Genomic DNA, 72089 nt, shown 5'->3' on the forward strand with positions numbered 1-72089 from the left:
CAGAAACCTAACAGAGAAATAAGAGAATTAATGGAGGTAATGAATCAAATGGACTTAACAGACATCTATAGAATATTCCACCCAAATAGGAAAGAATATACCTTCTTCTCTGCAGCTCATGGAACCTTCTCAAAAATCGACCACATACTCGGTAACAAAGCAAACATCCACAGTTACAAAAAAATATTAATAACCACCTGTATCTTATCAGATCACCATGGATTAAAGCTAGAATTCAGCAACAATGCTACCCCCAGAAAGCCTACAAACTCATGGAAACTGAATAGTCAACTACTGAACCATACCTGGATTAAGGAAGAAATAAAGAAAGAAATTAAACTCTTCCTTGAAGACAATGAAAATAAAGAAACAACATACTCAAACCTATGGGACACTATGAAAGCAGTTCTGAGAGGAAAGTTCATAGCACTAACTGCCCACTTAAAGAAAACAGAGAAAGCACACATTGGAGACTTAACAGCCCACCTGAAAGCTCTAGAAAAAAAAGAAGCAGACTCACCTAGAAGGGGTAGAAGACTGGAAATAATCAAACTGAGGGCTGAAATCAACAAAATAGAAACACAGAAAACAATTGAAAGAATCAATGAATCAAAAAGCTGGTTCCTGGAGAAAATCAACAAAATTGATAAACCCCTATCCAAACTAATCAAACGGCAGAGAGAGAATTTGCAAATTAATAAGATCAGAAATGAAAAGGGAGACATAACCACAGACACAGAGGAAATTCAGAGAATCATTAGATCTTACTACAAAAGCCTGTATACCACAAAACTGGAAAATGTAAAAGAAATGGACGCTTTTTTAGATAAATACCATTTACCAAAGTTAAACCAGGACCAGGTGAACAACCTAAATAGACCTGTTAGTCGTGAAGAATTAGAAGCTGTTATCAAAAACCTCCCTTCCAAAAAAAGTCCAGGACCAGATGGTTTCAATGCGGAATTCTACCAGAACTTCCAAGAAGACCTAATACCTATTCTCCTTAATGTATTTCACAATATAGAAACAGAAGAGTCATTGCCAAATTCCTTTTATGAAGCTACAGTAACTCTGATACCAAAACCACACAAAGACCCAACCAAGAAAGAGAATTACAGGCCAATCTCACTCATGAACATCGACGCAAAAATCCTCAACAAAATCCTGGCAAACCGAATCCAAGAACACATTAGAAAAATTATCCATTATGATCAAGTAGGCTTCATCCCAGAGATGCAGGGCTGGTTTAACATACGCAAATCTATCAATGTAATCCATCATATAAATAAACTGAAAGAAAAAAACCATATGATCGTTTCATTAGATGCTGAAAAAGCATTTGACAAAATTCAACATCCCTTTATGATAAAAGTCTTAGAGAGATTAGGGATACAAGGGTCATACCTAAATATAATTAAAGCTATATACAGCAAGCCGACAGCTAATATCAAATTAAATGGAGAGAAACTTAAAGCCATTCCACTAAAATCAGGAACACGCCAAGGCTGTCCACTCTCTCCATACCTCTTCAATATAGTTCTCGAAGTTTTAGCAATAGCAATAAGACAACATAAGGGGATAAAGGGGATTCAAATTGGAAAGGAAGAAGTTAAACTTGCATTATTTGCAGATGATATGATAGTGTACATGAGCGACCCCAAAAACTCATCCAAAGAACTCCTACAGCTGATAAACGCCTTTAGTAATGTGGCAGGATACAAGATCAACTCCAAAAAATCAGTCGCCCTCTTATACACAAAGGATCTGGAAGCAGAGAGAGAAATAAGAGAATCATCACCTTTCATGATAGCCACAAACAGCATAAAATATCTTGGGGTAACTCTAACCAAGGAAGTGAAAGATCTATTTGACAAAAACTTTAAGGCATTGAAGAAAGAAATTGAAGAGGATACCAGAAAATGGAAGGATCTCCCTTGCTCTTGGATTGGGAGAATCAACATAGTAAAAATGGCAATTCTACCAAGGGCAATTTATAGATTCAATGCAATCCCCATTAAAATCCCATCAAAATTCTTCACAGATCTTGAAAGGACAATAATCAACTTTATATGGAGAAACAAAAAACCCAGGATAGCCAAAACAATCTTATACAATAAAGGAACTTCTGGAGGCATTACCATCCCTGACTTCAAACTCTATTACAGAGCTACAGTAATGAAAACAGCGTGGTACTGGCATAAAAACAGAGAAGTCGACCAATGGAATCGTATAGAAGACCCGGATTTTAACCCACAAACCTATGAACAACTGATTTTTGATAAAGGAGCTAAAAGTATACAATGGAAGAAAGAAAGCATCTTCAACAAATGGTGCTGGCACAATTGGATGTCAACCTGTAGAAGAATGAAAATAGACCCATATCTATCACCATGCACAAAACTCAAGTCCAAATGGATCAAAGACCTCAATATCAATCTGAACACACTGAACCTGATAGAAGAGAAAATGGGAAGTACCCTACAACATATGGGCACTGGAGATCGCTTCCTATGTATAACCCCAGCAGCACAGACATTAAGGGCAACATTGAATAAATGGGACCTCCTGAAACTGAGAAGCTTCTGTAAAGCAAAGGACACTGTCATTAAGACAAAAAGGCAGCCTACTGACTGGGAGAAGATCTTCACCAACCCCGCAACAGACAAAGGTCTGATCTCCAAAATATATAAAGAACTCAAGAAACTAGACTTTAAAAGGATAATTAACCCAATTAAAAAATGGGGCACTGAACTGAACAGAGAATTCTCAACAGAAGAAGTTAAAATGGCCAAAAGATACTTAAGGTCATGCTCAACCTCCTTAGCGATCAGAGAAATGCAAATCAAAACAACTTTGAGATATCATCTTACACCTGTCAGAATGGCTAAAATCAAAAACACCAAGGATAGCCTTTGCTGGAGAGGTTGTGGAGAAAGGGGTACCCTCATCCATTGCTGGTGGGACTGCAAACTTGTGCAACCACTTTGGAAATCAGTGTGGCGGTTTCTCAGAAAAATTGGGATCAACATACCCCTGGACCCAGCAATACCACTCTTGGGAATATACCCAAGAGATGCCCTATCATATGACAAAAGCATTTGTCCAACTATGTTCATAGCAGCATTATTTGTAATAGCCAGAACCTGGAAGCAACCTAGATGCCCTTCAATGGAAGAATGGATGAAGAAAGTGTGGAATATATACACATTAGAGTACTACTCTGCGGTAAAAAACAATGACTTCTCGAATTTTGCATGCAAATGGATGGAAATAGAAAATACGATCCTTAGTGAGGTAACCCAGACCCAAAAAGAAGAACATGGGATGTACTCACTCATAATTGGTTTCTAGCCATGGATAGGGCCCACTGAGTCTATAATTTGTGATCCTAAAGAAGCTAAACAAGAGGGTAAACCCAAGGAAAAACATATAGATATCCTCCCAGCTATGGGAAATAGACATGACTGATGGGCAAAAAATTGGAATCTTGGGGGTGGGGTGGGATGGGGATGAGGGGTGATGGGGAGAGAAAAGTGTGAAGGAGAGGATGAGGGGAACTGGGGGAATTGGGGTGATTGGGGATAAAGGAAGGTTGGATAGGGGAGCAGGGAAACTCATACCTTAGGTAAGGGAGCCACCTAAGGGGTGGCAAGAGACTTGAACTTGGAATGGCTACCAGATGCCCAGGGCAATGTCCCCAGTTAGTTCATTGGGGCACCTGAGGATAGGGAACCTGAAATGAACCTATCCTATAATCATACTGATGAATATCTTGCATATCGCCATAGAACCTTCATCTAGCGATGGATGGAGATAGAGCCAGAGACCCACACTGGATCACCGGACTGAGCTCCCAAGGTTATAATGAGGAGCAGAAGGAGAGAGAACATGAACAAGGAAGTCAGGACCATGAGGGGTGCACCCAACCACTGAGACAGTGGGGCCGATCTATTGGGAGCTCACCAAGGTCAGCTGGACTGCTACTGAAAAAACATGGGATAAAACCGGACTCTCGGAATGTGGCGGACAATGAGAGCTGATGAGAGGCCAAGGAGAATGGCACAGGAACTTTCAACTGGCGATAGATCGAGAGAGAGACAGAGACCCAAATTGGAGCAATGGTCTGAGCTCTTAAGGTCCAAATGAGGAGCAGAAGGAGGGAGAACATGACCAAGGCAATCAGGACCACGAGGGATGCACCCACCCACTGTGACAGTGGAACTGATCTATTGGGAGCTCTTCAAGGCCAGCTGGACTGGGACTGAATAAGCATGGGTTGAAACTGGACTCTCTGAACATGGCGGACAATGAAGGCTGATGAGAAGCCAAGGACAATGGCACTAGGTTTCGATCCTAATACATGAACTGGCTTTGTGGGAGCTTAGCCTGTTTGGATGCTCACCTTCCTGGACCTAGATAGAAGTGGGAGGACCTTGGTCTTCCTGTAGGGCAGGGAATTTGGACTGCTCTTCAGTATCGAGAGGGAGGGGGAATGGACTGGGGGGAGGAGAAGAGGAGTGGGGATGGGGGAGGGGAGTGGGGGGAGGGGGCAATGTGTGGGAGGAGGGGAGGGAAATGGGAAACGGGGAGCAGTTGGAAATTTTAATTAAAAAAGAATAAAAACAAACAAACAAACAAAAAAAATCTATACTACACTGAGATATCTCTGGTTTTGATGCATTTGAAGTAGTGATGGTGGAGGAGTAGGAGCCTAGGCTTAGTGGTGCTCGTTAACTTTCATGGTGTGAATCTAGTGTTGATCTGCTTCAGATTCAAATGGAAACATTTTGAAAGTGAAAAGTGAGATTTGGTAACTGCGTTAGATAAACGACCCAGATAAAGATTGTCCTAGGAAGCTGGCACTATTGCTGCGCCAGTGTGGTACATGTCTACATCCTCTTCTTCCATGCATGGGGGATGGATGGTGTTTCCTCTAACATGTATAACTTGAGTGGGTGGGGTCTTTCAAGAGAGCAAGGAAAGGAGAAATACTCTCCTAGTTATGATACAGAAGAAATACCATGAAGTTAGACTTGGAATATTTTGTCTGTTAGTCAACTGCTACTATCTTTGCATTTTCATGGTGAAGGGGCATAAAATTAAATGAAACACCATAGCCCCAGAAATCCACATCTAACTCACCAATTCCTAACATTATATGTATCACTGATGTTTTTCTCTGAGGACGTTCACATTTGATTTTATGAAAAATTTAGTGGATCAGGTAATTCCTGTTGTGCTCTGAAGCATTGGTGGGTTTGACAAATCTCTATGATTATTAATGTTAGGTCCAGATATAAGCCCACTCTCTAGGCTCATGGCCAGCCAGTAAGGCATCACCTGCACTTGAAAGGAAACTTATCCTAAAGTATTTAAGGCATGTTTCCTTCTGTGATGTGTTACATTTTAGTTTTGACACCAGCAAGGTGTTGATTATGGTTCAGTAAACAGTTCATGACTAAAACTTCCCAGCCCTTTATTCCCTGTATGTAGAATGGTCATTCTCAAACACAGTCCTGCAGTATGTTTCCTTGGCTGCCAGAATTATCTCAGTCTTGTTTCAATTCTCTCTGGGAAGAATATGATGCTATGTAAGTTATGGCAGTCTATCCAAAATAGAATGAATTTCAAACTGAGATTAAAATGCATTTCAAGGAAAATACTGAAACTGTGTAATAATTAACTGCCTAGGATTATTGTTTAGTGAATTTTTTGATTGATGCTGTAACAAAAGTAGAATTAATGAGAGAAAGAGAGTTGGAGTTTAATAGGTCATTGTTATTCTGCACATATAAGGCAAGTGGTTAGTAGATAGTATAGTTTAAGTGTGTTATAGTTAGAGATTCTGTTGCTGTGATAAAGCACCATGACCAAAGCAGCTTGGGGAGGAAAGATTCTATTATTACACTCCCAAAAATGAAAAATGAAGGGAAGCCAGTAGATAATATTCTAACTAAGTGGGAGTGGCACATGCCTTTCTGAGAAGAGTGGTTGACCTGGAGTACTGGTCAGGGGACCAGCCACCCACAGGACTTCAGCTTCTTCTGAGTGGTTCTGAACTTCTTCAGAAGAGTAAGGGCTGAAAGAGTGAAGAGAATATACACACCTTGCAAAGTTCAAAAGAATGTGCTAAATGAAGCTTAGGGTCTACTTAGAAAATAATAGATATTTAGCTTCCTTAAAAAACGATTTATTGAGCTAAAACTCCACATACAAGATAATTTGTTATCAGGTAACATGATTTAACTGTTTTCAGGATACTCACAAAGCTATGTAGCCATTATCATCATCGAGTTTTTGATCCAATCGTTTGATCATGTGGCTTCTTTGCTTAGTTGTGCACAATGCCTGTCTGGCAAAACATTTTGGTGACCTTAAGAAAAGACCCTGTACCTGTTAGCTATTGTCTCTTGACCCATGCAAAGCTACCATTCCTGAGCAACTGATGAATTGTTCTCTGCCTCTGTAATTTGCCTACTTAGGGCATTTAATATAACTGATATCATGCAATTCATGATCTCTTATGCTTGGCATCTTTCACTTAGCACAGTTTCCCAGATTTTTCTTGTTGCATCATAAAACCAGCACTCCTCCCCATTTTCCTAAATAGTTATGCCTCTTAATCATGTCGTATACTCATTGGTTTATGGAAATTTGATATTTTTTTTTGTATTTTGGTTATAATTAATGCTGCTGTGAGCCCGTGTAAGCAAGTTTCTGTATAGATGTGCTTTCACTGTGCTTGGACCTGTGTCTAGGTTTGGAGATGCTGGGTCCTACAGGGACTCTGTGCTTAGCCACTGGAGAAGTTGCTAGACAATTCTGCAATGTGATGACATCCTTTTTCATTTTTCAGTTTTCACTCTTTACTATAGTGTCTGAGAACTCCTGATTTTATACATATTTATTAACAGGTACTTTTATCTGTCTTTTTTGTATGCACACTAGTGCATGTGAAATGGTATTAACATGTTCCTGATGGATGATTATAAATTTCTTTATTTTAGTTCCAAGATGTTTGCCTATATAGGCCATTTGGATTTTTAAATTGAAAGTTAAAGAGTTTTATATAAAACATTTCTTTCCTGGTGTAATTCTCAGCTCATTTCACATAACTAATATCTTCTAATATGTCTTTCTGTTAGATTTATCATGTGGCAATTGAGTTATAGTACACAGCCTTTCTAATAGTATCTGCCTTATGGCTAATGTACCTTTGCTTCACAAAAGGCTGTAACTTGCCCAGGATCATATGTGGCTCCTATCTTTAGACCCTTGTCAGTGGTACGTGCCTGTAATCCCAGCAAAAGCCTCATTAGGAATTCAAATCTGGCCTGCGTTACACAGTGACTTCAGAATGAGATCCTGTCTTAAACAACTGTGACAACAAAACCATGTCTGAAGAATCTGTATCTGAAATTATGTGGAGTAATTATTTCAAGAGGTATAAAGAGCCAAACAATCTTTTTGCCAATTAAAAAGCTTCTCATATATTTATAAAATACATGGTTATGGAGCCAAGTTGGTGAGATGTTTATATCACACTGGCTACATTTAAGAGTATTGTTAGTATTTATAATATTCTGGAAATTACATTCCATGAAGCCATTTAGACTGTGGTGAAGAAGACGTTTTATGCCAACTTAGAAGTTTACAAAGGGACACAATGCCTCCTCCCAAATTTTTTCAGAGGCTGATAAAAAAGGAAGAAGGATATTGCTGTAGACTTCTTCCCAACCCCTCCAGTTTCATTTGATGTACCTTACTTTCCTTTTTGGTGTTATTTTCAATACTAATTTGGGAGCTGATTGTATCAAAAATCTTGGTGGGGTCTTGAGAGCCGTGGAAGATGCAGCTATTGGGTCTCTGACCACGCACTTCCTACCCTTCTGCTCTTTCGTTCATTCCATGCTCTCTTCCTCACAGATATTCCTGGAGCCTTGGATGGGGAGCTTGAGAGACACTGCCTATTTAGGGCTACAGAATCACAACTTATCACCACCACTTTTACTGAGCCACCTTCTCAGTCCCAGTCATGTTCTTTTGATTATTACAAGTTTAGATGTACCTCAAAGGCTAGCAGGTAGGCTGTTTTCCAGTCTGAAATTGAGTTCCCTTTGTTCTGCAATCAAAGCATGTGGTATTTTTCAGCAATATGGTCTTATTAATAGCTAGGAAACATAATCAACCTAGAAGCCAATCAATTGATGAAGAGGTAGGGAAGATGTGGTACATATATGCAATGAAATTCTATGCAGCTGCTAAAAAAAAAAGCCTAAAATACAAGTAAATGGATAAAATTAGAGGAAAATATCCCAAGTGAGGTATCCAAGGCCCAGAAAGACAAATACTGCACATTGGTTCTTTTGTGTGAATCCCAGATTTGAATCTTTCCTTTTTTGTGTGCTTAACCTGGAGTATGAGTGGAAGCCAGTAACCTAGAATGAGACCAATATAGGGTGATGGAGCATTACACTAAAGCAACAATACAACATACATTAAATGAATGCGGAGAAGAGGAATAGTCAGGGTAGAAACGTGGAAGCAGAGAAAGTGGGTTAAAGGAAAAGAGAGGGTGGGGAATGGTAACGAAACTGAAGCATGTATGAAAAAGCCGAACAGAAACTTGTCTTTCAACCCAAGTAAAAATCCTAACAATAGAAGACAGTAGGAAACATGTGATAGGAAAGAAAAGGGGACTAATGATGGGGGCTAAAAGTTTAAGTGGGAATGGGGACAGATAGATGAGGGGAGGAGGGGCTTAGCCAAAACTAAGGATCTGCGAAAAACCCTAATGGAAATCTGCTACTTTTTAGGCCAATTACAAAATATAGTAAATGAATGAGCCAATGACTGAATGAAATTTGAGTGGAGGTATTCTACCTGGATAACAAAAATGATGCTTCCAGAAGACATGGATTATTAAACAAAGATCCCGGTGCTAGACGTGGGTACCTCCCTACATGTTATTAGAGATCCTAGAGGTCTCAATAACAACATGAGATTTTCATCTCTTAATTCTTTTTTTGGCTAATATATTTTTAAAACACCTTCAATTCTACTTATTACTTACTGTTAAAGAAAATCCTAGTTCTGCCTCAACTGTAGGTTTTTTAAACATTGTGAGTGTTGCAGTTGGTAAGCATACTGCAATGCTTGCTTTGGCAGCCAAGAGGCAAAGCTTCAGCTGCAGAAAGGGTTTTCATCTGTTCAAGCCAAATATGGTCAGCTTTTAACTCTTGCAATGTCCCTCCATATACAGGCTTCTGTTTACAGCTTGACTTGGATTTATCACTTCCATACGTCTCTCCACAGGGGACAAAGTGGAATTTTCTTTGCTCCTTATACTTCCTTGTGTCTTAGCACTTAGCTTCCTCATCTGGAATCCAACAGGGACTTTGTGTCCTGGAAGGAAATGGATAACAAGTGTAAGGAGGGGCTGCTGTCTGGGGGAACCAAGAACAGTGAGAACATTACTAGACACTGCTTTAGAACCTGGAGAAAGGCAGAGGATGGAACACACAGCTGCCTGAAACGATAGAACAAAAGCAGTGTTGGCCTCTGGGTGAATCAAGCCGAAATCCACCCGTCTTCCACCCTCTGATCATCTGCGGATGTCTCCAGTTAGCTGAATCCAGGCAGTGCCCAAAGAACACGGCCATCCTAAATAAATCTCTAAGGTTAGTTTCTGAGGCACAGGGTGAGGAGGACAGAAGACAGCTGGGGAGCAAGTGGAGAATGGCCAGATCAGTGAGGGCAACAATACACTAGAATGGTAAGAGTCGGTGAGTATAGCAGAAAGCTGTTTTATGGCTGTGTCCCAGAGTTCTAAAGGAACTGAGACCTGTAATGGAGTCAATATTTGGCTTCTCCAAGTCAATGATGTTAGACAGTGGGGTTCTAGGAAGGCAACTGGGTTGGGATGAAATACTGAGAGTAAAGATCCTCAATGAGGACTTTAAAAGACATGTAAGAGACATTGCCTGTGACAATGCAGTTAGGAGGTGACAAAGGCTAACAAATGGAATTGGTGTTCTTTGAGTTCGTGTTGGCAATTTTAATGGCAAGGTACCTCATATGGGAAAATTGGTAATGTCACAACCCTTCAGCCATAAAGAGTTCTGAGCTCATACTCAGAACTCATGAGCTCATGTTCAATGATGGCTCTAGTACTTGAATAAACTGGAAAGATAGGATAGTTCCAGAGCTGGTTGGAGGTGTGCCTTACAGAGTCTTCCAGGAAACAGATACTGTCATGGTAGTAGATACCAGAACTACAAAGGTTTTGGTGGCAGAACACTCACAAAGAGAGAAGGAGAGGGGGTTTGCAGTAGAGAGAGTCATGGGGCCACCATGTAATGGAGAGAAAGAGAGAAAGACAGAGGCCTACAGACAGACAGACAGAAGACAGACAGACAGACAGAGTTTTGGCAGCATAGATGAAAGAAAGTTGGCCTGAGGCTATGCCCAGAACTGACTAACACAGCCCATGGAGAGGTAGCTCAACGGGGAACAGGTTGAAGGATGTACAGAAGGGTGGCCAGAACTGCCCTTTCTTGGGCTCTGTTTCAGGTGTGAGCGATGCCCAGCCAGCTTTTGTAAGGATGCACTTAGAAGCAGTTTAATTAATTGTACTGCTAATGGGATGATGTTATAATGAGGGGCAGGCCGCGTCCCGCCGCCAGGCTAGCTTAACCCCCAAAATAACCACATGGAAATTGTATTAATTTAAACACTGCCTGGCCCATTATCTCCAGCCCCTTATTGGGTAAGGAGGGCAGCAGGCTGCATCCCCTCCAGCCCAGCTCCCAGCCACCTGGCTAGCTTATACCCCGAAATAACAACACACAAATTGTATTCATTTAAAAACTGCCTAGCCAATTAATTCTATCCTCTTATTGGCTAACTCTCACACCTTGATTCAACCCATTTCTAATAATCTATATGTCACCACGAGACCGTGGCTTACTGGGAAAGATTCAGCATGTCTGACCTGGCAGCTTCATGGCAGGTGGCTCTCTCTGACCCTGCTTTCTTCCTTCCAGAATTCAGTTCTGTCTACCCCGCCTATCTATGTTCTGACCTATCAGGCCAAGCAGTTTCTTTATTAATTAACCAATGAAAGCAACACATAGATAGAAGACCCTCCTACACCAGGATGGGACAAACAGGACCAATGAGCTGGTCCACAGAAGCCAGAGAACAGAACTATAAGGAGGAAGGGGGTCTGGGATGGGAGTTAGAGAGAGGGAGACGTAATGAACGGGCAGTGACTGGAGGAGTCTCAGCATGTTCTGCCCGGAAAACTTATCAAACAATGGAATGTGGGGAAAATTTATGTCTTTGGGTATTTTTTTTTAATGTGACAAGATATGCATCACACTTAAAAATGATTCAGTGTGATGTACTCAAGTCTAAAGAATGCAGTGTGATGGAATCTGGAGAGAGGGGATCAAACAGCAAACATAGATCCATGCTAGCAATAGAGAGAGTGCTAAGTCAAATCAGTAGGCGAATATCCTGAAGACTTAAAGGGACTATTTTTCATTATGTTTCCAGAACACTGGTTCATAATTTATATATTTTGTTGATATGAAAGTCTCTCCCTCTCTCTCTCTCTGTCTGTCTCTCTCTCTTATACACACACACACACACACATACACACACAAAGATTCTTGAAAATTAACTGCAAATGTAAATTTGATCACATACTTTTGTTTTAGTGTCTCTCTTTCTGGGTGGTGGGGGTGGTCTCCCTGGTGTGTGTATGTATGTGTGTGTGTGTGTGTGTGTATGTGTGTCAGTTAGAAGATCATGAGGGATGTCTTCCTTGATCTTACTTTTGAGGCAGGGTTTCTCACTATTCTGGCTGGGCTGTCCAGAGCTATCTGCCCTTGGCACTCTAGCACTGTAGTAATGAAAGCGCACCAAGCCCCACTTCCCTTGGGTGCTGGGGGTCGAAATTCAGCTCCTTGTGCTTTCATGACAAGCATTATATACTGAGCCATGTCTCTCATCCTAATCGCCTACATTGCTCTCTACACATTTATAGGCTTTAGGATGTCACGGATGGCTGCACAGGGCAGGTCATGTAATCAGGCCCGGGAACAGAACACATCCTGGTTACGTTCTTGCCCTCCTGGTTTTCCATAAACTTAGAGTTCCTTGTTTGCAAACATTTTGATTCTTATCAGTTCTTTTTAGCATGAACAAACTGAGTTCTCACATTGAGAAGGAAATATATCATGAATTTTTACTTTATTAAAAAGTGTTTCTTTTTTTTTTTTGAGACAAACTATGTTTATTTCTTAGACAGCCCAGACTGGTCTGAAACTCGCTGTGTAACCCAGACTGGAACTCCTCATGAGCTGCTAAGTTACAGTTGCACACCCTACATCAGGCTGGGTTTTTTTTTAACCCCAATCAGTATTTTTGATAAACTCATTTACTTGGGGTAGGACTGCAGTTTTGTGGGGAATGTGATTTCTGTTTCTAAACAATGAAGAGTGGAAGAGATTTTCTTCTGAAGATATCTGTTGTCATTGCGGCAGTACGTGAATTAAAGTGGGAAGCATACTGAGGTCAGCACATCTGCTGAGTGAGGATAGCCTGCAAATTTGTGAATTATTCCCTGTTTACTGGAGGAAACATTTTTTTGAATCGGAAATATCACATGATCTGTAAAACATTATTTCCGTAATAGTTTTTTCACTGTTCCTCCTATGTTGGGGAGGGTTTCGTGTTTTGCCTCCAGTTTCTGGCATTGTAGAATGTGTTGTCTTTTCTCTGGAGCTTCTTTCCTCTGGCATAATGCTGACATGTTTTACACTTTCTGCCTTCTGGATTATGCATGCTGTAACCTGTTGTAAACATTTATATAAAAATGACACTTTATTAAGCCCTGACATTGTTCACTTAAGTGCTGCAAATGGTAATTTTCCTAGGATATTTTAAATTCCTTGGGATTTAAAAAATGTTAAAAGGATATAAAAGAAAAAATTCTTTTCAAAGTTGGGAAACTTCAAGCCATTTGTAAATGGTTATTTTAGATGACTATGGCCAAAAATGTTAGTCAGATACCTGGCATGTGACATAGTCCCTATTTATTGCCTTCCATAGCATCAAAACTAAGCATCCACAAATGTCTTCAGGTCCCCCAAATACTTGGGTCCTATGACATGAAAACTTATATGAATACTTCAATAACATATTTTGACCAGTTTGTACTCTTTGAACTTATTCAAGTTGTAGTATTACTTTAGAAAATATTAACATGTGATCAGCTCATGAAAATGATTTTTCGGTCTGGCATATATCTCAAGATGGTGACCGCATATAAAAAAAAGTTAACTTTTGTGTGGTGGAGACTAGCAAGCTTTTCTTTTCACAAATTCTCTGGCATGCTTTTTCATGGAGATAATCTTGTATTTTAACCTTGGATTTCTAACACATCTATTACATGTTATGAAACTATCCTGAAACGAGTCAAATGGCAAAGTGTTGCTTACAATGCCTTTTTTTTTTTCTGCAAAGGATTGGTTTTAATAGTTTGAGGACTATGAAATGGAGTCAGATAACTTTGGGGAGGTATTAAGTGTAGGGTTTTCAGTTCAAGATTACAGTGATGAGGTTTTCCATGAAGGAAGTTGAGAGAGCAAAGTGGTGAAGAGAAATCAACCAGTTGAGCAATGGAGTGGCTGGAAACAAATGAGCAGAGCAAGAAGACAGGGGATTGCGGAGGACAGGGGTAAAGTTGAGAGGACTAGCTGGGGTCAAGTGGAGAGCTTGGGAAACATGTGACATTGGAACGAGTTTCTCCCTTCCCTGAAATGATCACTAACATCTACATTGGATTCTAAAGTTTTTGGGCTCATCCAGTCCCAAAAAGAGTATAGGAAGAAAACCTTCTGTGTTCCACCAATCAACAGAAACTTCCAATATTCCAAATTGTAATGAAAGCGTGGGGGTTCTTTATTTATAATTATTTATAAGATCTCCACCAATGTGAAGTGGATGCTGTGCTCTCTGCTTCCCTGGTTTGTTGATTGTCAACTACTTAGGAAGACCTTGAAATGCTTGAGGATAAATTTATGTAAATAGAGATTCTGTCAGATGCTTTCAAATTGCCAATTTGAAAACAGCTTTTCCATCAAGGGGCAGAATAGTTTTAGTTAACTAGGGACTGTCTTACAGTTTTAGAGGTTTAGTCCTTGCCATCACAGCAGAAAGCATGGCTGCTTGCAAGCACACATGGTGCTGGAGAAGTACCTGGGAGTTCTACATCTGGATCTGCAGGCAGCAGGGAGAGAGAGAGAGAGAGAGAGAGAGAGAGAGAGAGAGAGAGAGAGAGAGACTCAGGCCTGTGGTGGCTTTCTGAAATCCCAAAGCCCACCCCAGTGACACATTTCCTACAACAAGGCCACACCTCTGAATGCTTTCAAATAGTGCCACTCCCTGTTGACCAAGTATTCCAATCTATGAGCCTGTAGAAATCATTCACGTTCAAACCACCAGTGTCCTTCCTAACCAAATACTTTCTCTGTTTTTCAGTTTCTATGTGTTTGTACATGTGTGTGGGTATACATGTGTGTTGGTATGCATAGATATTTATATGTGTTTGTGGAGGCCTGTGGTTGGTGCTTGGAAACATCCTCACAAACTCATATATTTACATTCATTGAGGCAAGGTCTTTCAACCAAATCAGAGCTCACTGTTACCAGTCTTGTTAGCCAGCTTGCTCAGGGTATCTTCTGACTCAGCCTCCTGGAGGCTGGAATTACAATTCTGGCCATCCTCACCAGCATTTTGCCAGCTCCTGGAAATGCTAATTCTGGTCCCCATACATTTTAATAATTGAGCCAATCTCCCCAGCCCCTGACCACATTGTCTATTAAACCAAAGTGTTAAATATTTTCTCCTGTGAGTTTATAGGTTTGGTGTTTGTCTTTAAGCCTAAACCCATTTCAAGAGATTTATTACATGAGATAAATAATGAAGATGCATAGCTTTCCACGAACTTCAGCAATTGTTTTGGCATCACTTGTTGAAAATATTTTTTTTTCTCACTACAGCTTTATCAAAATATAACTACTTGTGTATGTGTGAATCCCTTTCTAGACATTCCTTTCTATACTCAATCTATAAAATTATTCATATTTCAATGTCTCAGTTTAGATTTGGGCTCTTGACTTTTTTATATAAACTCTTCAACTTTGTCTTCTTTCAAAATTGCTTTTTTTGTTTGCCATCATTCAGTCATATCTATGCATAGATATATTTATTTTTAAATATATATTATTTTAATTATGCATAACTATGTGTCTCCTAGGAGGGTATGTGCACATGGGTGTGGTGCCCTTGGGACCCATAGAAGGCATTGGATACCCTGAAGCAGAGTTATAGGCAATTGAAAGGCAGTTGACATGGGTACTAAGCACTGAGCTTACCTCTGCAAGAACACTACCTGTTCTCATTCTCTGAGCAATCTCTTAGCCCTTATATTTTGTTATTATATTTATTCTTGTTTTATTTTTGATGTTCTTGTGCATATTATTTAAAATTTAAATTTCCCAGGGTATAGAATCTCATTCACTTTGGTTAATTGACCTTAAGTTGGAACATTTTGATAAATTTACTCTCTACTTCTACTTTTACTTGCTACGTTGTTGAAACCTTAGGATATTCTATGCAAAGAATCTCACATGTGCAAATAACAGCAGGTCTACTTCTTTCTACAATTTATGTGCTTTTTTACTTGTTTTTCTTCCTTTGTATTACACCCAGTACTAGTTTTTTAGCAGTGCTAAGAGTGGATGGCTTTGTCTTCTTTTCTTTAATGTCAGGAAAAGTGCTGAATACTTCATAATTAACTAGACTGTGTAGTGGTTTGAATGAGAATGGCCCCCATAGGTTCATAGATTTGAATGCTTGGTTCCCAGTTGGTGGAACTGTTTGGGAAGGATTAATATGTGTGATCCTTGTTGAAAGAAGTGTATCACTGGAGGTGGGCTTTAGGGTTTCAAAGCCCATGCCAGACCCAGTGTTGCTCCCTCTCTCGGACTCCAAACGAGCCACCTCTTTTTAAGTTGTTATCTTTTGTCTTTTATTTTTGTAAAGAAACAAAGACAGATAAGCAAACAAAGATGTAACTCTGTTGTGTCTTTCTTACTCTTCCTCCCTAGTGTGTCTATCCATTATAGATCACTTCAAACACTTTTAAAACCTAAATCAAGAAGAATGTTGTTATCAAATCTGTCGGAAGCACCCCTGTTCTGCAGCAGCACCTCCATTCTGCAGCAGAACCCCTGGATCTGCAGTGGCATGGCACCCCCTGTTCTGCAGAGGCACCTCTGTTCTGCAGCAGCACCCATGGTTCCCCAGTGACATCCCAGGTTCCCCCGTGACACCCCTGGGTCTCCAGCAGCACCCCTGGTTCTGCGGGGGCACTCTCATTCTGCAGCGGCACCCCTGATTCTCCAGTGGCACTCCTGGTTCTTCAGCGGCACTCCTGGTTCTCCAGCAGGCACCCCTGGTTCTGCGGCAGCACTCTCATTCTGCAGAGGTATCCATGGTTCTCCAGTGGCACCCCTGGTTCTGCGGCGGCATTCTCATTCTCTAGTGGCACCCTTGTTCTGCAACCTCTGCTGCTGCCCTCTGACCTCTGCTCAGTTTCTCTCTTGTATGACTCAGTGAAATACTATGTATTCCAACGTGTACTTCCTCTTTCCCTTGAATTCTTTAGAATTTGTCCTCTAATAAAGGAATGCCTGAGAGCAAGATATGCCAGACACATGGACAAACATATTTGTATCTTCCTTCAATGTCAGAATTCATTAAATGATGATAAATCTAAACAATACATCAATCGTGTTGTCTTTAGATTACCAACTACTACTGATAGGAGACAAGACCACTGTCAACCACAGATTGTTTTGTTTCCACTAATTATTAGTAGTATTAATTTTCAGATGCTATATTACCCTTTATAAAATAGCACGAACTGATGTAATTAGTAGCTGTGAAAGGATTATGGGCTTCAGAATTGGGAAGGCCTGTCCTGCAGACAAAAGTTCAATCAGAGAACTGGATAGAGCCACTGTCAGTGGACCCCGTGCTGATCTGATGCCAAAGGCAGGCAGTGGAAGTGGATTGTGTCAAGAAGAGGGATGTACTGAGCTGATAGCCTTTGAAAGGAAGTGGAGGTTTGTCATTGCCACAACAGACTGTCCAGTAGCAGGCATATGTGCCTTACTCTACTCTAGTGTTACATGGCCATCCTTTTGCATGGTCCAAATAAGGAGGTCACATTGCTAAATGTGCTGGTGCATTTGATGAGTTCAAAAGTTTAGTTTGTTTGGAATGGTTTTGATCCACCCATCCATCCATTAATGCTTAATTTAATTTGATGTTTGAAGGTAACAATATGCTTAAAACATTATTTACTAGCGTGTGATCGATAGTTTGCCTCAGACAGGTGGTGGCTGTTTACTTTCATCAACAAGCTGTTGTGTTGTTCAGCCAACATTTGTGCCCACAGCGGAGAAAACTGCTGTTTGGAAAGTGGAAATGTTCAGAGCAAGGCACAGCCTGAGTGCTATCGTTCTGTGCAATATGGAATAAATCAGAGCAGGGCCAAAGTCCAATTTCCACATGCCCCAGATGGATCTGCATTGAAAGCAAACTCAACAGAAGTTAGAAATAATCATAGCTTCCATGGGGGGAACACTGCTCACCATCCTCTGACTATGTAGCACAATGGTTATTCCACAATCGTACACAGAACAAAGCGCCTTCCGTTTCTCACTGTGGTATGCTCCGGTCATTACAGATTCACTTTGAAGGAGTCCATGAGAAGCGATCACATTCCATTGGCTCTGGAGCTGTTTTGATTCCCATGAGGCAAGGGCCACCACCTTAGTTGAAGACATGTCTTGTTCACCTCTGTGCAAAAGTTAGGCTGTACTTGGTGAGACCTCAAAGATGGAATTTCAACAATTGCTTGTGCTCAAATGTCTCCTCATTACTACGTCCTTACCCTGGCTCCGAAGGCAGAAGTAATCCATCTTCCACTGTGCTCTGAAAGCTCCCTTAACCTTCTACTTCTTTGCTTAGCCATTGCTATATTCCCCTTGTGTCTGTTTCCACAAAATGTTGACGTTTCAAAGACAAGAACATTTTTATGTTTACTCATAATGTCTCACACAGCGGCTGGCTCAAAGACAGAATTTAATAAATGGCAATCAACTTTATGCCAATACTAAAGTCTGCTGGTGAACTAGAGAGTCTACAAGTCAGGACATAACAGAATGCCAGCATGGGAACTCTTAAGGGCACCTAGGGCCTCTCTGCTCCCCAAGAGCAGAATCTCATGATCAGGTTATATAATTATTAGAAATGTAAACGTGTAAATATAACCCATAGCTCCCCGATGTGTATTATTTAGACTTTGACATTTACTTATAGGTAAGCAATTTTTATTAAGATTTTACTGGATGATGCTTGTGTCTTACTAACACAACCAATCTATCTTGTGCTTTATCTGTCACCTTAGACACCAAATACCCAGTTTGGGAATGTTATTTCTTTTATAACAATTGCTATTATTGACTTAATTATAATGAGAGAAAATATGCTGCTTGTCCTTATTTTTATTAATACACGACACTGATTGTATGAAGCACATTGTGTTTTTTCATATGCATGGAGAAAATGTTTCCTGATTAATTTAAAATATAGTTTGCATGTGGTCAGCATATTTGAAATCCTCATCTGCTTTCTTCTTTAATCCAGGATACGAGAGAGGCAGAATGAAAAACGGAGTCTTAGCAGATGTGAGGTCATCACATGTGTTTATGGGCACAGATCACTAATGACTAATAGCGAGTTGTTTATTACTTCCATGCTACGTGGAAAGTTTGGTGAGCAAACTAGAACACGCAACAGTGGAAGCTTATTTTGAAATAAGCAATTTATATGATGGGGATTTGGAAGATGTCACTATGCTTGATTTGTCATAAACTCTTTCTGCCTGCATTAAAACTCATTAGTTGTTAAGGGTGGGGAAACGGAAGTTTTAGAGACGGGTTTTCAGGTATATGTTTCTGGGGGAAAGGGCTGAACATTTGGCAGCCTTTTAACTGGTGTCAAGATGAAATTGCAAGGTTTTTTTTTTTTTTTTTTTTTGGTTTTTCGAGACAGGGTTTCTCTGTGGTTTTGGAGCCTGTCCTGGAACTAGCTCTTGTAGACCAGGCTGGTCTCGAACTCACAGAGATCCGCCTGCCTCTGCCTCCCAAGTGCTGGGATTAAAGGCGTGCGCCACCACCGCCCGGCTGAAATTGCAAGGTTTAAAGCAGTGAAGTTAAATGTCTTGGAAAATGTTGACTTTGTGTCTTCCTTTTCTTTTCAGATACAGTTGGGAAGGGAATAATTTTGGACAAGTTGCACATCGTTTCTGTGGAAAATGTCAAAGCCTGTCTACTCAAGCCACCTTAAACAACTCAGTAAATATTTATTTAGCATCTTTATGGGACATACAATGTAGTAGGCAATTATGTTACATAACAGAAGAGACACAAGTATGCAATGAGACTCAGAGCAAAGACTTTAAATAAACCACACAACAGGTTCAAAGATGAAATGTGAAATGGAAAATACACACAGCTGAGTAAGGACTTGGCAAAGGCAAGTTACAGCTATTGTCAATGGCTTTGGGAGTCTGAGGCTATACTGAGGAGAAGTATGTTGTTCAAACTCTATCTGTTCTACTTAGCTATCCATCATGGTTACCAGAACACCTCACCAAATGGCCAAAGAGACAATAGATTGTTGTTGTTGATGATGATGATGATTTCCATCCAACATTGCTGGGAGAACCCAGTAGAAATTTTGACTCATAGGACAGTGGCTATGAAGCAGAGAGAGGCAGTGTCTACTTAGTGGGCTTTTTCTTTTCTGCTGCTCATCCCAATCAAAGCCTCAGACTGTGGCATGGTGCCCTACATTCAGGAATGGTCTTTACCCCCTGGATTACCTTCCCTGGAAACTCCTCAAGATATAGGTAGGGGAAGTAGAGCTAACTTGGTAGGCATGCATCAATCCAATCCCCTTGGGAATCAAAATTAGCTATCACTATGTCATTGACATTTTTATTTGATAACATTTACATTCTGCTCCCTATTAATAATGAACATCTCAGTGTGCTATAAAAATTTACTCTGTCAGACATAGAACGAGATCTTGACAGACACATAGCATCGTTATTACCTTTAAGGTATCATTTCCTTTTGGCACAGACACAAAGAATGAAGCTTTGTGTTGTCATGTTTGCATTTCCAACATAAATTTAAATTTCCCATACTCTATGAGTCATAGTCTATATAAATTTTGAATCTATGAAAATCATTTTTTCTTAAGTTAGTAGATGCTATATGAGGTTGCCATGTTCTAGAAAATCAAGCTATCTCTCTGCTATTGTCGTTCCTAAGCATTACAAAAATGCTAACCACAGAATCACAGATCAGGCAGAGCATATGTGAGCTGTGGAGATCTGTACCTGGGACATAAAGGACAGGATTTGAAAGCCCAGATGGTAGCTCCTTGCTACCATCTGCACCAAAGAAGGGAAGACTGAACGAGAATGTCCAAAGAGTCTGTCTCTGGTCTTGCCTGCCAGTCATATGAAACACAATCTATTCTTCCACTCCAGCCCTTCTCAGAGGGTAACAGTTGACAGCCTGCCAGACTGTATTGGCCAAAATAGAAAGAGCATCAGTGTGTGAACACAGACCTAACAGAGGTGTGGGGATGCTCTTCTCAGGCAGGATTGGAGGGCAGCGTTTTGAGTACATTTGCCTTGCTTCTTCACCTTGCATGTCAAGCTCAATGTTACAGGCTCAACACAGTAGTGATATCTGACACGATTACCAAGCACACATTCAGAATTCCTGCAAATAAATGCATGCACATGTCTTTTAAAGATGGACTGAAGTGAAAACTTAGTAGTGTATCTGACGTGGTGGTGTACTGTGGAGGCAGAAGTAAGCAGATCTCTGTGAGTTCAAGCACAGCCTAGTCTACAGAGCAAGTCCAGACTGGCCAGGACTACGTGGCGAGATCTTGTCTCAAAACAGTCAACAACTCAGTAGTAGAACGCTTGCCTGTCATGTGCAAAGCTCTTGGTTTGATAACTCAGTACCTGAAAAACTAACTAATTCCACGAAAATGGAAGAGTTGACAGTTAAAAGGATAAACTTTTTTTATTCATCCTATCCTATGTTTAATTCTGTTTCTTAGAGGAAGGAAGTTTTCTCTTTTAAGTCTTTCCCATTTCCGACTTTATTGCTGGTTAATGTTGCAAATCTGTATACTATGCATGCTGTTGTTATTTCTTTACTTTCTACTTACATGTTAATTATTGCCTTTTTAGTAAAACTAATGCGGGTTTAACTAGATTGCCTGTGAGTATTGTCATCTACTGCCCTCTAGGTTTTTTGACAGCACTGGGGCAACATTATGGTGGGACTTTCACCAATGTTCTGTGTTGCCTACTGATTTTGGAGACGGTCTCTAGACTCAGTGTAGACACACTTTCTTCTTGAACCGCCAGCTCACAAATAATGACACGGAGACTTGTTATTAATTATAAAAGCTTGGGCTATAGCTTATGCTTGTCCCACTGGCTATTATAACTTAAATGAACCCATTTCTATTCATTTACATGTTGCCAAAGGACTCATGGTGTTTACCTCATCTCTTGCATATCTTGTTTCTTCTGTGTCCTGCTGATGGCTTCACCTTTCTTCTTCCCAGAGGTCCCTTTCCCCAGAAGTCTGGCCTAACTTTTTCCTGCTTAGCTAATGGCCACTCCGTTCTTTATTAAACCAATCACAGTGGCACATCTTGACACAGTGTAAAGGAATATTCCACAGCAATTCAGTGTTTCAGTAAAGTGTGTTAGCTCTCTTGTCGTTCTGTCCTAATTTCATTTCTGTTGTGGTGATAAAATATCCTAACAAAAGGCAACTTAAGGAAGAAAATGATGGCTCAGCCTAGAACTTCAGATTCTATCCATTATCCCGGTGAGTCAGGGTAGAGACGTAAAGCTTCATAACCACAGTCAGGAGCGCAGACAGAATAAATGTAGGAGTCTTTGCTTGCTGATGCTCAGCTTGCTTTCTACCCTTTTAAGGTGTTCAGGACTTTCTACCTAGGGAATGGCACTGCTCACAATGGGCTGGGTCTCCTTACATCAATTATTAATCTGGGCAACTCCACACACACAGGCTGGTAGGTCAATTTTATCGAAATCATTGCTCATTAATGTTAATCCCCCTAGGTAATGTTAGGTAGTGTCAAGCCACAGTTAAAATTAACCAGCACACTTGCTTGAACTTTCTTATTTTCTTGTTCTAAATGATACCATTTCACTTGCAGTCATTCATACCAGGTTTAAAGACTTTGCACCATGTTCTAGTCCCACCATGAACATCACCTGCTGTATTCGGTGACTTTAGCATTGAAATGAGCATGCTCTAGCTTCTGACATTTTTATAAAATAATTTTATAAAATTATAACAACTGTTATAAAGTACGTGCCTTGCCCTTTTCAATTTTATTTATTTATTTATTTATTGCATTCCAAAAATTTCTTGGAACTAGTATTTGCTGATAGTTGTTTTGGTGATTTTATGTAGTCTTTCTTTGTTTACTTATAGAAAAATTTAGATAAAATAAGAGGGAAAAAAAAGTCTTCAGTTGACGATTTTGCACCAGAAACTTGTATTTTAGATTTCTTTATGATGCATAAGAAAAACAATGTATCAACAGTATTTTAACCAGACTTTGTATTTCCAGGAATGCATTGTTGAATTATATTTTATATATAGTATTCTCTTTCTATTTCTGTAACTTAGCATTTTATTATCGTTTTAACTTTTGGGGGGAGAGTGTTACAGTCCAACACTTTCTGAGAAACTGAAAAGGAAAAACAGATTGAAATTTAAAGATGTTCGTAAAAAATAGCCATTGACTTCAAGTCAAAGTTTTTGCTCTGTTGCTCTTAAAAATCTTGCAAACAGAGACATTTTCCTTTGAAGTATTGGCACAATGTCTTGATTCCTTATTTAGACTCTTCTAGTTAGAATTTCTAGCCCTCCTGGCAGGCAGTGACTGGTTTTGATCTCTTCATCTGTACTCCAGGGATGAGATGCTAACATGCCTTCATTTTGCCTCGGCCTTCTGTAAAGATGGTTACAGCTTAAACAACTCTTTGGAACAAGTCACTGCACAACATAAAACATATATTCCTGTTTATTCAGTGTGGCAGGCGTGTTTTTGCTGCATTTTGCCAACAATTGTGATTCTAATAAAATACGCCAATCAAGTGGAAAGAAGTGATCAGATTGGCTAACACAATTTAAGGGTTTAAAAGCTGAGCATCGCCAAATTCTTAGTCTGAATTTGTTGTTGCCTACATAAACCCAATATTTGTGGGGTTTATTAAGTTCATCAACTTTTTGTCTGCCTGTTTCCTGACTAACCTTGTGTTATCGTATAGTCATTGGGTCCAGACTCTGTTTAATTTGGGTTAAAGTTGACTTGATAGGTCTATCTATCTATCTATCTATCTATCTATCTATCTATCTATCTATCTATCTATCTATCTATCTATCTATCTATAGATAGACAGGGAGAGAGAGAGAGAGAGAGAGAGAGAGAGAGAGAGAGAGAGAGAGAATCTTTTGCTGGTAGAGGCTCATCTTGAAGCATAGACAGTGAATATTAGCTCTCTCTAGAAGACACTTGATCTCCACTCTTAAACTCTGTGAAATAGCAACAAGAACACCTGATTCAGAACCAAGAGCTTAATGTGGATCAGTTCATGGAGAAATTCAAATGCCCCTATATATTAGGTAAAGAGTAAACGTTATTTTTCCTAATTTGACTTGGTAATGATTCAAAGTATTTTCGTGGTTGAACATACAGAAGCATTTGCACACAGATTCTTTAAGTTTCCCCTCTGCTATTTGTTTATCTGCGTTGCTTCGTTTGACTGAAGCGGTGCCTCTCTCACACTGCAGCATAGGCTGGCCTCAAATTTGTGATAATCCTCCTGCCTTAGCCTTTGCCTCCTGAGCAGTGAATTCAGAAGTGTGAACCACCATATCTACCTCTTCTACATTTTTGAGGACCTGGACTGCATTCTGGTTTCGATATGAGAAACTTAGCATGCTGTACTTTCAAGGCATCTCATATTTTAATAACTGTTTACAGATAGAGATATTAAATCCAACTCTTGCTGACTCTGAGTTGCACTGTCAAGTTTATATATGGCTTATTTATATCTCTGGCCCTGGTTTTCTTAAGCTGCCTTCAGTGGCTTAACACAGAGGTTTATTTCCTGGAGCTCAGGATGGCCAGTTAAGCCTATTTGACACAGAAAGTGTACCCCTAAGTTTTGAAGGGGAAGTGTGTGTGCTTTTAATTAGGCAAATGAGAGAGGATGAGTTAGGCGTAGGAAATACGGAAAGCTCAATTCCACCCTGGCTCTGCCTATAACTTTCTTAACGACTTAGAGGCAGAGATTTTATTTCTTCACTCATCTGTGTGTTTATCCACACCATGCTCCAGGAAGCTGGGAAGACAAATAAAACCCTGTCCCTTTGGAAACAGGCAACAAGGGTTGGAAGACCTATGAAGTAGAGGACAGTCTGTGGCGACACATAAAATGCAACGGAAAAAGAAAAGATAAAAAAATAAAAATAAAATAAAATAAATGCAATGGACACAACATGTGGCAACATCCCCCAAAGGGGGTCAACGTGCCCACAGGAGGCTCGTGATGGCAGGGACATCTTCGCCACCTATGGGATACCTAGCCAGGGAGCACCCAAGCATAGTGGAGTTGAGAGTTCATGTAACTTTCTTCTGAGGAGATGAGGTTCTTAAAAAAATCCTAACAATTCACTTTGGAATTGGAATGTGCCTGCTGTTCCTGTTTTGTTGACTTCATGGTAAACTCACTACTCTAGCCATGTGGAAGGAGAGAATGTGCTCGATACAGAAATGGGAAGAAGAGGTTTCTGTGAGGGAGTTCCTTGGTTCAGCTCGGGGACCAGGGTGTGACTGTGATAAAGAGAAGTCCCGAGACAGGATTCAGGGCTGCTATCCTAGAGGGCCTCCATTTCTACACCTCACATATGCTCATCCTCAGAATGCCACATGTGGATTATCGTGGCACCTAGGGGTGTTTTCTCTATTTTAATTGTGGTAAAACACAACTGAAAGTTATCATTTTATCTGGTTGTAACTATGAAGCTCAGTAATGCTAGATTGACTTTGTTGTAGGACCAGTCTCCTGAATCTTTCTTATCTTATTAAGATGAAACATCAGACTCTTAAGTAACTTGTCATTGCCCTCCCATTATAGCCCCTGGAATCCACCCATCTGCTTGTGGTCTCTAGGAGTGTGAGGCTTCCAGGCACATCGTGGTAGTTGTCCTTTGGAGCTGGTTTATTTTGCGTACCCGTGTTAAGCATGTAGGAATCAGGGGAGGGCATTAGTTAGCTTCCTCTATTACTCCACCCCACTTTGAGAGCTAGGGATGTCCACTAAACCTGAAGTTCTCTATTTCAGCTAGGCTGGCCAGCCATTGAGTTCCTGGTGTCTGTCTATCTCCATCCCCCAAAACTGGGGTTTCAGGAATGTGTATCATGCTCAACTTGTATGTAAGTTCCGGGGATTCAAACTCAAGACCTCTTGCTCATACGTCTGTGCTCTTACCCACTGAAGTATCTCCCCAGCCCTGGGGAGTTCATATCTCTTAGAGATCCTTCTTTACATTCTTTTGAACATACATCTTTGTTTGTTCTTTTTCTTGTTTGAGAGCACACTGTTACAGTTTGAATCAGAAATGATATTCAGAGGCTCATATCTTGAATTCTAGCTTCCAGTTTGGGGTGCTATTTTGACGGTTGTGGAACTTCAGGAGATCGGGATTGGCCTGGGAAAGCATGTCACTGGAGTTGGGTCTTTGAAAATCACACCTGGCCCTGGTTTCAGGTTGTGGTATCTGCTTCCTGCTCAGCTACATGTTTCTACCTTCATAAATTATCTTGCCTTCCCCACCATACTGAACTGAAATCCCCAGAAACTGTGAGCCAGAACAAACCTTCCCTGCTTTCAGCTGTTTCTCTAGGCTATTTTTGTCAGAGTGACACAAAAGTAATACACAGGCAGAAGGAGAATTAGCTGTAATACACGAAACCATGTGAAAGTTCTAGAGGAACCACCGTATTGTTTCCCATAACAGCCACACTTTTCTTTTTACAGTCCCATCAATAGAACATGTAAGTTTGGGTTTCTCTACATCTTTACTAATATTTGTTAATTTGCTATTTTAAAAAATAATAGCTTCCATAATGTATATATGATCCTGAATCTCAGGTATTTTGGGCAGATAAGTAAATCAATAAAATATTCTTAGAAGATTATGGGGACTGCAGCATAGAGGAGAATCCAAATGACAACCTGAGCCTGCACTGACATTGGCCAGAACCAAGCAGTGTCTTTGGGGAAAGTTTCCCATGAATTTACCTGACATTATGCAGAAGTTAAGTCTTTTTCTTTTCCGAGTGATGCTCCAAAGACACAGCATCTTTTCATTTAGATGTGTTGTCTTCAACATGATTTCTGTTGTGATGAAGTGGAACACATTATTTTCACATGTGACTATGCTTACTGAGCCAGACATCATCTGGATGCAAGAACACCTTCCTGTAACATTTCTAGTTGTCCCTAATATGGAATCCATATGTTATTATTACTATATAAAGCTTTATGTTTATGACAAAATTATTTACTTGTTCTTTATTTACATGCTTTAGTCACTTAAAGTCTGAATGGGACTGACTATGGGAAGTTTTGTCAGATGGAGTTAGGGGCAATTAGTCTACTCTCCTGTGACTTGCCCCTCAAACCTGGCACTCTGGTGGCCTTATGCTTTTGTTTCTATACCAAGCACATGCTTCCCAGCTGTGGTCCTGGATATTGTCTAGTGCCAGCTCCATGACAAGAGAAAACAGATTCATGAATGCAGAAGATGGATGATTGTTTGATGTTCTGTGCCCCTAGGTGTGATCACATTGTTTCTACTAATGTCTAATTGGAAAGGAAGTGCTTACTTCACTGTACCAAGGGCCATTCACACAAAATTGAGGGTGTATTTTTAGCAAGAAGCCATTCCATTTACATCAGATAGCCAATACATAGGGCAGGCTAAGGACCAGTTGTGGGTGGTGATCTAAACACCTAGGGCAGATGATATTAGGACAGAAATACAATGGTTATGTATTAAATGGGTCTAGGGCTTAAAAATATTGAGAAAGAAAAAAATCAGTTATGGGTTATTTTTTTGTTTTTATTTATTTATTTCTTAAAGATTTCTGCCTCTTCCCTGCCACTGCCTCCCATTTCCCTCCCCCTCCCCTGATCAAGTCTCCCTCCCTCGTCAGCCCAAAGAGCAATCAGGGTTCCCTGTCCTGTGGGAAGTCCAAGGACCACCCACCTCCATCCAGGTCTAGTAAGGTGAGCATCCAAACTGCCTAGGCTCCTACAAAGCCAGTACGTGCAGTAGGATCAAAAACCCATTGCCATTGTTCTTGAGTTCTCAGTAGTCCTCCTTGTCCGCTATGTTCAGAGAGTCTGATTTTATCCCATGCTTTTTCAGACCCAGGCCAGGTGGCCTTGGTGAGTTCCCGATAGAACATCCTCATTGTCTCAGTGTGTGGGTGCACCCCTCGTGGTCCTGAGTTCCTTGCTCGTGCTCTCTCTCCTTCTGCTCCTGATTTGGACCATGAGATTTCAGTCCAGTGCTCCAATGTGGGTCTCTATCTCTGTCTCCTTTCATCACCTGATAAAGGTTAATATTCAGGAGGATGCTTATATGTTTTTCCTTATCCTTAGTGTATAGGAAGGCAACTGATTTTTTGGAGTTGATCTTGTATCCTGCCACATTCCCAAAGGTGTTTATCAGCTGTAGGAGTTCTTTGGTAGAGTTTTTGGGGTCACTTATGTATACTATCATATCATCTGCAAATAACGAAAGCTTAACTTCTTCCTTTCCAATACGAATCCCCTTGATCCCCTTATGTTGTCTTATTGCTATTGCTAGAACTTCAAGAACTATATTGAAGAGGTATGGAGAGAGTGGACATCCTTGTCGTTTTCCTGATTTTAGTGGGATGGCTTTGAGTTTTTCTCCATTTAATTTAATGTTAGCTGTCGGCTTGCTGTAAATAGCTTTTATTATATTTAGGTATGACCCTTGTATCCCTAATCTCTCCAAGACCTTTATCATAAAGGGGTGTTGAATTTTGTCGAATGCTTTTTCAGCATCTAATGAAATGATCATATGGTTTTTTTTTTCTTTCAGTTTATTTATATGGTGGATTACATTGATAGATTTGCGTATGTTGAACCAGCCCTGCATCTCTGGGATGAAGCCTACTTGATCATAATGGATAATTTTTCTAATGTATTCTTGGATTCGGTTTGCCAGTATTTTATTGAGAATTTTTGGGTCGATATTCATGAGTGAAATAGGCTTGTAATTCTCTTTCTTGGTTGGGTCTTTGTGTGGTTTTGGTATCAGGGTAACTTTAGCTTCATAAAAGGAGTTTGGCAATGACTCTTCTGTTTCTATATTGTGGAATACATTAAGGAGTATAGGTATTAGCTCTTCTTGGAAGTTCTGGTAGAATTCTGCATTGAAACCATCTGGTCCTGGGCTTTTTTTTTGGAAGGGAGATTTTTGATAACAGTTTCTAATTCTTTGCAACTAACAGGTCTATTTAGATCATTCACCTGGTCTTGGTTTAGCTATATTATATGGTACTTATCTAAAAAATATCCATTTCTTTTGCATTTTCCAGTTTTGTGGCATACAGGCTCTTGTAGTAAGATCTAATGATTCTCTGAATTTCCTCTGTGTCTGTGATTATGTCCCCCTTTTCATTTCTGATCTTATTTATTTGCGTGTTCTCTCTGTCGTTTAATTAGTTTGGATAGGGGTTTGTCGATCTTGTTGATTTTCTCCAAGAACCAACTTTTTGTTTCATTGATTCTTTGGACTGTTTTCTGTGTTTCTATTTTGTTGATTTCAGCCCTCAGTTTGATTATTTCCAGTCTTCTACTCCTCCTGGGCGCGTCTGCTTCTTTTTTTTCTAGGGCTCTCAGGTGTGCTGTTAAGTCCCCAATGTATGTTTTCTCTGTTTTCTTTAAGTGGGCACTTAGTGCTATGAACTTTCCTCTTAGCACTGCTTTCATCGTGTCCCATAGGTTTGAATATGTTGTCTCTTTGTTTTCATTAAAATCACTGAAGACTTTAATTTCTTTCTTAATTTCTTTTTGACCCAGTTGTGGTTCAGTAGTTGACTGTTCAGTTTCCATGAGTTTGTCGGCATTCTGGGGGCAGCATTGTTGTTGCCTTCTAACCTTAATCTGTGGTGATCTGATAAGACACAGATGGACACTGATATTTTTTTGTATCTGTGGAGGTTTCCTTTGTTTCCAAGTATGTGGTCAATTTTCGAGAAGGTTCCATGAGCTGCAGAGAAGAAGGTGTATTCTTTCCTATTTGGGTGGAGTGTTCTATAGATGTCGGTTAAGTCCATTTGCTTCATTACCTCCAACAATTCTCTTAATTCTCTATTAGGTTTCTGTCTGATTGACCTGTCCATTGGTGAGAGAGGTGTGTTGAAGTCTCCTACTACTAGTGTGTGTGGTTTGATGTCTGCCTTGAGTTTTAGTAATATATCTTTTACATAAGTGGGTGCTTTTATATTAGGGGCATAGATATTCAGGATTGAGACTTCATCCTGCTGAATTGTTCCTGTTATGAGTATAAAGTGTCCATCTCGATCTCTTCTGATTGATTTTAGTTTGAAGTTAGTTTTGTTAGAAATTAGTATGGCCACAGCTGCTTCTTTCTTAGGACCATTTGCTTGAAAAACCTTTTCCCAACCCTTTACTCTAAGTAGAAGCCTGTCTTTGTGGTTGAGATGTGTTTCTTGCAAACAGCAGAATGTTGGATCCTGTTTTCATATCCAATCTCTTAGCCTGTGCCTTTTTATAGGTGAATTGAGACCATTAATATTAAGTGATATTAACGACCAGTGGTTGTTTACTCCGGTTATTCCTATTGCTTTTGGTAGTAGAGTTTGTGTGTCTCCCTTCTTTGAGTTGTGCTGTTGAAGGGTCGCTAGATTCCTGAGTTATTGTAGACAGTGTTGGCAATGTTGGATTCCGTGGGTTGTGATTTTCCTTCTATTACTTTCTGTAGGGCTGGATTTGTGGCTACGTATTGTTTAAATTTGTTCTTATCCTGGAATGTCTTGTTTTCTCCATTGATAGTGAACGATAGCTTGGCTGGGTATAGTGGTTTGGGTTTGCATCCATGGTCTCTTAGTTTCTGCAGTACCTCTATCCAGGACCTTCTGGCTTTCATGGTTTCCATAGAGAAGTCAGGTGTAAGTCTGATCGGTTTACCTTTATAGGTTACTTGGCCTTTTTCCTTTGCAGCTCTTAATATTCTTTCTTTAATCTGTATATTTTGTGTTTTGATTATTATATGTCTAGGGGATTTTTTTTTTTGATCTAGTCTGTTTGGTGTTCTGTATGCTTCTTGGATATTCAAAGGAATATCTTTCTTTATGTTGGGAAAGTTTTCTTCCATAATTTTGTTAAAAATATTTTCTGGGCCTTTGAGCTGTGACTCTTCTTCTTCTTCTATCCCTATTATTCTTAGGTTTGGTCTTTTTATTGTGTCCCATATTTCCTGAATGTTTTGTGATGAGAATTTGTTGGTTTTGCTGTTTTCTTTGATCAGTGCGATTATTTTCTCTATGGTGTCTTCAGAATCTGAGATTCTTTCTTCTATCTCTTGTATTCTATTGATTATGCTTGTTTCTGTAGTCTCTGCTTGTTGACCTAGATTTTCCATATCCAGCTGGTCCTCAGTTTGTGTTTTCTTCCTTGCTTCCATTTCAGTTTTCAATTCTTGAACTGTTTCCGTTACCTGTTGATAGTTTTTTCTTGGTTTTCCAGGGTATCATTTACATATTTGCTCATTTCTTCAAACTTTTTATTATACTCCTCATCCATTTCTATGAGGACGTTTTTTACATGTTGTTTAAGGGACTCTATGGCTTTCATAAAGTCCATTTTTCCCTCTTCTTCTGTGTTAGGGTGTTCAAGTCCTTGTGTTGTAAGATCATTGGGTTCTGGTGTTTTCATGTTGTTTTTCAGATTGTTGGGGGAATTCTTGCCTTGGCGTCTGCCCATCTCCTCCTATCGATGCTATCTAATGGGTTTGATTTAATTGTAATGGGGCGATCTGCTCTCAGTGTGGGCTTCACTGTTTCATGCTTGGACTATCCCCCCCCCCGCCCGTCGGCTCACCGATGTCTCCACCGCTTGGCCCACGTGCCGGTATCTCCGCCACCTGGGCCTGCCTGCACCCTGGTGTCTCCGCCGCCTGTGCCTGCCTTGCCTGCCTGCACGCAGGTGTCTCCACCGTCTGGGCCTGCCTGCACCTACCTGCGTGCCGGTGTCTCCACAGCCTCGGCCTGCCTGTCTCAGTTATGGGTTTAACATAAATTCCACTCACTGTGAAGTAATATATTCTAATCTTGTGCACAAGCACTTTATGTATATAACTTCATTTAATATTTATACCAGTTTATTAATGCTAATGGGATCTTCATTTTATAGCTGAGAAAACAAGACAGAAAAGCTGGGAGAGTTGTTCACAGTCTTACAGTAAGTAAGGAGAGCAGCCGGATGTTAATTGTGGAGGATTCATGGTTTTCTATTCTGGGTGGGAAGCTTTCCAAATGCTATAGCCCTCCCCAAAGGGCTTATTACTCTTTCATGAACAGAAATACAGAAAAAAATAGTACAGAGAAATTACTCACGTCTTTTTAGACTCATAGCAAACTTCAGTTATGTATCATGACTTAGTCACACAAATTCCTGATTTAGGAGTGTTTGTGGGAAAATATTCCTTTTCCACCCTTCTTTCATCTCTGTCAGTTTCCAAACTTCCTTTCAAACTTCCAGCTTCTGAAAAGCAGAGCACCTTCCTCAGACTGGTCCACGGCTCTTTCTGGCTGCCCAGGGCCCAGGCTGGGTGCTTTATTCCCGCTCACCTTCTAGACTCCTTAAAATTGATTTCTGTAAACTTATGCTTTTGTTTTCTATTTGAAGGTTTCATGTCTCACAGTAATGCACATACACCCTTTAAAGCCCTTTATTTTACATAGACAAGTTTCTTGGATAAGCACACTTTCTCTCATTTGGTATTCATGTTTTTATTGGCATGCATTCGTTTCAGTTTTTGCATTGGGTTACACTGTACTGTTGCATGTTCTTACATCACTGCATACCGTTCCTCTCTCTATTTTTATAGCTTGTCTTTAAAAAAAGAAATAATAGGAGTGTTATTTCATAAAAAACATGACGAACTATTTTATTTATAATTTATTTTAAAATAAATTGACTCTAAATTTGTTTTTAGGTGATATATTTGATCATGTTCTTTCTCCTCCCCTACTCCTCCCAGGTCTTTCTCACCTTCCTACCCACCCAACTACATGCTTTTTATCTCTTTAAAATAATAATAATAATAAAAATCAAAATATTACTCAAATTCAAAGCAGATATAAAACAAAAAAAAATGTTAAGACAAAACAAAAGCAGCAAGAAAAGCACACAAAAGCATGGATCCCTTTTGTATTGACCAATTACTGAGGATGGGATCTGCCCTGGAATGTGGTGGACATACCCAGTGCTACTCCAGTGGAGCAAACTGATCTTCCCTCTCCCAGCAGCTATCAATTGCAAATAGCTCCGTGACTAGGAATGGGACTTTGTCCCTGGTTCCCCTTCTCGGTGCTGGGATTTGTCTGGCTTGAACTTGTACAGGTCTTGTGTGTGTTGTCATGGTGTCTGTGAGCTCATGCGTGAATCACCAGTGTGGAGTCTGTAAGATGCTGTTTCCTTGGAGTCATCCACAACCTTGGGCTCTGACAATTGTTTCAGATCCTCTTCTGCAAAGATCCCTATGACTCAAAGGGGGAGGAATGTGACAAAGACCAGCATCTCTCACTCTGTGCATTGGCCACTTGTGGGTCTCTGTGTTAGTAACTGTATACTGCAAGAAGCTTCTCCAATGAGAACCGAACAATATCCTGATCTATGGGTACAGCAGTATCATCAGCCATTTATTGTTCTTATTTAGTATAATATTAGTATTAAATTTTCTTCTGAGACCTAAGACCTATGTTGTCTCAGGCTCTCGGTCACTTTAGAAGAATCAGGCATGGGTTCCATATATGGAGCAGGCTTTAAATTTAATCAGATACACGTGTTACTCCCGTAAAATTTGTGCCATGATTGTACTGCCTTGCAGGTAGGCCACTATTGTAGGTCACAGGGGTTCATAGTTGGGTGATACTGAAGCTTACTTTCCTCCTCTGGTAGCATGCACAGTGCCTTTCAGTACCATGGATGCCAGTCAGTAGGGCTGAAGCTCCTAGTTGGGCATCAGCTCGATTCTCTCCATGTTTGGTGCCATAAGTATTATAGCAAGAAGGAATCATGATATAAAAGAAACCCACATGGGAGTCTTTTGATAGGGGGTGAAAGAAGAGGTCATGGGGTCGACTGGGAAAAGGAAATGGTGAAGAGAGCAAGGAACGGTGGGGAGCTAGCTTTAAAAGGGGGCCTTTTGCACATACGCACAGAGCCTTACACAGCCACACAGCATATTTGTATAAATTGTGTGGTGACATACTGCCGTAGGACTATGTGTTTGCCTGAGCAGTGACAAGTACATCCTGTCAGGTGACAGGGGCAGACCAGCATAATGTCTGAATGCTAACAATAAGTAAAAGATATCTTTAGAAACGAGATTTAACTATAGTGGCAGCAAACAGCCAATAATAGCAATGACAATAGTCTGTAGTATTTGGGGGAGTCTACCTAATCTTTGTTGGGGGGGGCACTTACTTGGTAGCAAAAGATGCAATTGTATGGTAATGTTACACACACACACACACACACACAAATATATATATATTTAAATTCCTCCCCACATATACAGATTAGGAAGCTTCTACACTTGTAGATTTCAACATGACTTTTCAAAAAGCCTTTAGTATTAGTTGTCCTTCCTCATGCTGCCTCCCTTACCCTGCCCTCCCATTCCCATCGCCATTTCATGTTCCTTTCCTATTTTCCCCTTTATCTCATTATGTCACATTGCTAACCTTTCAAATAATCAGGCTTCTCTTGCCACTATAAAATGTGCTTTGGTCATATCACCAGCATGGGCTTCATAGCCATTTATAGGAATAGGAGAGGTTGGATTGGCTGCTTACATCCCCTTCAGAGCTGTACTGTAAGAGGGGAACATCTATAAGACCTGTTTTTCTCAACAAAGAAAAGCATGACATTATGGTGTGCACACCTTTTCTTAAATGTGAAGAGAAACTTTCAAAGAGATCCAGAAACACGTTAATAGCGATAATTTAAAACAAATTCATAACACTCTTCTTTTAAAAAAATTTTAATAGTTAGAAACACAAGTAGGTGAAAGATTGTACCGTGTCCTTGGCCTCAAGTAAGCAATGTAAACTTACCCTCATTAAAATGTCCTTTGCCTGTGATATATTAATCATGTAGAAGGAGGAAGGCCTGAAGGGTGGCCCTGGTGCTTGGATTCTGGAACTCTGCTCGTATTCAGGACAAGCACAGGTGAATGTTTGTGAATCTGTCAGGAGACAGAGGTGCGATGGTTGCAGAAGCATGCTGTTTCCTTTGCTCTTCAGCCTCATGGAGCTCTATGGAAGCCTGTTCCTGCCGCTCACTTTGGACAGTAATTGGATAGTTATGTGCCCATGGCAGAAACAGGATGGGGCTCAGAAGGGCAACCTTTGCAAAGGAACTGGGAAAATGCTTTTGCACGAGAATGGGTTTCCTAAATCCTGAATTGTATTGCTCTACATTGAGGTAGTGTGTTCACTCTAGGTGGAGCACCTCTGTTTTGGTAAACTCTTTTTTTAAAAAATTTTTTTTGTAATTACACATTGAATGAACTTATTGAAATGTGAAATTGTAAAAGATTTTGTGACTTTTATACTCCCTGTATAAGATTGGAAGATTCTGAGGAAGGTAACTGCTAACAGCAAACAGGGTGATCAGTCATTGTCTCCATTTAGAACAGAACTCCTGAGCCACTTGAGATGCTGAGGTATGAGGATTTGTAAGTTTGAGTCCCAGGAAGGGAATTTAAGACTAGTCTAAGCAACTTAGTGAAACTATATCTCAAAAGTGAACATACACAAACACACAAACACCCCACATATAAATACCACAAATATACACATACATACCACATGCACACATGCACCCCACATACACACATACCACATACACACACACATTCCACATATACAAAACCACAAACAACCACACACACATATCACATACACACATATCACAGACATCTACACCTCACACACACCACATATACATCCCTTATACACATACAACATACACACACACTACATACACATGGACCATACACACACATACCACATGTACCACACATACACCCGAATCACATACACACACACCACACATATGCAAGGCACACAGACACACATATATACACACACTACACAAATATACACCACACATAGACACAAACCACACACACACACACATGCACACACATACACCACGCCCCATGCACCACACACATACACCACATACACACACTTACACACACAGTACACACATATACCACACCCCAAACACATACATAGATACACACACAAATAATGTAGGAGGGTCATCTGTCTATGTGTTACTTTCATTGGTTAATAAAGAGACTGCCTTGGCCTTTTAATAGGCCAGAAAATTAGGTGGGTGGAGAAGACAGAACAGAATGCTGGGAAGAAGGCAGTGAGGCAGTCTCCATGAAGCTCCGGCCCAAGATGGACGTAGGTTAGAATCTTCCCAGTAAGCCACCACCTCATGATGCTATACACATTAATAGAAATGGGTTAATCAAGATGTGAGAGTTAGCAAGAGGCTAGAGCTAATGAGCCAGGCAGTGTTCAAATGGATACAATTTGTGTGTTGTTATTTCGGGTGTAAAGCTAGCTGTGTGGGAGCTGGATGGGATGAAAAACAGGCCTGCTCACCTCATCACTACACACAGACACATCATAACACACACACAAACACACACATACACACATGGCTGTAAATGGATGGTGTAGGAGGTCCTTCTCTTTATGTGTTGCTTTCATTGGTTAATGAGTAAAGAAACTGCCTTGGCCTTTTGGTAGGGCAGACTTAGGTAGGCAGAGAAGACAGAATGAATTCTGGGAGGAAGAAAGCAGAGTCATAGAGCTGCCATGGAGCCACTAGAGTCAGACATGCTGAATCTTTCCCAGTAAGCCATTGCCATGTGGCGATATACAGATTAATAGAAATGGGTTAAATCAAGATGTGGGAATTAGCCAATAAGAGGCTAGAGCAAATGGGGCAAACAGTGTTTTAATTAATACAATTTCTGTGTGATTATTTCAGGGATAAGCTAGCTGGGAAGCTGGGACAAACAAGCAGCCTCTCCTTACAACAAATAGAGACTGTGCTTTTGTTTCCCAGCCACCCAGATCTGAATAATCACACAGAAACTATAATAATTACAACACTCTTTGGTCAATGACTTAGGCATATCCCTAGCTAGCTCTTATAGCTTAAATTAACCCATAATTTTTGTCTATTTTTAGACACATGGCTTGGTACCTTTTCTCAGTAAGGCATTCTCATCTTGCTTCCTCTGCATCTGACTAGTGACTGTGTCTCTGCCTTTCTAGTCTGGTTGTCCTGCCTATACTTCCTGCCTGGCTACTGGCCAATCAGTGTTTTATTAAACCAATATGAGTAACAAATCTTTACAGTGTACAAGAGCATTCTCCCACAGCACATTACTGATCTTGTAACTTGGTAGTAGAGTGCTTATCCATCATCCACAACACCCTGGTATAGCAAAAAGTGAATTGCTTCATGAAAAACAACTTCAGACCAGTTTTTCACAGCAATTTCTTTTGATATCAAACCCAGAAGGAAGTGGCAATTTTTTTGAGGGTTTCTCTGTAGCTTTGGAGCCTGTCTTGAAACTAGCTCTTGTAGACCAGGCTGGCCTCGAAATCACAGAGATCCACCTGCATTTGCCTCCCAAGTGCTGGGATTAAAGGCATGCACCACCACAGCCCAGTGAAAGTGGCAAATTTTTAACAATGATAATGACTTACAAGTACTGTATATTTAGGCAAAAAAGTGGGGTGGGGTGGCATGGCAGAGGGAAGGTGTGCCAGTGATGAAAATTAGGGTTCCTATCTATTGTGAAATCTCAGACTTGCTTCCCATTTCTATATAATATGGCCTTGTCTTAGGCTTTGAATTTTTGCATACCTCAGTTTATTAATTTATAAAATGAGAATAAAATGAGTGCTGACTCAATAACTTTTTAGAGTTGAGTTAACATATATGTATTATTTTTAAAGTGCCTAATAGTTAAGAGCACAGACTCAATTCTAGTTCCCAGCACCCATATCAAATGACTCATACCCACCTGTAACTCCAGTTCAGGAAGTCTGGTGCCCTCTTCTGGACTCTGCAAGCAACTTCCCTTACACATGTACAGAGACACACATAAAATAAAAGACTTTTAGAAGTGCTTATTATACATTAAACACTATGCAAGTGCAAGCTGGTACTAATAATAAAATGAGGTATTTAAAATGACAGGTAGGATTATTTTTTAAATTATTATATTAATTTATTGTTTATTTTATATGTGTAGGCACCACTGTGCATGCATGGAGACTAACAACAAGTTAGTTTTCTTCTTTCACCATGTGTGTTCCAAGGGCCAAACTTGGGTTGATGGCAAACTACTCTACCACTATGCCATCTCACCAGCCCAAAGAGGAGGTTTTTGATCATGATTATTGTTTTAGGTAGGTACAACAGCTTTCAAAAATATAAACAATAAGGCAGAGTGAGATAAGGGCTGAGCATCAAAGAATAGCTGAGGCTTTGGGGAACAGGCTTGTTTCTAAATCGAGCTCATGCTACTCCCAGAGGGCTGGGCGACAACATTCCAGAACATATTTAGATAGATTTGGCCAGAAGGGTGGCCAGAAGGCAGTTTTGGTGTTGGGGGGAGGGGTTGTGATTACCATGTGGAAGAAACAGCAGACTAAATTGCTCACTGCTAGGCAATCAATGTTTTGAAAAAGTAAGTATCCTGGAAGAAAGAGACAATATGCTTGGCTGACTGCCACGCCTCTCCAACTCTCACCAAATCATGCTGCACACTATTTCTACTCTCACAAGAATCTGCTGAATGTCTAAGGAAAGAAGCTTGTCAAATGGGGTTAGATGCTGTAGAGAGGGCTGCCTCGTGCACTGGCATGAGCACTCCCCTAGGTGACCCTTGACATCCACCATGTGGCTGAGTACATGATTTCATGCACGAATAACTCCCGTGAAAACACCTGCATGTGTGAGTAAGTGCAATTTCCTGAGACCCAAAGTATTACTTGTTTTGGTCATATTAGCAATACTTCTCAATCTTTTTTATAAATTAAACCTAGTAAGTAGCTTTTTCAGGATCACAGCAAACCTATAGGCTCTGATGTTTTTTTTTTTTCTCTTTATTTACTTTTCAAATTCTTGGGCTCAAGGTTCAGGGAACATCGCCGATGAAAGAGTGAAAAGATCACGTGAGCCAGGGCATGGGGAAGAACGCTGCAACATGGTGCATTCTGAACATGACAGAGCTGCTGCACCCATGAGCTCTCTGCAGCTGTGCTTGCCTGCATAAGACCTGCACAAGATCATGCCAGTCAACTTTCTGGCTTGGAAGAGGAGGGCTTAAAGATATCGTAGCCCTCACTGAGGAATCAGGCACTTGTTGTCTACTGTGAAAGGAAGAGTTAATTTTTTTCAGGACAATGATCACCGGTCAGATTGGAGAGTTCCACACCAAGATTCTTTCAGGCAGTAATAATTGGACCTAGTGAGTTCTAAAACAGCCAAAAGAAAGATATGAAGTTGGAAGGAGAATGTGGTGGAGGGGATCTAGGAGAAGGTAGGGAAAGTGAATGTTGAATATGGTCAAAATACATGATATATGAAATTCTCAGAAAATTGTGCAATTAGATCATTAAAATCATTAAAATAAATCTAATTTAATAAAAATCCTTTAGAAAGTGAACTGGGTATTTTCTAGTGTTGTGGATTCATTCAAAGAATTTTAGTTCTAGAAAGTGGCTCCTTCTTCAGCACCATGTCTGTCTGCATGCTGCAATCTTCCCCAACCTGATAATAACGGATTACACCTCTGAACTGTAAGCCACCCAATTAAATGTTATTCTCTATATAGAGTTGCTGTGGTCATGGTGTCTCTTTGCATCAATAAAACCCTGACTAAGACAGTGGGCGAAGGCATTTCCCCTTAACCCTGGCAACCTGTGTTTGCTCCCAGGACCTACATGGTGAAAGAAGAGAAGAAACTCACTGGAGATTTTCTTAAATAAATGTGTCTGTATATATACAATGCTTTTTATGTAAGAGGGATTTAACAATTGTTAAATGAATGAATATTACAAAGGTTCTAGGTTCAGTCCTGGATCTAGGCAGTCCATCATGCTGTAAGCTTGTACTGAAATCTACAAATGCACTATCCCATATACTTGCATATTGCAGTGATAAATAACTGCATTGCCAATTTTTTTAAGTCTATAATGAAGAGGGGCAGGGACAAGGCAAAGGCACTGTTTTAAGCATTTTTGCATATTTATTTATTTTTATTAATTCATTATTTCTAACAATATGAAATGAGCATTATCGTCCACATTTTATAGCTGATAAAAGTAAACATGGCAGCCTAAGGGAGGGAGGGAAGGAATGAGGGAAGGAAGGAGAAAGTAGAAGTCATAGCCAATGGATAGAGTCCAACAGGTGGCTTTAGGCCTGAGCAGCCTGTCTGACATAGTGAGGGAGGCAACCTTTTTCCTTGTGGGACCCGTGACAAGCATGGGTGTTGGTTCCTTTCACCTTCAGACTGCAGGCTCTCAGAGACAAGGCAATGTTAGTTAGAAGTCCACTTAATTTTAAACTATAATTTTATGTATGAGATTCTAAGCTACCTCTAAAGAACCTTTGAAAGCCTGTCTTGTTGGAATCCTAATAGGAAAATAATATCTGCTCTTAAAGAATTTTAAAATAAAATGTAAAATAAGGCTATTAAGAAGTTGGGGCTGAAAACTGGGCATCATGCACACAATCAGAAAGACGAGGCGAGCAGACTTCTGTTACTTACAGACCAGCCAGAGAGCAACATAGTGTTATCTGTCTCAAAAAAAAGGGGAAAAAATGAGATGCACAGTGACTTGTAAAAGAGAAGATGGTTGTAAGAGCATAATTATTTAGCATGTCTCTATTTTATCATTGCTTACCCTTACAAAGACACTACAATACCCTACTCTATAAGTGATACAGCATGCCTTCCTACTTTAGATCCAATGTTTAATTTCACCTGTGCCTATGTGCAGCCATGTTTCTCTGAACCCTGGTTGATCCCGTCACAGAATGTTTCCTGGTGGTCAATGTGCTGTCAATCCTGTTTGGTCAACATGGCCTGTGCCATGTTAATCACTGATCCCAGAGCTGATTCCAGTGTATGGATCCATCTCCCCACTCATAACGAGTTGGTTGTTACTGACGACCAAGCCCTGGGGTATAGCTACAATTCTTTCAGGTTTTTCTGTTCCTTTTGCCCTGGCTGAGTCTTCTTACTCCCCCATCAGTGAAAGAAATTTTTATAAGCCTCCCATTATACAGTAATAGACAGTTCCAGAAGCTTAAAAAATATTCAAAATCCTTAAAATGGATTAAAAATACTTCTACAAGATGATTTTATGATTGCACCAAAGCCTCTCTTTTCACATATCTGTCCTTCAGCCTGCTGTCCTGAGCATCTTGTTGGGCTTAGAAGGAGGGAGGCTCCCAGGCCTTTTATTATCTATGCTAACCCTTCTTTCTGATGCGTCCTGACCCTGCTTCTGCACCTCCCTAAATCCTGCTCATGCTTCCAAAATGAACTCAGATGCTGCCCATCCCGCAGACACTTATGCAAGCCTTCTGGAAAGAGCTTCTAATTCTTGATTATTTTTGCCACACTTGAGAGAACTCTAATACTCCGCAAAGGACCTCCCCTTGAAATGATTTGCATGCTTCTCACATTATAAAAGAGATGACACTCACCATTGTAAACCTAGACTCTGCTATCTGCTAGCTAAGAACCTTTTATGAGTTACCATCTGAGCAGCACAAATGAATATTTTCTTTCATTGTTTCAAAAAAAAAAATGAATGACTATTTTCTCTGGGTCAGCCCCAGAACGTGACAGAAGTGTCTTCACTTTCTTTGTAGTAGCTGAGGTACTTTGGGGAGAGTCTGGTGTTTATTTTGGCTCTGTGGACCTTCTAGGCATATCAAAGCAAGAACTGCTATTGCCAGAAGTTGTTGCTGTGTGTTATTAATTTTTCCTGTTTATAGAAATTTCTTGATAGGGCAGGTATGATTTGATCTACTTCCAATATTGCTTTTTAAGACTGCAGCAAAACAGTACTAAAATATTTGACATTTCCTTCTTTGCCTCTGAGATAACACTTATGCCTTTCATGTAGTTGCATATGACAAGTTTCCAATTCTTTCCTATTTTTCTGTTAGTATTAATACTGAAGAAGTTTTAGGCTTTTAAAAATAGAAATAGTCTTCATTTGAATTATAGTTCATACTTGGTCTTTAGATTAGACATTTTTATTAAAAACTCAGTGAATTATTCCAAAACTTGGTAATTGACACACGGATTTGAAAAATGCATTTCGTGAAAGAAAGGTTGTGGTATACTCAAGTGGATTTTTATAAGTTTCATTCAAGAATGAGTCTTGGGATCATAAGTCCTAATTCCGAACCCATCACAGCATGACAGAATTGTCATGAACATTCTTATTCTAAGTACACACCAGAGATGAAAAGTTTGTATCATTTTCCCATCATAATAATAACTCATTATGAGCAGCACAGTGAAAGCTCACCAGGTGTGGCTTCCGATAAACTCAATCATTTCCTAGCTGTGGGATCCGCTCTTCTTCCTGAATGATCATTTCAGAAGCAGAACTGGACTTTTTGTTTTTTTCAGATTTCCAAGATGCACTTTGTTGCATGAGTTTTCTAGTCAAGAGGCTTGGAGCTCTTCCATTCATAGCCTCAAATTCATAGCTGCAAGGGTGAATGCCCTCTACAGATGAGTAAAGAAAGGCCTTTCTCACCAAAGCATCATTGCAGGAAGTGGACAACACACGGCATATTTCTGAAGGAACGGAGTCATCTAACAGCCTAAAACTGGCTGATGTTTGTCACCTCATAAAGAATTATTCCTCTAATCATCAACAAGTGGTCTAAATGAGGTGGTAAGAAATCTAATGCCTAGAAGAGAAATTATCTTCCACAAAGCCTGGAGTCGCATGTTTGTTAGTTCCAAGTATTATATATCTACAGTGTGGCCCTTTGAACGTCTCTCTGCTAGCCCTAAGGAATGCAGTTTTCAGTATGGAGTGGAGAATGCAATGAGAAACATAATTTTCATTTGTTGTCACTGGTCTCAGAGACAGGGCTTGCGTTGTACCTGGGTCACTAAGAGCTGGACCAAGAATGACAACACTTCTTCCATTAATTTTCCCACGGATCATCTCAACCTTTATGAATCTTCCAGCCAGCCCACTCAAAGGACCGTCTCAGCTCTGCTGATGTGTACCAAGTTACAGCTCAGCATGTACAACCAAGTTCATGATCCTAGTTGCTTCAGACTCAGAGTAAAGCCACATTCATCCTTACTCTCACTGCAGAGATAGGAAACATTTGGTAAGATGGACTATGGAGCGTTTGGTGGGGCAATGGTTCAAAACACTAATTTATGTGACCTTTTTGTTGTCCTTACTGAACTTCCCTCCACTTCATTGGGAGACGGTAGAGAAGAGAGTGCCCGCTGTCGAGGGAAAAGTCCACAGCTGAGACTGAAGAGTTATGTCCTCTACCTACACAGTCAAGAGACACTTTGAATAAAACCATGGTTTGAATAAGCCAAGTGATGGGGTCACTTATCTGGGGACAGGTGATTCTTTCTGAGCTTTAGACATGGGGATTCATAGAAATTGGAGGGTTTAGAAAATAGGTAAGCTAGAGGTATTGTAGGGAACAAGTTCTGTACTTCTTCACTCTGAGAGTCTACAGCATCTGTGTGTGTGTGTGTGTGTGTGTGTGTGTGTGTATGTTTTGGGTAGGATGTAATACAATCTATCCATGACATCAAGAGAATGGGGAAATGTATCTATATTTGAGACAAGCAGCAAGGGAGCAAACAGATACAAAGGGAGCATGTCAACAGAAGATATGAAGGACAAGTGCTCAAATTCAGGTGTCAAGAAGACACCCAAGAGCCCTGATTGGTTACTTCACACTTACTGTGTGGTTCCACAGAGATCAAAGAGTCACTTCCTTATAAAGTGTGTCACTATAGGACAGACAGAAGGAGACCAAGACAGACTCCAAGCTCTGTTTTCACTGAATGAAGCATCACAGATCTGTTCCTTCTGCTCTCTTGTTTCTAGCAATGCTGATTAAGGATAAAACAGGAGAATTTACACCATATACTATACATACATACATACATATGTACATACATACATACATACATACATACCCACCATACATATATTTCTACACACACACACACACACACACACACACACACTTTTGGAAATAACAGAGCTTTTCTTTTACACTGGAAAACAGGTCTACACAGGCAGAAGGAGAATGGAAAGATGCAATGGGAAGAAAGAATTTCACATGGATGAGTTAGCTCTCTCTTCTTTTTCATGCTTGGGTTGGAACATGGACTTTGTGGGGTGTCAGTAGGGAGAGAGAGATGGAGAGAGAGAAAGAGCACATCAGAGGCCCTTAAACACAGATCAGCCACCGACACTCTCCTTCTGCATTCTGCCTGGGAACACAGGTCACTTTTCTTGTATAAGAAGTGATTGCACAATCCTGTAATAAATGCATACAGCTGCAGAGAAGTAAATTTGAGATTTCTAAGTATATAATAACTCACCAAAGAGTTGAGAAAAACACAGAGAAAATGCAATTAATAGGAAAAGAAAAACCATTTAAAAATTAATTATTGATTGTTTCAAAATGTTCACAAGATGACATGCCAATAAAATAATACCACAATATGATAAGAAAGAAACAAATATATAGAAGAAATTTTAAAAAACTGTGAGGTTAAAAATACTTGGCAGATAAGACATAATATAATAAATTATAGCAACATGCATATCCAGTGAAATGCAAATCATGAAATATAATAACTTTAGGATAACCAATATGGACGAAACAGTAAAACCTACCAAATAGTAATAGCTATGAATAGATTTTAAATATGTCATATAAAGTTGTCAATGTACAAAAAAAGAAGTAAAAATCAACAATAATGAGAAGTATCCTTATGTTGTTGAAAACTCAGTAGTAGGTATCAATGAAAATGGCTTAAGAATGAAGCACTTGGATTATGTGCAGATGAGAAAGAGAATGAGTATTCTGTCCCAAACTTCTGAACTACAATAATCAGAAAGACACATTTGAATTTGTATCAAATTCTAAAGAACATCTCATAAGCAATATATGTACACAGTACAATAAAATTTAGCAATTAAAACATGACCACACTATTTTTTTTTGCTTTTAAAATAATTTTAAATCACATGTGAGATAGAAGAAGGTCATTCATTTATTGGTGCCAATGGGATCAAACCCTACTCCCCAAGCACACTGGATGAGTGCTGTCTACTAGGAAACCACCTCCCTAGTCCTAATACTTGTTTTGAAACTTAATGATGTTTCTTGGGAAAACCTTTGGCTAAAGATGGAATGAACATGTAAATAAGTGTATAGATGAGCAATGAGGATTTATTATATCACAGTCTGTATAATATGGCCAAAGGTGCTGGCAAACAGAAAATTTCAGCTTTGACTGGATTTGTTTTAGCAAACAATATATTTGCAAAAGAAGAGAACTAATCATATCAAATATGTACAAAAATGAAATCATTAGGAAAGGGTGAAAGAAGGATCATTAGTAAATATGTAAATTATTTCTGATAAAACACAATTTTTTTAGACTGGTCATGGCTCAAGAGATGGCACAAATGCATAGCAAAGAATAAGCAACCTAACAGTGGAAGGAAGGGTTTGGAAAGGAAACTAAGCAAATCCAGCTGTATACCATTTACATATTTATATATCCTGGTTTCCTATATATTATCTATGTTTCTGGTTTCTATATCCTTAACCACATGAATTTGAAAAATAAATACAATTAATCAAACTTAATATACCAGAAATCATGTTGTTGAAATAATGTACCTCTGCTAGTACTGGTGACAAAGCTTCTGATCACCTGGAGGAACCTGGTTTGTAGCAGAGAACAAATTTAACCAGAAGGAAGCAAAAGAAAGAGACATCAAGAGAGGGATAGATAGAGGCAGGTCTAAAATCAGAGGTTAGATATCTAAACAGCTGGAGACAGAGGTGGAGATAGAGGGGAGACCAGGAGAAAGATGAAGATGGAGACACAGACAGAAGGAAATGTAGGGATAACTGCATTTGGAAGGGTTATGATGAGTCATGGCCTGAGACATTGTGTTTTGTAATTTAGTGTGGTTCCCTTCTTGGAGTTCTGTTAGAGAACACAGAATCATCTTACTTAGAAAATAGGAATAAATGGCTCCAGAAAAATTTGTTCTACCTTACAAGTAGAATACCTTTTCAGAGCCAGATGACAACATTAAAGGCACTGGGTTTCCAAATGACAATTAGCTACTATGTCCTTCCAAGAAAATAATTCTATCAAGTCTACATTCTATTCTGTCTTATTAGTTTATTCCTGAAAAGTATGAAACGTATGTGTCCTGCAAATTGTTCTGACTTTGTTTATCTGAACTGAACACTTTTTTCACTCGCTAGACTCTTTGGAGTGAGATTTCAATGCTAAGCTACTGAAAAGAAAGTGAATAACTTTAGTGGAACCACATGGACTCAGAGTGGAAATAGATTTAATTGGTTTGGTTCTTTAAGGAATTTTATAGACTTTCTCTTCAGCATTCTGTCATAAAACAATGACTCAAGGAAGATGTTCTCTAAGATCATCAAAGAAAACCAGGAAATAGTTAATGCCAGGGGCTGAGAGTAATTTTCAAATCTATTTATAAATTAAATATGAATATGTATGGGGCTTTATGTAGGAAGAACAGGGATTTAAAATTATAGTTATAGATTGCTTCATTTAAATTTAACTACTAAAAGGTTAGACAACAGTTTCTTATCATTACAGAACTTAAAAATCTGTTGAGAAATGTTCTTTCCATTTTCAACATAAGATCAGAAAATTGCATTTGAATTCTGATCTTTAAGGTTAAAGCACCGGCTAAGAGAAAAACAATTTAATGTGAAAGCCACACCATTCCTACATTGGATTTAAGAATAAGTACAAAAGACAAGACATTTAAAGAAAACACACAGCTTATATGAATGGAATGCTGAAATTCCAAACACTTCTTAGTGTATACTGAATCTGTATAGGAAGACAAGAGCCGCACAAACCTACCCGGTGTTTTCAGCTAAGGCTAGTATTCTCTGTTGCGGGAGGTCCTTCGGCTCCTCCAGCCAATAGCCGCTAAGATACCAGCCCATTGGGGTGTGGTCTCTCTCCCTTTAAAAAAGCCGCTATGTCCCTCCTCCCTCTCTCTTTACTTCCTGCTCCGGTTCGGCGACTAGACTTCTTCCTGATTGCGCAAAGGGCTGTTGTCTGGGACGGTGATCTGTAAGTTTTTTCCCCTTTAAATAAATACCACCCTATTAATCATAATTCCAAACTGGTGTGGGATTGTTTATGACTTACGCCTTCAATTCTCCTTGCAGATATGAGTTTGAATGAGACCAAATATGATGATCATCTAAGGGAATAAAAAGCATCTAAAACTCACTCAATTAAAATTCAAGATTAAAAGTGTCAGATCAAGTTTCAGGCAGTCTGTTTCATGGCAAAGAGACACGGCAGTGGGTCAGGAATTAGCCATGAGCAACACCTGGGAAACCTTGAAAGGGGCCTCAGGACCATTCATTAGCTGTTTCTTTGGGCCTGTGTGTGTGTGTGTGTGTGTGTGTGCGTGCGTGCGCGCGCGCGCGCGCTGCAAATGTCCAGCCCAGATGTTGACTTCACATTTCTCTCATTCTCCACCTTGTTTTTTGATACAGAGTCTCTCAATGAATTTTATACTCACAACCATTTTCAATTGGACTGCTGGGACAGAAAGTCTCCAGAAGCCTCCTGCCTCTGTTCCCTACTGCTGGCTTATAGAGATGGCGAGGTAGGCTTGTTCATGGGTTCTGGAGCTTCAGACTCAGGTCCTCACGCTCGCATAAGTGTACTACCTACTGAGTTATCTCCCCAGCCAGTTTCTTGTTTGGATGGCTCCACCATTTTGTTTTGTGATTTCAACTAGGGTCTTACCATGTGCCCCAGGCTGGTCTGGAAATAGCCATCTACCTGCCTGCCTAGGGTTCTTGAGTGCGAAGATTACAGGTGCAAACCAACGTGATTGGCAGGATGGCTTCACCTCAAATCATTTGTCCATCACATGCTACATCTTTTCCCCTTCCTTACTCCGTGGTTTCTCTTATAGAGACCAAATCTATACACTTCCCACATATGGCAACTTCTTACCAGTTTTCGAATGCAATGTCCATGTATATCTGACTACTTCATAATAGGGTTCCTTTATCTCCTGGAATGCTATTTTCACTTTTTCTTTATGGTTATATTCCTGAGATCACACAACTCACAGTTCCACTAAGTCTATTAAGGTTGTGGTGACATTGGCCATGAGCCCTGCTTAGAGGGAAAAAAATGCCATGACTTCCAGGGAGTGGAATTTCTGAGTCATACATCCTTGCTCTGCTTCTCTTATGCAGATGTATCCTCAGAGGATAAAGGCCATTCTGAAGAGGCATTTCCCTGTTTAGACCAAGAGTCTAAAAAACAATTAACTACTTAATTTATCTAAAAGTTATTTTCCCTCCTTTATTAATGCAAGGGAACTACGTACTGCCATGTCTTGAAAGGCAAATCATTTCAGTGAAATTCTGCTATTCATAAAGCGGTGGTAACTAACAGACTCTTCTCAGTAGAGGAGCTGGTCTTCGTACTCCAGTCAGACTTCAGATTTAGATTACTCATATACAACAACATGGGTCTAAATGTCAGATCTGTTCTATTATTTTTTATGTGTTAATATGTTCTAGTATTCCAAAACTTTATGGTAGGGCCCCTTTTACTCAAATCCCTTAGACTTTTAGCTGTTTTCATTCAGCTTGGCTTTCCTAATGTCCTCTAAACATGCCACTGATGGTGTAACAGGTCCTTCTGTCTCTATGTTGCTTTTATTGGTTAATGAATAATGAACTGTTTTGAGCCTCTGGCAGGGAAGAGCAGAACTAGGCAGGAAAAGCTAGGCTGTATGCTGGGAGAAAGAAGGGCAGAATTAGAGAGAAGTCATGGAGCTGTAGGAGACAGACGCTGGGAAATTTACCCAGTGAGCCACTGCTATGTGAAAATATACAGATTAATGAAAATGGGTTAAATTAAGATGTAAGAGTTAACCAATAAGAAGCTAGAGCTAATGGGCCAAGCAGTGATTTAATTAATACAGTTTCTGTGTGATTATTTTGGGGCTGGGCTGCCGGGAACCAACAAGTGGTCCCCTACTACATACTAAGATCTGTAACTCCAATGATAAATCAGAGATCCCCTTCAACCTCTCCTCTCTAATCCCTAATACTCCAATCCCTCACTCCCACACCTGAAACACATGCCTAGAGAAAGATTCCCAGACAGATCATTAGAAAACAATTTTGGGTCTGTTATAGAAAGATATTGTACTAGTTATGTATTTCTTACTGTGACAAACTACCAAGACAGAGTAAGAAAGAACTGAGCCTTTTCCTGAACCTTCTTCAAGGTTGATTAATTGATTAGAACTTTAAAGATCCTAGAGATATTGGGCTGTTGCAGGCCCAGAGTCAAATTGAAATTCATTAATTTGCCCTGGGGTATATGCTAGTTCACCTTGTTTTCCACTTCTTTTCACCTCTGTGTACGATATAACCCTTGTGACTAGCAGGCATAACATTTGAGATGGACTAAGCTAACCTACTCAGACTTTCCTGTAGCCAGTTTCTCTGTTGTTTCTACAAATGCATTTGGAAAGTGTCTCAATTCTTTGTTCTGTTGCCATTAAAATATCATGACATTTCTTTTACTTTGGAGCCTGAGATCTGGGGTGACTTAAATACATGTTCCCAGGATATGGTCACCCATTTGGTTCCAGAGTAAATTACCTCTATTTCCTCTGAGGTTAGAGTTGTGTTTTTGTGAACAAAGTCAACTAAAGGAATGGACTATCTATTGTTTCACCATTCAAAGACAGGTACTGTTCATCAGTTTATCACTACAAGTATGGTGGCAGGGACATGAGGTGGTCTGCTTCTCACAGTGAAGAAGCAGAGGGTGACAAATGTTCCCACAAAGCTTGTTTCCCCATTTTTATTCAGTCCAGGACCTCAGTTAAGGTGAATCTTCCAATCTCAATTAACCTAATCTAGATAATCCGTAGTAGACCTGTAGAGGCTAAGATAATCTAGACATTTCTACACAGACATGCTTCCAGAAAATTATTTCTACATGACAAAATTAACCTTCATAGGAGCCGTGGTCATAGGAAAGAAGAAAGAAGATAATATTTGACTCACTTAGACGTTCAAGGAAGACCCCTGCTGGCAGAGGTTTCTGTCCCACCTGTCCTTTTATGGCGAGGTAGTCACATCTTGCTTCTTCTGTGGCTGGGTCCTGACTCTGTCTCTGGGTACTTCCTCTGAGGCTGGGTCATGACTGCAGACTGAGCTTTCCTTTTCCCATAATTCTCCTGTTCTCATTGCCCCACCTCTACTTCCTGCCTGGTCACTTCCTGTTTGGCCAATCAGCATTTTATCAAAAATAATACAAGTGACAGGATAAAAGACCATTGTCCCACAGCACACCCCTCTTAATTAAATACAGATTCTTTTCTCATACAATATATCCTAATTACAATACCCTCCACTCTTTCCAGTTTTTCCCCACATCCCCTCCCCTTCGGGTCCACTCTCTTTCTGTCTCTCATTAGAAAAGAATAGGCTTCTAGTAGATAGTAACCAAATAGAATAAAATAAAACACAATAAAACAAAAACCATAAGATTGAAGTTGGGCAAGGTAAAGCAGCAGAAGCAAAGGAGACCCAAGAGCTTACACAAGAATCAGAGACCCACTCATTTGTGCACACAAGTGCAAAATGCTGAAACTGCTTAACTGAAAGGTAGAGCTTATATGCAGAGCAGACCTGTGTGGGCCCTGTGCTTGCTACTGCAGCCTCTGCAAGTTCATTTGAACTTTTCTCAGTTTAGAAACCTTTCTGTCACATGTGTGAACCTGTTCCACCTTGACCAAAGGTCAGAGAGTTCAGCCCTATTCCTGCTCCTACAAGATTATGACAGCAGGTTTGACCCAGGGAGTTACTGCCTACAGGATGCTAGGCTTAAGGTGTGTTGCTGAATGCCCTGCCTAAACAACAATGTTTAACTCAGGATATAGTTACTTGATGTTTCAGATATTGAAGAGATAATTGCTTTGCTTGTTCTTTGTATCATATTAAAGCAATATTTTGTCTTCTTCCCCCCACCCTTGGATTGGGGTATATAAGTGTATAGAAAATAAATGTAGGATAATTCAGTATTTGCTGAGTTTCCCTCCCAACTCTATTCTGTGTCTTCATTCTTTTCCTTTGTGTCTTTGTTCTTTTTGCCCAATACTTCTTGTCCACATGCCCCTACCCTGGAACATGTGACCCTGTTGAGGCTGTCAAGGCCCAGAGAGATGGCACCCAATGTGTGGCCAATAGTACAGGTGAAGAACATTATGGATCCCATGAATGAATACTACACTCCAGGTATAGAGGTGAAAAGTGATCACTCAAATAGATAACAAAAGTAGAAAAGCATGGGAGAAATATTGAGAATAAAATTTTGTAAATAAAGCTTATAACTATGGGGCAGGGAAAAGTAATCAGTTGTCTGTAGAGTTGCTTAGAGATGTTTTAAAGGACAGAGGAGCTCAAGTGCAACAGCAGCAAGTACAGAAAACTTTAAAATTTATAGAGCAGCTGTGCTCTTGGTTTCCTGAGCATGAGACCTTGGATGCGGGGACATGGAATAAAAGTGGGGTAAAAATCCAGCAACATTATCATGAATATGGGCCTGAAAGCATCTCTACATATAGTCTTCAGTTCTGCAGGCTTATACAGGAGGGTTTGGGTTTATACTCCAAATGGCAGAAAGACTTCCCCTCTGGATCAGTTAGAAATGAGACAGACTCTCTACACCACTGAAGGAGTTGCTCGAAGAGGAAACATTTATATGACTGAGTTATTATGATCAGTCCAAGCCTGAAGACTTAGAGGAAGAAGCCATAAAGTACCTAAATGAGGAGTTTTCACCACCCTGCTTCTGACCAGCAGTGCTGAGAGGTAGAGACTAGCTGGTAAGATTCAGCAGGAACTAAAAGGTTTGAAAGAGTTGGTTGCATCTGGTTTCCTGAGCCTGGGACCAGGAAACTAGAGACTCTACAAATCTCTTCTTATCAGAAGAGTAATCCTCTTCCTACCATAATAACTCCAGGAGCAGGGCAGACACTTAACATTAATTGTGAATCTCCCTTATGAGATAACATCACAGAGGCTGCTCACAGAGGGGAAGATGTGCAAGAATTTCAAACGTTTCCTGGAATAGAGCAAAGAGATGCTGAGGAGAATCTAGTCGGGGTGCATGCACTGATCTCATTCAAACTACTCAAAGTAGGTTATGCCTAATATGGCTCTACAGCTCCTTTTATGTGAATGTTGCTGGAGAATATGGCTCTAGAAGTCCTGTCCCCAGAGAATTGGAAGCAGTTAGCCAAAGCTTTCCTGTCAGGAGGGTACTATCTGTTGTGGGAAACTGAGTTTGCAAAACAATGCCAGTCCACAGTTGAGAGAAATAGAACTCAACAAGTTCCTATTGTCTATGAAATGCTTGTAGGTGAGGGGCCTTACAGAGGAGCAGATCAGCACTTAAACATTGATGTGGCAGCATATGTCCAAATTAATACAGCTACCCAAAAGGCCTGCAATTAACTTCCATCTTCTAAAGAGCAGACTGAGGACTTCTCTAATATAAGTCCGGGACTTGATGAGTTCTTTCAGGACTTTGTCTGCAGGCTAATGCGGATATCAAGCAGATTGATTAGAGATACAGAAACAGGACTTTTGATAGTTAAACAGCTAGCAATTGAGAATGCTAATGTTATATGTAAAGTTGCGTTAAGGCCTTTTAGAAAGAAAGATGACATTTCTGATTTTATTCGGATCTGCTCAGATATCACCCCCCACAATGCATACACAGGAACTGGCTAGAAATCAAGTAAAGGAGGTGAGAGAGGAGAGGCTGGGTTTGGTTCACCTGATGGCTATGGGCTACAAGCCATAGCTCCTCAGTGACCAGAGCTCACTTTGTTTATAAATGGAAAAAGCGTTTCTGATCTTCTGGATACTGGTGTGGTTATTTCTGTTATAACAGCCATTCTAGTGGCCTTTAAGGTGGCCTAAAACAGAGACTATTTCACACAGTTACAAGGGATTGGCCAAACTCAAAATCCTGAACAAAGTGGCAATGAGCTTTACTTGAGAGATGGAGAGGGTCATGAAGAAACTTTTTGGCTATACATTGTTCCTCACTTTCTGTAAATTTGTGGGGTCAAGATATTATGGCCCGATTGGGGGTGTATTTATATAACCCCAGTACAGATATTACTAATCAAATGTCTCAACAAGGATTGTTGCCCAATCAAGGACTGAGAAAAGGGAATGAGGGAAGGACTGATCCTATCATACCTAACAAAAGTCCTCCCATAAAAGGATTAGGGTGTTTTTAGGAGAGGGTGCTGAAAAGCCTCCATTCCATGAAGGAAGACGCAATTATTGTAAAAAGTGATGAGCCTGTATGGGTAAATCCGTGGCCTCTAACAGAAGAAAAATTACAAGCTATCCAGCAGTTAATGCAGAAACAGCTGGATAATGGTCACATTATGTCCTCCAATTCCCCCTGGAATTCTCCTATTTTTGTGATAAAAAGAAAAAAAATATGGAGATTGATGCAAAATTTAAGAGAGGTTAGTGAGACTATACAGATAATGGGAGCTTTACAGCCTGGGTTTCCTTCTCTTACAGCCATCCCAAAAGACACCTATAAGATTATTTTAGATGTGAAGAATTGTATTTATACCATCTCTTTGGAACCACAAGATTGCCAACAGTTTATATTTAGCACTCCATCAGTTAATCTCAAAGAGCCAATGAGAAGATATCACTGAAACGTCTTGTCTCAGGGTATGGCAAACAGTGCTACATTATGCCAGAAATTTGTGGCTCAGGCTATATAAAATATCAAAGTTCAATTTCTACAAGTTTATATTGTCTGTTATATGAATGATATCTTACTTGCCCATAAAAGTAAAGGAGTTTTGCTTGGAATATATGGACAGCTTCAGCGGAGTCTTACTCATGCAGTATTAGTTACTGCCCCAGAGAAAGTGCAAAGGCACCTGCCTTTTCAGAATTTAGGACATTCAGAATTTATGTTGCATCCTAAAAATAATTAAATCTCAAAAATTAAAAATCAGAAAGGATGTCTTATAAACTCTAAATGATTCTCAAAAATTGTTAGGAGATATTCAGTGGCTGAGACTCTATTCAAAATTCCCTATGGGAGACCTTGGGTCCCTCAGTAAGTTTTTTAAGAGGAGTAGTGATACCAGTTCCCCAGACACTTTAAATGCACTTCTAGACAAGTACTTGCACAGGTAAAATATGCAGCACAAAATAAACAGGTACATTATATTAATTAAGATCGACTTTGACAAACATATATTTTTCACTTGTTCTTTAGTGCAGTATTTTGGCATTCAGTCAAGAAATGTTATTGCTTAAGTCACTCCTAATAGCAATCTTTACTTATGACTATTACTTGATTTTTGAATAATTGCACATCCTACTTCATACATAAATGGTTCATTTTTAAATCAATGTTTGATGACTATAAAGTCCATGTCTGGATACAATGTTTATAAGTTTATAACAACTATAGAGCTTCCTATGTAGACTTCCAACGTCTTGATTAAACTTTGAAAATTATTAAAAAAATCAAATCTATGTAAGAGCTTAGTTTCTGTATTAAGACTGATACAGTGAAAAACTGTGAGATATACTACGGAGTGTTATGAATGTTAGTTATTACATGAACTTTTTGATACTTTCTAAGATTTGAGCTCATACTAAAACTAACATTCTTTTTTATTTTTATTGAGCTCTACATATTTCTCTGCTCCCCTTTCTGTTTTTTCCCTTCCCTTCAACCCTCCCCCAAGGTCCCCATGACAAGCATATATTTTACCTACAAAATTTATTCCCATGGCAGTATTATGGCAAAACGGTCCTCTTTTATGGCTACATCTCCCTGTTTTACCAGTCAAGGTATTAAACCCTTATTTTATAACAGTTAATTATTTAGTACAGAAAAGCTGGATAGGATCTAGGCAATATTTTGGTAGAAAATCTAATGTTATTAATGTTTCTTATACTAAGCAACAGGTTGATTGGTTATTTCAAAATAACAGTTCTTGGGCAATTGTGTTTGCTCAGTTTGTAGGCCAAATTGATAATCTCTTTTTAGCTGACTGATTGCTGCAATTTGCACAAGTTTTTGCACAAGTACGTTCTTTTATTTTTCCTAAAATTGTAATGAAAAATCCTTTAAAGGATGCTATGTTAATTTTTACAGCTAGTTCTTCCAATGGAAGAGTGGCCTATGCTGTTGATGGTAAAGGATACGTAATGCTAACAGATCCAGCATCTGCTCAAATGGTTGAGCTGTGAGCTGTTGCTGAAATATTTCAGCTTTTTGTAAATAAGACATTTATTTTATATTCTTATAGTCATTGCATTTTTAAAGCTCTTTAGGTAATAAGAATCATTCCCTATATTTAAGTAGAAATAGTCAAATTAAAATACTATTCCAATAAATTCAAAATGCTTTGTGGGTCATATTAGAGCAAATTCAAATCTTCCTAGCCCACTAGCTGGGCGTAATGCTTTAGCTGATGAATTTACTCAATTGATCACTTTATCTCAACTTGAGCTTGCTCAGCGATCACTTGATTTACATCATCAAAACAGTAAAAGTTTAAGGAAACAATTTGGATTAACGAGAAAAATTGCCCGTCAGATTGTTTAACAATGTGATATATGTCCACAGTATTTACCTGTACCTCATCTGGAAGCAAACCCTTGATGCCTGCTTCCTAATCATTTGTGGAAAATTGATGTTACTCACTTTGCAAAATTTGGCAAATTAAGATATGTGCATATGACAATCAATACATATTCAGGTTTCTTGATGGCTATTGCACAGACTGGAGAAGTCACTAAGCATGTGATGACTCATTACTTAAAGTGATTTTCATATATGAAAATTCTTAATATTATAAAACAGGTATATTAGCAAAACATTTCAATGGTTTTGTTCCCAGTGGAACATTGAACATAAAACAGATATTCCTTATAATTCTCAAGGACAAGGACTTGTGGAGTATGCCTGTGGCTCCTTGAAAACACAACTTCAAAAGATAAAAATTGGGGAACAATAACCTCAGTTGCTACTGCCTTAAATCATGCCCCCCCCCCTTCGTGAACAATCTGTCAGGGATGGCTTTTGACATGAGAGCACCAGAGCAACCTTTGCTAAAGCAAAGTGGAAAACCCTTACACTGGATTATGAAAAGTACCTGACACTGTTCTAATATGGGGTTAAGAGCACGTTTATGTGTTTTTGCAGAAAGAAAATTAAACTTGATGGCTTTATAGATGTCTGGTCCAGTATATGCATCAACAACAACAAAAATGGCAACCCAAATGACGTAGTAGATGTTGAAGTGAAGGTTTTATATTGGTACCAGCTCAGCCTTTCACTGGTATAACTCATGTTCAATGAATTATTATGAGTGTTGTCTTTAGCAATGGGGTCTTGCTGTCAGTTTGCGGAGAGCAAATTATTGCCTTGGCAACAGCCTGGGTTGTTTGGGATTTCCCAGAGATCCTTTTGACTAACAGCTCAATTGGATGCAAACCAATCCTGGTACTGAAAGCTTTGTTTTGTGACAAGAGATGGCCAGTTGAGACTCCATCTCCTTCATTATTTGGAGACTTTATTAAGATCATCTTCATACATTTTGGGAAGTTTCTACTGCACTAGATTTCCATACCACCTGTAGCGGTTTGAGAGAAAATGGGCCTCTTAGGGAATAGTACAATTAGGAGGTGTGGCTTTGTTGGATTATGTGTGGCTTTGTTAGAGGAAGTGTGTCACTGTGGGTTGGGCTTCGAGATCTCTTTTGCTCAGCTATTTTCAGTTGACATACAGTTGCTTCTGTGTTGCCTTCACATCAAGATCTAGAAATCTCAATTCCTTTTCCAGCTCCATGTCTGCCTGCATGTTGCATTGCCACCTGCCATAATGAAAATGGACTAAACCTCTGAACTGTAAGCCAGCCCCAATTAAATGTTTTCCTTTATAAGAGTTTGTTGTAGTCATGATGTCTCTTCACAGCAGTAGAAACACTGACTAAGATACCATCTCTTAAATGTTCCTCAATTCTAGCTGTATCTCCCTAAATTCCCACCCTCAACACATCTCCCTTCTTTCTTCCCACCTGATATTCCTGTTCCCATTCCTGTCCCAAGTTCATCTACAAAACCCATTCCTTTAATCCCAGCACTCAGGAGGCAGAGACCGACTAATCTCTGGGTTTGAGGCCTGCCTGGTCTACAAAGTGAGTTTCAGGACATCCAGAGCTACTTAGAGCAACCCCGCCTAGAAAACAAAAACAAAACAAAGCAAACAAATCTATTCTATTTCCCCTTCTCAGGAAGATCCATGTGTCCCTTTTAAACTCTACGTAATATTTTTTTATTGGACATGATTATGAAGGTGAATTAGTTGTGGAAAACAAAGCAGGCCATTCTGGAGAGCATGGACTTTGTGTGTTAATCCATAGAGAAAAGGAAGCCGGGTGTGTGTGAGGGTTTTATGAACTGGTTTAAGGGAAAATAGGAGGTAGTTTGTGGCACACCTGAAAGTTAGCTTTAGACTTGTCCTGTAAGTTAGGTAAACTAATGTAATTGACTTCGTTACTAGTTTCTTGGTGCACAAAATGTCTGAAATAAGCAATTTAAGGGAGGAAGGGTATATTTGGTTTGTACTTTGAGGGGTCCAGTCATGACAGAAGTGAACAGTTTGAAATGGGAGAGGACAAGAGAGAGAGGTTAGTGGAGGCCACTGTAAAATTAGCCTTTGGTCTAATTCCTTTGTTTGGAGAAACAATATGACAATGTGTAAAACCAGCGAAATAAACATAGAGGAATGAGAGAAACAAAGGTTAGATAACACTTATAAAAATAAATAGAATCGTGAGACTTCAGTCCAGTGCTCCAATGTTGGTCTCTGTCTCTGTCTTCTTTCATCGCCTGATGAAGGTTAATATTCAGGGGGATGCTTATATGTTTTTCTTTGGGTTCACCTTCTTATTTAGCTTCTCTAGAATCACGAATTATAGTCTCAATGTCCTTTATTTATGGCTAGAAACCAAATATGAGTGAGTACATCCCATGTTCCTCTTTTTGGGTCTGGCTTACCTCACTCAGGATAGTGTTTTCAATTTCCGTCCATTTGTATGCAAAATTCAAGAAGTCATTGTTTTTTACTGCTGAGTAGTACTCTAATATGTATATATTCCATACTTTCTTCATCCATTCTTCCATTGAAGGACATCTAGGTTGTTTCCAGGTTCTGGCTATTACGAACAATGCTGCTATGAACATAGTTGAGCATATACTTTTGTTGTATGTTTGGGCATCTCTTGGGTATATTCCCAATAGTGGTATTGCTGGGTCGAGAGGTAGGTTGAACCCGACTTTCCTGAGAAACCGCCACACTGCTTTCCAAAGTGGTTGCACAAGTTTGCATTCCCACCAGCAATGGATGAGAGTGCCCCTTTCTCCACAACCTCTCCAGCAGAGGCTATCATTGGTGTTTTTAATTTTAGCCATTCTGACCGGTGTAAGATGGTATCTTAATGTTGTCTTGATTTGCATTTCCCTGATTGCTAAGGTGAAGTCTCACGATCCAAAGGAGGAGCAGAAGGAGAGTGAGCACGAGCAAGGAACTCAGGACTGCGAGGGGTGCACCCACACACTGAGGCAATGGGGATGTTCTATCGGGAACTCACCAAGGCCAGCTGGCCGGGGACTGAAAAAGCATGGGACAAAACCGGTCTCGCTGAACATAATGGACAATGAGGACTACTGAGAACTGAAGAACAATGGCAATGGGTTCTTGATCCTATTGCACGTAATGGCTTTGTGGGAGCCCAGGTAGTTTGGATGCTCACCTTAATAGACCTGGATGGAGGTGGGTGGTCCTTGGACCTCCCACAGGGCAGAGAAACCTGCTTGCTCTTTGGGCTGAGGAGGAAGGAAGACTTGATTGGGGGAGGGGGAGGGAATGGGAGGTGGTGGCGGGGAAGAGGCAGAAATCTTTAATGATTAAATAAATTAATTAATAAAAAAATAAGAAATTAAAAAAAAAATAAATAGAATCTAAAGCTTTTCCCAGGACCCTGGAGATAACCATTATCTGTGCCTTGAAAGATGTATGTACACTGAAGAGAGCTTGTATTTGGGTTGTAGTAGGTAGAGAAGGAGGAGGCTCCTTCAACCTCCTCTTAATGTTGATTCTACCCTCACCCACCCACCCACTCAACAGCAGCCTGAGCAGATTGAGAAAGGGAATCTACATCAGTTTCTCAGCCAGAAAATAACCAGTGTCCAGAATCCATTCCGTTCACAGTGAGTCTCTCTGTTTCCAGTGCTCAGCCCCTTGGATGGCTTGATTTACCACCTACGCACTAAAGATAAAATAAATTTCCAACTTTAATACAAATATTTTCTGCAGGAAGTTGTTTCTCATAGACACTGGAAGGTGAGGCTGAATTCCTTGCATTTCTTTTGTCTACACCCTGATGTCCTTGGCATAACATCAGTTCTTGGGTTTTGGACATTAAAACATATGTTAATAATCATTGATTGGCCTAATCTGGCTAAGGCACCTGAAACTGACAAACTTCTCCACAAGCATGGAAAATACTTATCACCTTAACTGCTATTATGAAATAAAAACTATTTTAACACTCTAAATTCTCTCAATGATACAGCAGTATCTTTTTAAAAAATGTAATTCTTTATTGATTCTTTGGGAATTTCACATCATGTACCCCAATCCTACTCACCTCCCAGTCCCTCCACATTCACCCCTCACTCCTGCAGCATTGCCTCCCAAATTAATTAAAAGCAAACAAGCAAAAAGCCCATGTTGCTTCTCCATCCTTCCATCACCTCTTCATTCGTCCTAATGACATGAGGATCTGTGATATATACCCTTTTGTCCAATTAGTTCCGCCTGCAAAATGTTTGTCACCAACCCTAACATCTACTCTATCTATGGTCTGCTGGAGTTTGTGAAGGGACTGGTCCTGCAGAGTGCTAACTGCAGGATGTTCATGACTCGGCAACAGCAGGAAATCTGAGAAGAGTTTTGGAGAGGGTCCAGTGATGTTGGTGGACCAGAGGCCTTGAACCAGACCCATACAACACTGCCTTTGATATTAGTTTTTTCTTTATTTCATTTTTCTACTTATAAATGATGAATTGATTTACTTTGTGATTTCACTTTGGAGACTGAGGAACACCACTTTAAATTCTTCCTTCTTTGGCCAGCATTTTGGATGCCATTATCAAGTTCCTGTCTTCTTGGGGAATGTTAGATGAGAGTGGTTCTAGTGACATACTTGTCTCATGAGTGCTCTCCTGTTCCAGACTCCGTGTTTTATCTTTGGATTCTTTCTTTGTTCTTTGACAAAACCTTTTTGATAGCCCCTTAGGTTACCTCTGTTTGTGAGGAAATTATTTGAATCTCTATTCTTAAGTAATTTTACATATGTATGTAACTGTTTTGATCGTGTTCTTTAGCACAGATGTGTGCTACCCAGGAAAGAGGGTTCCTAGTGTCACTTTGCTCATGTCTCTGGACTTGACAGCAGTTCTGCTTGCAGAGTCATCCCCAAAATGTGTAAAAACTACTTTTCTTTGGCCTGGTGTTCCTGAAGAAATACCAGTCATTACTGAGTGTACCCTAGAAGAAAATACAATTTGAAAATTTGAATTAAATATACTTATAAATAACTCTACATTTTCATGTGTCTAATTAATTTCTATGCAAGCTAACAGTATCATTATTGACCAGCAAAGCATGATTTCTTCTCTGCTCTCTCTATACTTCAACTGGAAAAATGGAATAGAAATTTATTTGAAAAATGTAAAAACAACCTTAAATTAAGCTGCATGGGAGCCATGTGCACAGGAGACATATCTGTTTCTTGTATATGCCTTACCAGTTTGAGGATGATAAGGTGCCTTGTAGAGATATGAATGAGAAAGAGGATGAGATTCTCTGGGAAGCTGGTATTCAGGAGGGAGTTCCTTCCCTACCGACTAGTGTTAATAGTGCTGGAAGGTGCTATATATGCTAGCCATTTTAAAATTGTATTTAAAGCCTCCTCCATGAGATGGGACCCATATCTGACACAACTAATGAGGTCAAGAACCTAGGACTAGATAGGTCATGGGCCTAAGGGAATTATTAGTCATTCTGTTAAATAAACAGCAATTAAAACAGCAATTAAAAACTGACTCCTAGTAATATACGGCTATACCCATATATCAGTAAATCCCTCTGCTCTTATCAGAGAAGTGTAGATGGAAGTTTTGGTCCTGCCATGTTTTACAGGTGTTCAGTCCCAAAGAAACACACAGAGGATTATATTAATTATAAACTGCTTGGCCTATTAGATCAGGCTTTATTAACTACCTTTTACATTTAAATTAACCCATAATTCTTGTTTATGTTTAGCTATGTGGCTTGGTAACATTTATCAGTGAGTCATTCTCATCTTGCTTTCTCTGTGTCTGTCTGGTGACTGCAAACTGAGCCTTTCCTGTTCCCAGAATTCTCCTAGTCTGGTCACCCTGCCTATACTTCCTGACTGGCTACTGGCCAATTAGCATTTTATTAAACCAATACTAGTGACAAATCTTTACAGGGCACAAGAGCATTCTCCCACAGCAGAGAAATTTCTTCTCGCAGTAGATAGTATAACACAGAGACCCACTTATGTAGAGTGAGAGATTTTAGAGCACTCTGCCCTATGTGGAATATTTTCATCAAACTCCTCCCCTCAAGGCTCAGGAATCTATGCAGAAAAGGCAAATATGGAAACCAGAGTTGGTAGACAGCAGCAATGAAAGGCTGTTTTCTAGATGTGCCAGGGCTGATTCACATGTGAGCTCAGAGACTGCATAAAACAGAAATAAGCTCAAGCAAGACAAAATTCCAGCACTGAGAAAGGGAAATGGGCACAAAGTTCTGCTTCTAGTGGAGCACCTATTGCAACTGACGCATTCTGGGAGAAGCAGCATTTGTTTTCTTTCATGGAGTGTTAACCACTGAGTTTGTTAACCATTCCAGGCAGGCGCTGTGCTCAGGAGGGCCTAATTGGCCAACATGAATCTGACACTGTGGGTTTTATCTGTTTGTTTGCTTTCTGATTTCTTTTCTTAAAAGAGAAAGAACATGAAGTTGATGAGGGGAACCTGGGAGGAGTTGGGGGAGGGAAAAGAATATAATCAAAACACAATGTATGAAATTCTCAAAAAATTAAATAAAAACATTTTTTTTAAAAGCCCTCAAATTCTTTAGGAACCTAGGGACAGAGCTGACTGGCATGGGCTCAGTGGGTGTCTATTGCTTGCAGACACACCCTTCCTATCAACCACATCAGCACCTTTAGGTGTTTTGTATTAACAGTCTTTGCTTATTAGTCTGTTTCATTGAAGTCCAAAAACAGGATTGGGCACAGGCAGGTGAGAGAGAAAAGCAAGCCTTGCACGTAATAAATACACACCACATAGCCAAGCGATCATTCAAAGCTTAAAATGTACCAATGTTACAATTCTAAAGGCTCAACACTCTGAAATACTATCCTCGTTTGTAAAAAGATTTTGCATAAATTGTTGCATGGTTCAAGTTAATGCAGCTCCTCTGAAGTGTTTCACCCCATTCTTTATGGTCAGTTCTCCTTGAAGTGGTTTGTTTGTTGATTTAAAATTCAAGAAGATAAGATTAACTGCTTCTCTAGTAGAAGGCACTGAACTTGCTCTCTGAGCATAAACACTAGGAAGACTTTCAAAAGACAAATGACCCAACAGACACTTGGGAGTACTTTGCAAGGATGACATGTTTTCTAAGTCTTTGGTTCAGAAAAAGCCATTCTGTTATGAATATTAACAATAGTGAAGCATTTGCATATGGTAGAAAGTTCCTAATGACGCCTGCATATCCCAAACCCTAAGAAAACAGAAGCCTCAGGTTGGTCTATTAGCACAGGTTCTTCTTTGCAAAGACTTCTAAAAGGGACCTGAGGTGTGTGGCTGGGATAAATCTTTGGAAAATGTGTTTCAGCCCAAGTCAGAGCAAGGATAATGTTTTCCTTCCCACTGCTCCACCCTGGTCCACTCTCCAACTGAAATTACCCTTCAGTCAATTGATCGACCTATTTGCAAATAATTAATGCATGAAAGAAACATAATGTTCTCTCCAACTAATCTTTCCCAGGCAGAACTTTACTGAGATGCTCTGAGAGAGCTGTGGTTGGAGGCAGTCACTGTCCGTCTTCCTCAGAACTCAAAGCTTTGCCCTGACAATCTCATCTAGTGAGGTCCAATAAGTGTGGAGAATAAGTCTATGGGAGGGAGCAGATCCATAGAAGTCGCTCCATTTTTGGTCTGCCATCTAAGCTATATGGTTTTGTTTTGGGGAGGGTAGGGATTTTTTTCCTTTCTTGGTTTCTGAGACAGGATTTCACTATGTAGTACAGGCTGTTCTTGGACTCACTATGTAACCTACCTTTTTTAGTCTCCCAAATGCTAGGATTATAGGATGTATCACCACTCCTGGATCAATTGGTAATTTTTGGATCTAGATTTGCAAAGCATCTATTTCTGCCTAAATGATCAATTGTGATGTGAGCTGTCACCCTCACCTGTGGATCTGCAGGTATTTGGGAGGCATCCTTGCAATGAAGGTGACTAGGAAAAGAGCTCTGGAACAGAAGTTAGGATCCTGGTCCCCCATCTTTTCTCTGCTACCCGTAAACTGTGAACCAACTCTTAATGTTATTCTGCTTCTGTGGCTTGCATCTATCTCCCCATCTGTAAAATGAGACATGATGCATCTTAAATGCTCTCCTGGGTCCAATATGCCCCATTGCATAGAGTGGCCATTTGAAGGAAGAGAAGCGATTGGAAAATGCTGATGCATTGTTTGTGGAATACTTGTGTTAAAGTTTGCACCAATGCCATGAAAACTGTGGCAAGAGGGTAAACTGCTGCTAAATGCTGCTGCTTCCTTGTTCTCTTGTTTCTTAAATATTTATTTATTTATTTATTTATTTATTTATTTATATCCCTTTCACGGTTTTTCCTCCCTCCTCTCCTCCTTATTCCCCCTCTCCCTTATCCCCCTTCTTTCCCCACCCCAACTACTCCTTCACTTCTGTTTAGGAAAGGGCAGGTCTCCCATGAGTATCACAAAACATGGCACATCAAGTTGCAGTAAGACTAATCACCTCCCTATGTATCCCAACTCGTGATTTTTAAACATTGCCTCATACATTCTATGGTTTTTGGTCAAGGGGTTAAAGAGCTTAGTTTAATTAACAAATCACTCCAAACTAATGAAAAATTCATCTCAACATAAATGAGAAGATGAATGCTCCATTTTGTTTTGTTCCAGAAAGTCAGAGGAATACATAAATAAGCAAGGAAAATAAGACCCGTTGCAAAAAGCACATCTGCCCACCATCATTGCACAGAGAGGCGCATTGTGTGATCTTGGAGGGAGTCAGCAGCAGCTGAAGGGGATGCTACTTCGAGAGAAAGGATGAATGACTATGGTGGCAAAGATGCTGTGAGAAAAATCAAAGTTTGGGTGGGCAGAATTGGAACCAGGGGGAGAAGCTAGGCTAGAGGACAAACAGAGATTCTATCTGGACATTCAGGGCCACAGGAACCATCTGAAGTTGCAGAAGGAAAAACAACAAGCAAATAACAAACCAACCACTGAGTTTGGCTAGATGGTGATGCTGTCTGTGTATGTTGAACAGAATATAATGAAATAGTGGCCATGATGATTAAAAGGGAAGTTTATTTTTCATTCATTATTTTCATTTAACTAGTGTTTAAATTATGAATACATTCATACAATTTCTCCAGTAGCTTGAGTTAGAGCAAGCAAGGTGACTGAGCCACCTAAACACTCAACACCATCTGCACAGAAAATCTCAAGTGCTAAAGTCCAGAGCAAACTCAAATGACATGAAGTAGTAACTATACAATTAGGAAGTATAGTTTGATGAGACTCCTCAGGTTTTTCTCTCTATCCTTGTCCCTCCATCCCTTCTGTCCCTTCTCTCTCTGTCTGTCTGTCTGTCTGTCTGTCTGTCTGTCTCTCTCTCTCTCTCTCTGTCTCTCTCTCTCTGTCTCTCTGTCTCTCTCTGTCTCTCTCTCCCTTTCTCTCTCTCTGTCTCTGTCTCTCTCTCTTTCCCTCCCTCCCTCCCTCCCTCCTTCCCTCTCCCTCTCCTTCTCCCTCTCCCTTTTCCCCCCTTTCTCAAAAAGTGCTAATGGGTTCAATTTGGTGGTAGCACCTAATTTTGTCACTTGTCCAGCACTTAATAGCAAAATCTCCTTCCTGTTTAACTTTACTTAATCTTCTGAAGAGATACTTATTTCCTGACTCCTTCTAGACCTGAGGAGGGCCATGAGGGTAAAGAGAATTAAACAGACATTTGTTTGCTTCTCCTTTCTTCCCCCATTCTTGTTTCTCTGCTGGGGATGTTTGCTCTAGCATTAGGATAGTTGCTTTGCGACCAGGAGGGAAGGAGGCATGGCTCAGCTAACAGACACATCACCGAACTATAAATGCCAATGTGATTAGCTGTTAACTTTGAAAGATTTGTTACAATAAAAACAATTCCCACCTGCTTAAATCTTTGCAACTCAGTTTTGCTCTTTTTTTGGTAAATGTTTATCATATCCGGCTCCCAGAGAAGCATATTATGTTAGCTGCATGGGTTCACTCTTAGCCTGCATGGGTTCACTCCTGCTCTACAGTGAGTGAGAAGAGGTTTGTTTCCCTTTCAGGCTTCTTATCCTGCTTTCCACGAGCAAGAGGGGCCAATGGCAGAGCATCTTGGCAGATGGATATTCAGACTTGACACGACCACTTTGCCATGCTGTGTACTGGAAGGAGCAGAGTAGAGCTGCTGTCATGTAACTCCTCTGTCTTACCAGAAGGAGTCTGAGATCATGAATTCAATATGTTTTCTGTGACTCTGTTTTCAGCCTCCCCCTCTCGGATAAAACATCACTGTGTCTCTTTAAGGATTCTTGCTCTGGTATATGTGTGTGTGTGTGTGTGCACATGTGTACATGTGCGTGTATATGTATATACATGTGTATGTGTGTACATGTGTATACATGTGTATGTGTGTGCATCTGTAGGTGTGTATATGAGTATGTGTGTGTATGTGTATGTATGTATATGTGTATACGTGTATGTATCTGTATATGTATACAAGTATGTGTGTGCATGTGTATGTATGTACATGTGTATGTGTGCAGAGCATTGTATACATGTGTTTGTAGGTACATGTGTATGCATGCATATGTGTGAGCATCTATATGTGTGTATATGGGTGTGTGTGTGCATGTGTGTGCTTGTGTATGTGTGTTCATTCATGTGCTCCCTTCTATACTTTACTTACTTCCAACAGACAACTAGGAAGAGGAGGTGGAAGTGGAGTTGAGTGTCACCTCCAGAGGAAGAACACTCACCCTGAGGTCAGTAGCTGGAAAATGGCTTCAAGCTTGTTGCAAATAATAGTGTTAATAAAAAGGCTTGGTGAAGAAATAAATTCAGAGCAGCCCAAATTTCCTGAGAGATCCATAAAAGTGTTGAAAAAATTTCCCTGACTACCACTCTGCTTGGAAAAATAAGGAATGTTAAATTAAAGATGTGTTCATTTCACTTGTACTTAACCGACATTTTATTAATCATGAAAGTAACTGGTCATGTTAATAAAATGTGTGGACCTGAGTATTTTAATCATGTCTCTGTAGTAACTTTTGTTCTCTAAGTAACCATAGCATCATGTTATATGTTTTGTATATGCTTAATATAATTTAATCTAAAAACAAAGCACAATGTAAGGAATTTGAATTATAAGACAGAGAGGAATATGCATACATGATGGATGTGTTAGCTTCCTCACTACCATAACTTTCATTCTGTGTAGCCCATGATTGTGTTGTATACCTTAAATGTACACAATACCATTCATTCATGTTAGCTCTTTTTGTGGCACTCAGGATTGAATACAAGGCCCTGTGTGTGCTCGGCAGGCTCTCTATCACTGACTTATATCTTAAGTAACTATTTTTCTAAACAGCAAACTATACAAAAACCTCCAATTATAAAGCAGAAAAAGAAAAGAAGGGGAAAAGGAAGAGAAGTGTGCACACATGAAAGCTGATGCGTGGCTAGTCCTAGAGAGAATGCATGGAAAGATTATTTAGAGTTTCCAGCTCTATAAGACACCCAGAAAATGATTATTGAAGGGAGAATAAATTAGAATAAAAGTTGCATGCTTGGGGACATTCATCTATTGGAATGTCTTTATAAAATCATAGCAGAGGTTAGAAAACTTTTGTCACAGCCTTCTGAGTTTTGCTCAATAAAATTATGAAATCTGTGACAGAGGCATCTTCAGGCCTAGGACAGAAATGTAGCTACCAAGCTACCATGATGAGTGGCCTTAATATAATTATGAACTATATCATGGCCTGACTCTGAAACAAAATACTCTAGAATTACATAAATATAAAACAATTGTTCTTTTTTTTTTTTTTAGCTTAGATCTCAAAAAAATATTTAAGGGGGAACTTCCTTAATCAAGAGGGTAACACCACTTCACTTACTAAGGGCTAAGATCTGAAGTGTAGAGCATAAATCCTTTAAAAATTAGAAAAAAAACTTTGAAATTACCAAGCTCATGCTTTCTAGAGAGTTGAAGTAATCACTTCTATGAGCTCTGACTTCCGTACTGAAAATCAGAGCAGTTGTGGCAATTTCTGGAACGTGGTTAATCAACTATCTCCTTTAATGAGAAAATTAAACAGAATCCAGTGTCGGTCAGGGATTAAGGCTGGGTCCTCCGCATTCACGTTCTGTTACATGTCTTGATTATCAGCTCCTGTTGGCTACCACTGGCTGTAAGAATAAGGGTAGTTCCTTAAAAAGTCAATGCTGTCTGGAGTGGTCTGCAGGGAGCGGAGTCAAGATGAGGAATGCAGGGCTTGGTTAATTGTGAACTGTGCTGCTGAATCTGACCTAACTGATGAGTTTTCCACCAATTCCCTGGTGACTGACAAAGGTCTGAGTGTCAGGAACCTCCTGTGTTTCTTCTTCAGTTTTCCTTTTTATATTTTTCCGGTCATCATTCTGTACTAGTGCCTCCCTATGGACCTCGTATGGCCTATTAGGTTGTAATGATCAAATCTCTTCCTTCAGAACTTCCTTGACTTTTAACGTCCTGAAAACCTGCAAAGATGAGGTGTTTTAGTGGAATTTGTGCTCTTTTTTTGTTCCCATTAGTTTTGATCCTGCCAGTCATACATTTTCTTAATATTTTTTAAAATCATTTCCTATATTTTACTGCTCATGAAACATTGTTATAATAGCTAAAATGAAAATATAAGATATGCATGTGTTAGTGTCTTAGAACTACCTACTGTTCAAATGCACAGAAACTCTGCAGCAGGGATAAAAACCTAGCATGCCATACGATATTTCAGCACTCTTCTTAACCATGAGCTTAGATTGAAGCTCAACAATATTTGTTCTCAAGAATTTGCTTCAGTGGAATTCCTCTTGAACCAAGTACTTTGTACTTATGATCTTTAAAACAGGTTAGCTTTCGCTGATGAAGCACAGACTTCTTCATTGACTTTTGTCACCCGAATCCAAAGCTTTAGCACGGGCACACCTTGTCCCCTTGCCATTTTGGCCACACGTCATAACTCCTCGGGCACATACTTTCTGGGATTTCCCTCTGATTACTGCAAGGCTAACCCTGGGGCAGTTCTCTGAGGAGTAACTGTTATTCTTTCTTACAGAAGACTGCAAGAATCATGTACACCAGGAAAAAAAAATGTCGGTGGAAAATTTGAACTATTTGTCCTAATGTAATTTATCTGAGGAAGCATGAGTCTTCTCAAGTATACAGAAGGGATTTCCCTGAGTCACCGGTTGTCTTGGCAGAACTGTGAGTCACTGTAGCATGTGGGAGTGACCATAGCCAGGACATATTTGAACAATTTGTAAAACTATGCATATTCTTTTGCCTTATTCGGGCTGGAATTTCTATAGGCATATGCTTTCGTGTTTTAGGTTGATAGGTATAAGGTTCTGTAAGAAAATCAATTAGGAAAATATGGATTTATGAGTTTTAAGGAATTGGTTGGTTTCCTTGGCTGAAAGATATTGCCTTTTGTCCTTAGCTACCCATGAGAGGAATGAGCCTTCCAACTCTGGAGACTCTGTGTCTCTATCGAGAGAGGTCTTCTAAGTCTTTGATAATAGCTAACAACTAGTAAGAACCTTAGGAGACCCCTTGAAGATGGGACAGCCATATACTCTTGACCTTAAGTATCTTTCATAGTCTCTTGTTAGATTAATTCAGTAGGCTTATAATTGTGGAAAACGGGCATGCATTTTTAAACTATATAATGATTAGATTAAATCATGCCATAATTCATGAAAGAAATAAAGTAATATAAATCTAAAAAAAACCTGTCCCCCAAAGTTCCAGGTATTAAAGGCTTGGTCCCTGGTGTGGTATTATTGGTACACGAAAGAACCCATAAGAAGTGGAACTAGTGGAAAGTATATAATTTGTTGGGTGTGTCTTTAAATAGAATAGTGGGATGCTGGCTCTTCCTTCTCTTCTTTCTTGGCTGTGAACTGAGGGAGGTTTGCTCTACCTCATGCAAACCCCACATTGGACTACCTACTGCAGACCCAAAAGCGATGGGACCAACAAATCATGGACCAAGATCTCCAAAACAGTCAGAAGGAACCTCTTCTCATTAGACGTTCATTATCTCAAGTGTCCATCTTTTATAACAACGGAAAATTGACTGGTCCATGGAGTTCTACAAGAATTAATGCTTAGCATGACTAGTGTATCTTTTAGATACAGAAAGAGAGAGAGAGAGACAGAGAGAGAGAGAGAGAGAGAGAGAGAGAGAGACAGAGACAGAGACAGAGACAGAGAGAGGGAGGGAGACTGAGATTACTAGTCCCTGGAAAAATTTCTCTGGGGAAGCATTTAATGATCTAGAGAATCTGTTTGAAGTGTTTCTTGACTGTTTTTTGCATGTTTCTCCAAACGACTACTGTTGTCCTCCCCATGGTCATTAATATTCTTCTCCAAAGACTCCATCTGTCAGAAATGGTGAAATGTGATCCAGCATAAATAGGATGAGGTATTTCCATTGGTTCCTGTGGTCTACCACAGCTGGCTTAAGGTCCCAAGGGGAGACAGAGGTCCTGTTCATCACAGATGGAAAGTTTATAGACTGCAAGTGTCAAACTGGGAGCAGAGATGCCCGTGGGTTTCAAAGGAAAACTAAACAAACAGCCAATTCTTTTATCTCCTTTTCTTCTCTCATCCACACTCTACCATATCCTCATTTAAATTTCCCTCTCTCACCTTTGTTTGAACTAAAGCTGGTGCTCACTTTGAGCCAATAAAAACTACAAGAAGGAAACATCTGCACAACTGTGTAACTCATACTGCAATTATCAGCAAATTGACATCTAATTAAAGATCAGACAGGGCAGTGTCTGCAGAATATTCTCAAGCTCAAGACACAATAGACAAAGCGCTATATAAATGTGTGTGTGTGAGTGTGTGTGTGTGTGTGTGAGAGAGAGAGAGAGAGAGAGAGAGAGAGAGAGTGAATGTGTATAAATTTGTACCTAATCTTTATTTATGTTATCTCATATTTTACATTTTAAATATATGTTATCCCTTAACTTTTGATCTTTGAAACAAATTGAAAGATAGATGTGTCATGTAGGTTTGATTTAAAACAACGAATAACTAGTAGAACTGGCCTAGTGCCCCAGCAAATTACTTACAAGAATTACATACTATGTTAAAAAAAAATATATTGTTAAATCCTGAAGTGTAAGCCCTTCAGGGAATTCCTGTTGTCTTGTCAATAGGAATTTTAAATGATATGCAAACTCTCTGGAAAGCAATTACAAAGAGCTCCTAAGAAGTATGCTTAAATAAACTGCTTAAATGGATGTCCCCAGTGACTGTATAGGGACTCAAAGAACTTTTTACCTTCTGACTCTAAGGAGTTCTCTCAAGGTCTTGTTGGGACTAGAGAGGAGTCTTAGTGGTTACGAGCACTAGCTGCTCTTTCAGAGGACTGAAGTTGAATTCATGGTACTGAAATGGTGGATAACAGCAATCTGTAATGCCAGTTCCAGGGGCTCCTATGCCCTCTTATGGCTTCCTAGGCACTGGGCACATGTGGTGCACAGATACATAAAACACCCATACACAAAAAATAGAAAAGACCTTAAAATAGAAGTTATTTTGGCTTTGGCTCACCCATGTGAAAGAAGGCAGGCGGAGGGGTGCGTTTTATGTTGAACTTGTAAATACAGAATGAGTATAGAGATTACCTCTGCTCGTGTTCATGGTGGAGACTACCATTGCTCCCTAACAGACAGGAAGCTGGGAAATGCACTTCATCCTTGTTCTCAGGCAACAGGAGAGATGAAGCTTGGTCTATCTATGAAACTATAATCATGTATACATTTTAAAGGGGACTCACAAGAGACCTGTCCAGCAGAATACTGAGTAGTTATTACACCAAATCATTCAAATAAACAAACAAACACAAGGGTGATTGAATGCATAAAGAGATGTGCTTGACACACTGGGGGAAGTTGCCATTATAAGCCATGCTTTGGGTTCACATTTCTATTTGTTGACATGACTGTGACTTATGAAGGTGCTTCCGTTAACAAAGGCTCACAGGGTGGAATATGAAATACTGTCATCTCTGGACTGTCACACTTCCTGGTTTCCCAAGCTTTCCTTCTCTTTATTTTCCCTCTTGCTTGCTTAATAAAGGGACAATGGCATGCAGAAAAAATTATGCTATGAAATCTGATCTGTGTCATATTTTAGCTTTATTAACTGGGTTAGCTCGATCCAGATAATCTTCTTATGTATGGTGTCCCTGCTTTATATTTCATTAAAGAAAAATTAATCATATACATTATAAGCTCATCCTAAAGATGGTGAAATAACTTATGAAACAGAATCTGAA

This window comes from Chionomys nivalis, chromosome 1 (genome assembly GCF_950005125.1).
Source record: "Chionomys nivalis chromosome 1, mChiNiv1.1, whole genome shotgun sequence".
Lineage (NCBI taxonomy): Eukaryota > Metazoa > Chordata > Mammalia > Rodentia > Cricetidae > Chionomys > Chionomys nivalis.